Here is a 58,010-nt window from a genome sequence, read left to right as displayed (position 1 = left end):
AACTTCATACCATCAACACAATATTATAAATTAATTAACATATATATATATATATATATCTACTAGCTACTTATAATTAACAACAACTTCATATATATTATCAAATCATCAACCAAATCGATCAACACACACATATATATACATCAAACGTACTCAAAATCTATCAATTCAATCACACTCAAAATCGATCAACTCAAATAAAACTCAAAATCAACATATATACACATGTACGTACCTATATATAGCTCCACTTCTTAATTATGGACAGATTTCAACAACACCCAAACTTTTTCTCCCGTTTTTTCTTCTCCCGTTTTTTTTTCTCAGATGAGCTGCTGTCCAGATCTGCGAATATAAAGAACTTTAGCCGACGAAATTATATTTTCGTCGGCTATAGTCAACTTTAGCAGACGAAATTAAAATTTCGTCGGCTAAAGAATGTTTTAAGTCATCGGCTAAAGTCACAGACTTTAGCCGACGAAAATAAATTCTTTAGTCGACAAAAATATAATTTAGCCGACGAAGGAAAATTTCGTCACTTTAGCCGACGAAAAATTGATTCGTCGGCCTGGTTTTTTTTTTTCGTCGGCTAAAGTCTTTCTTCTGGTAGTGTTTTAAGTTATGTGACGACATTTTTACATCGTTTATCGACAATTGAGGTGAAAGTAGTAATTAGTGTTGATTTCATGGTAGTTCTTTGTATGAGAACCATTTGATTCATAAGTCGATGAATTGTTGAAAAAGTAGTAATCAAGCTTGTATTTGTAGTAATTTTTTCAATTACAAGTTTGAGAACTATTTTACCAATCTAATAACAAATTATCGTAATAGTGGTAAAACTGATGTACATATGGTATATAAGTTGTTTGTGTAATAAATTCTTTATCTAGTAATTAATATCTTACTTTATGTAAATTTTGTTGTGATTGAGATAATTACTTATAATACAACGTGTTTTACTATAAATTACAATAACTAAGGTATAACTGGTAAATATAGTCGTATTCTTGATATTACTTGGAATACGATCCTTTTAAAAAAAATAACGATAATTTTATCTCTAGTGACAACAAATATTGTAAATATTAATAATCAGACCTAAATTATCTAAAGTCGTTAATCTTGTAAAATAGTTCTTTTTTATGTAATTATGGTTATTTTTTAAGTAAATTACACTATTCATGATATTTTTACTACAAATACCACATTTAACGTATTTTGTGGTAATTATAGTGGTAAATTAAGTAATTACAACATTTACGACCCTCATTACAAGTTTTTGAACAATTCACATATAACATAATTAAAAGGTCTTTAAAATTGTAATTTTTTTACACATGTCACAATATTACTGGATAACTTGTTTACCTGTACAACAAGTTGTTCATTTTTATATATTATTTTAAAATATTTGATGCATAGTATGCATCAACTCACCTTAGCCTTACCCTTTAACTCTTTAGCTATTTTAAAGAGTGTGTTTAGTTTTTTTAGATGTTTTAGGAGCTCTAACAGACTAGCCGAACTTGAGTTATTATGACTTTTAGCTATCTCGCTAGCTATATTTATTAGCTAGTGAGATGACTCAGATGAGGCTAGCTATAATTTAATACATTCCTTGTCAGATATTTTATGTGATATATAAATATATTTAAACTATTTAATTTCTATTTGAAGAATAATGTTGATGTAATGCTAGCTAAATTAGATAGCATTGATGTAGCCACATTTCTAAACCGGTTAGATAATTTGACTAAAATTTAACTTAAAAATAGCTAGCATTGTTAAAGATGCTCTTATGAGCTTAGAGCCCATACATGAATAGTACCAACCTTTCCTTTCTTACGACGGCCCGTCTACGCTTCAATTCTTGTCCTCATGTGTTCTACATCTGACAGAAAAATGAGCTGAACTATGCAATAGAACTGGCCAGAGACTCGATTCATTACGGGTCAATTTCATTGTAACTACTGACCTATTGTTGAGTAAAAGTGTGCACACACGAAATAGAAAGTAGAACCCTTTTGTACATCTGTAATATCTGTTTCATGAACTAATCTATTGATAAATCAGATTTTTTTTGTTCAATGATTATTTTGAAAGCTCACATCAATTTCAACTTAATTATTGGATGGATTGGCCTGTGCCCTGTGGAGACAATATGAGATCAGAGTCATGAGAGACTGGGGTTAGACAAAGAAGTTGTCTACATTGAATTGGTTCAAATTGGAGACAGTCAATGGACATTATAAATTAGCAGGAGACTATTATTGTTTGAACTTTGAACTGCAGTCTACCTGACGATTATTCAAGCTTAAATGGATTTATTCTTTTTCAATTGGATTGATTAACCTCTTGGTTCTTTTTTTTTTTTTTTTTATATCAAATAAACAACTAATATTCTACAACAAGTTATTGTAAATCGAGCTCACGACCTTTTATTACATGACTTTTTATACCATTTATAAAAAAAGACTTATGTTACTAAATCAAATGTTACTGGACGTCTCTCGTTGTCCTTGATCAAAAATAAAATATAAAAAATTCTCTCACCGTGTGCTAATTATCTTGTTTCTTTTACTTTACTCAGTACTCAATTTGGCTATCGATCAGTTTAATTCTTTTTCATTGATCAATGGCAAAAGGTCCTTAGATACGTTGCAAAGATTGGTGAAACAAGTCAACATGACATAATATAATGAACTCTAGCTAGCTGTCCAATTTAAGCAAAGACCCAACGTAAACCCTTTCGGTTGTTTGCCTACTGGTTTTGAAATAAGAACAAATTAGCATATGACTAAGAACACAACTTTAACTCGTAAGTATGCTAAAAACGAATTATGTTTGGTATGTTATGGTGGCACTTTCACTTTATCACGAATAAAAGATCGATTGTCTTAAGCTTAAAAAGAAAGTAAAGTATTGACTGATGATTGAGTTTGGTTGATCGAAGTGATAACAAACATTACATTTGGTACAATATGTTTGGCAAGAAAATATGATTACATGGGAAAAACCTACTTGTGTACCTACTGCCCTAACCCCAAACCGCACAAAGGAAGGTTGATCGATCTCTCCAAAGCTAGAAGAGAATGGGGTTGATAGAGAAGTTGAAGAAAGCACGTAGGAAGTGCATGTCGTGGTTGTTGAGTGTTTTGGTTGGACTTGGAACATTTAGATTGGAAAAATGAGGGAAGACTTGACTTGAAATCGTATATTCTTTACTTATCTTTGGTATGGATATTCTATTAAGCAATGCAATGATAATGTATAATAGGAAGCCGTAGTTCTTGTGCAATGGTATTAGAAATTTCAACATTGAGTGATTGAATTCTATTCAGGACATCGATAGCTATTGAGTGAGGAGTGCTACTGATCGAGGGCATCAAGAATGTGGTAATAAAGAGCTAGCCTTTATGTCGTTTTTTTTTTCACTTAAATCACGTATTTATTGAATCTCATGCGATCAACATTTTTCTAATTACGTAGAAGATTAGACAATATTAGCTATTTTAAAACAATCAATTTAAGGATCGAGTAAATTTATTGGCAAACCCATGTAGAGGTGAATACAACTAAAGAAGCACGTCTAAATTTGGTGCGGATGAATTGATCAAAAGGTCACTCTCATAGTCTCATATGAACCAAGTCAAAATTTGGACCAAAATGCTTTGAAGTATAAATGCATTGATAAATACAAGTCATTTTCAGTAATTGTATTTTGCTGACTATTGCAATTTGTAGCTGTCCTCCTCTTGAGGTCGAAATCCGATCTACCTAGTCAAAGGTAGGACGAAAATGCTTCAGATGTACGTACACACCAAAAACAAATATTCAACCTAACCAAATGTATAAATATCTTCTTCATTTGATATAAAATATGAAATGAGGAATCTAGAAGTAAAAATCATGTTTGAATAGAAGGGAAATATTATTTTTTTGCAAATAATATGGATTTTGTTTCATAGTTTGCATTTCATTGTGTTTTCGATTTCGGTGTGGGAAAATTTCGGCAGCATACTATATCTAATATACACTCGAGAAACAATAGTAGGAGACCCAGAAAATATATACCCACGACCGAAAATGAAAACACAATGAACTGCAAAACAAAATACTATTCTCCCAAACTATCCAAGAATGGACAATTCAAGAATCATTTTGTCAAACACAATCTTGACAAGATGATTCTCGAACGAGATTTCTAAGTCTATCTAAACATTGGTGAATGAAAGAATCTAATCATTCTTACATTCATCGCGGTAATAATCATTTAAATACACAAACCATTTGAACAAAAATCAACAATTAATTAAGTATATAACAAACACAAATAGAAAGCTTCTATTTAATTAATAATCATTTAATTAAGTTTTTGTTCTAGGATATTCTGTATCTTTCTAGATATTCTTTATGTGTGTCTTGGCCTTATGCCAATAGGATATGTAGTTAGACTAGATCTATATATTCATATCCTTACCATATTTGTATTGTGTAATTCCCTATATAAAGGGCTTCTATCAATGAATAAGATGATGATTCTCTTGCTATCTCTCTTTCTCTACACTTTATACTTCATCACGTTATCATGCATTTTGTTTTAACCCTAGAGCCAATAGCCCACCATTTGTTTTCCAAACCCTAAAATCGGACAGCCTTGTTTTTCCCGATTTTCGACCAAAATTCCGACTGCCCTCTGCCGGAGTTTTATATCCCCAGAAAGCTCTCTCTGTCCCGGACCCAACGCCGCCGGCCTCACCCTGAGAACTGGCCGGAAAGTCTCCGAACCGGCCGCCGGAAGATTCCAGACCGCCGCCGCTACCGACCACCGGTTCGCCACATTCCCTTGCTCCGATCAACCTGAAATTTTGACAGCAGCTTCCCCATCCAGAGCTGCTCCTCCTGTCAAATTTTCAGCCCCAAATTCGAAGTATAAGTAGGCAAAACGTTGTTTCTCTTCTCGGTAGCCTCTAGAAACCAAAGATTTCAAGATTGCTCGTCTTCCAAAGAAACCAGAAAGGTATGTTTTGAAACTTTAAACTTTTTCAAGTTCAATAACTTGGGGAGGATAAAGTCCTTTCCTCCCTTCTCGATCTCCATTCTATGCTTGGGATTTTGTGTGTGCAGGTACCAAAAATCCCGGAATTTTATTTACGGGTCAAGAGTGTGTTTGATCACTCTTGCTTCCTTGTGTATGATCAACCCCGACCTTTCTCCGGATTGTGTTTGATCAATCCGAGGCCTTTTCCGAATTGTGTTTGATCAATTCGAGGCTTTTTCCGGATTGTGTATGATCAATCCGAAGGACAAACCATTAAAAGCATTATTTGTGACCTCTATCGAGTCTCATAACAGCTTGGTTTTGTATGCAAGAGCAACGTAACATTCTGCTCATTGAGTTTTGACGTACTCGATACCTAAGGCGAATCTTCGCTTGGTATCTATGGAACCTTTCACTGGAAAGGATTAAACCACATATTTTGACCCCCAGGCTAACAAGCCTAGATGCCGAGATTTCACATCTTCTGCGCTCAAAGTTTTTGACGCGCCACATCGACAAGCATTCAATGGCAATCTGTGCAAAAAGTAATGACCACAAAGTACTGTGAAATGCACTCATGGAGCGTTTCTTGAAACGTCCATATAACTCTACTTGTTGAGTTATTAGTCAAGTGGATTGCTTACCACTTTAATTGACTACATATTGTCGATGATCTTTTGTGGCATCATGATCCATAACCTTTAGCGGATTCGATCATCATCAAGTTCTCTAGGTCCTCCAAGTTGGTTTGGAATTACCAACGAGACTTGATTTTGATCATACGTACGGGAATTGTATATATACGCTAATGTGATAAATTTATTTAGAATCATCCCCTAATATGGGGACAACAATATGGGTCATGGCAACGGCAAAAAAACGCCGTGCCGATGGCTAGAAAAGAGGGGGAGGTGTCGCCCGCTCTAATAGCGACACTCCCGGTCTAGACACCATTTTGTCAAAACTACTCACGTCAGCTCATGACAATGCAACCGTTGTGGATCTTCGGATCACTGGTTCAAGATTGTCAAGCTCCTTCAAATTATGAATGCATACAAAAAGTACGAAAAATCAACAGCTCTAGCTACCCCTGACTTTGATGTCATTGGCTAGACATTGATTTTCTTTCCAAGCTATATGTAATAAGACATCGTATCGATGTTCTTTGTTTATTCGAGACCTCGATATATACTCACATTAGCAATAATGAATGCCTTGGGAATTTTTTCGAAGTGAAACTATTCTCCTCTTATGGTTCATATTGATTTATAAAAAGATGTATATTCTTACATCGTCCTTAGAGACATGGCATATTGTGCGGATTTTGGTCCCTTCTTTTGAAGGTGACTCATGGCACTGCATCCTCAAAGAGGATCGCCCACGTGTTTCCGGTTAAGTCTTCTACCCTGTAGCGGATTTTCCATCATTAATTGTTCAACTAGGCTCATCCAAGCTCAGTGTGATGTCTTAGAATTGTCCGAAATTAAGGAGATAGTGGTTTCAAGTGTGCCTCACACTACCGACCCTCCATGGACATGCCTGGTCATACTGACTTGGAGTTACCGAAAGCTTTTGATTTTGGATCCCCCTACGCTATTAAACCAATTGCCGTCTTGCAAAAGACGTTAAAGACTTATCAAAAACCGGAAAATTATCATCATGATCTAATCCTCTAGGCCCTCTGAGTTAGTTTATGTTCATGTCAGGGAGCTTTTGCTAACTTGTCATGGAGTTTACGACCTTAGAATGACCGAAAGGACTTGGTTTTGATCATACACACGTCACTTGTGGCTAAGGCAAAAGCCTACACGCCACTTGCAAGCTTCACAGCTTCGCACATGCCAATTCTGCGAAAAACAACAATCTATCCCTTCAGGACAGTCAACTTTGTTTGAGCTTTGTGAACAGTTCCGGATGAACCAGACAGTGAGCTTTATATCATTGGAAAGCTCTACGAGTTTAGTTTTCAGAACTTTTCGCAGTTCATCCATATCTATTTTAACGAAGAAGTTATGGCTGTTTTAGTGCGCAAAGGTTATTCTGCGCGGAAATTTTTATGCATTCTCGGGATTGCAGCTCTTTGTAGCTTCGTTCAATCCTTCTAAATGGTTCAAGTGGAACTATTTACTCTCTTATCTACTCCATTTTGCAGATCTGTCTCATCGAGACATTGAGTGCTTCGCAGATAGTGAAACTATCCACAACATTCTAAAGAATCGGCAACTATCTTTGGATTTTGTGCCTTTGTAAATCTTCTGTGACTATAATGATTAAATCATACCGGTCATTCAGAGACGTGGTTTAGCTTGAATCTTGTTGCCTCATGACACCATGATCAATGTCGCAGATACCCTCTATGCATTGAGAGGCAATCGAACCATATTGAGCTTTTAAGACATTCCTGCTAATAGTTTTTATTTGAAAACACATTGTGAGAATGAACAAGAATTCTTTTGTGTATATCTTCTCATGAATGCGGACTAAAGCGCATCTTGGAGAAATTCATGAGTCAATCTAGTGGATTGTATGTCAATACGATTCGAATATCGAATCCAATGTTGTCGCCAAACATGATATTTGGGACACCGACTCATATAGGCTTTGGTTTGACCAAATTGGTCAACCTAGAAGAGATATAATGGTCCAAATTTTCAGAAATTCTCATGGACATCCATTCTTCAGCTCAAAACGAAGACATTCGAGATCTAGCATCACCATGAAGCATGGTGGTGACCCTGGGGACATAGACGTCACCCGAACATGACTTCAACTTCCTGGAGGTCGTCTGATCAATTCCTCAAGCAATTGAGGTGCACCGGTCTTCCCTCGATGTCGCATTAGCCCCCTGCAATGCTCATTGCTCGTTTTGAAAGCCTATTTTTTAGCTAAATTAGGAGTGAGACCCTCCTACGCTAAATGACACAAAAGTGAACATTCTATTCTTACATCAAACTATGTAGATAGATACAACCAACTTGCGGACACCTTTTTATGCTTTATGGTGTTGGTTGAAGTGTTAACACACTGGTCACGTGTTACACTATTATCTACTGCTTATGCTGCTTATATTTCTACGGGCTCACTACCCATTCTTTAAAGAAGTTTATCGGGATGTAAGTTGAAGTGTCCTGTACCCCATGTTCACACGCAATACGGTCTCACCGAGGCTACGACCAAGCAACTTTAGCTTGTCGCTCGAACATTATTGATGCGCATCAATCTTTTTATTGCGTCTTGGGGCTATGCAATATTTGCATGCAGCTTTACTATTCATCTACGACCTACCATCATTGAATATTTTTGTACTACAGCTCGTGACTGTGTACCAGGATTGCAATCCTTGAGCTCAAACAAGATTGAAACGGATCTCCAATCCTTGAGCTCAGCTAGATGTTTATTCTAGGTGCCAAATCGCACTGCCACTGCGCACAATGATGGGTCATTTGAGATAAATAAGTATTTAGGTTGGATGTGAACCTCCACCTATAATCCGCATATGTAGAAACCTTGTCAAACGATCTCTTTCACCGCTATATTGCGGATTGTCACTTTGATGAAATAATATTCCCGCCGTTAGGGGGAGATAAGAACACAAGTGTTCAAGTGGAACGACGTGAATTGTCGTGGTTTGTCCCCACTAAGTCTCATCTTGATCCCAAACGCTTAAAGTGTTCAAGTGACGAGATCACATGCTGTAAATATGTCTGTAAGGATTGATGTCCTATTCAAAGGACATGGCGCGACCAAAAGGTGTTGGTCTTGACGTCATCACCATGGATGGTGATATAGTGACGTCATATAGTGGCAAAATTGGTGTCACAAGGCCGTGTGGCTCCCCAAAAGGAGGGAGACCCTTAGGTTCGATACTTTCTCGCACTAGGAAGAAAGCGAGCTTGGCACAACCTAATCCATTGATTAGTGATACTCAAATCCGTCTCATGAAGTCTGAATTGTGATTATCGTTGGGGGACGCCTCAATGTCAAATCCAATCCATATAGAGATCTCTACAAGTATTACACTAGTGTACATGAGGACGTGAGATAATGAGTCTACTATCGAACCACCCTTCGTTGATGGATATCAACTTAGTTGATTGGCCTAACGGAAAGATGCGATCCAGCATTAACAAAGAGATAGGTCATTGGGCAGGTGATGCCGACACCGCAAGCTAAACTCTATCAACTATACCTTTGTTAGATAGCGTAGTGAGAACAAGAGCTTAGACTCACCTTATGGCGCGGGTCTCTCACTAACACGTACTGAGATCGACTACGATGAGATATGCTCTCGTAATGGATGTCATTGAACTCCACTATTTTGTCAGTTTGGTAGTTTCCGAATAACTAAACATGCAGCCTATGAATGTGGTTATAATAACATCTCTATGGGATCAGAGATATACATGAAGCTCTTAAAGGACTTCATTCATCCGAATCAAGTGGCTCTAAACCACAGGAGCTTGCGTTTGCTAAATGTATTGAAATGCACATGGACTCTACTTGATTTGGAAGGGATATGGTGAATTATGCCTTTGCGTATTCATTCCGGATTTACATGGACTCTTGATGGATCAAGAGATGCCAATATGTATCAACATCCAAAGAAAAAGATCGTGGGAAGACACGGTCTCGATAAGACACTCGATGACTGTATTGACGATGATTTTCCATCAATCGGCTTAGGCGCTCTATAACGAAAGTGAGGCCTACATATACTCCCATGATTAGTCAAAGTCTTTACTCTAAAGAGAGATCCGTTGTATTGTCTAAAGCAAGATGACAAATATGTGTTAAGAGATGGAGTTCCCATCTAAGTACAATAAAACGCATCAATGTACTCAACACAATACGAAAGACTTGACATCTTATTCGCTACGAAAAGTTGTAAAACTAAGTGTAGCTATGCGCCCACGCAACGCTAATGTAATGGCAGTAACTCCTTTTTCAATACTTAATGGTATGAAAGGTTGAGGCTTATTCTATCCCTACATAAGAAAGACACATCAATAGCGAAATCAGAATTTGCTAAGTTTCGTAGGTCAAGCTCCACGGGACCTACATGAAACCTCACTCACTGGAAAATGGTGAAACTTGTACCATTGGAAAGATCTATGTGTCTAATTTCCAGGGACACCAACCATTTGATCATACCTATCATATTGAGTGAGTTATGACCGTTTTCGTAAAGTAGGACGAATCTGTCCGAGAATATGATTTTAGCAAAACGGTCAACTTCGACGGGACTTTTTGAATAGCTCCTAACGAACCAGAACGTGTGTAATATACGATTGGAAAGCTAAATGAGTCTAGTTTCCAAAACCGTTTACAGTTCGTTCATATGTATTATCTAGAGGAAGTTACGACTGTTCTAGTAACTGAAGGTCATGCTGCGCGGAAATTTGATTTCCTGCACGAACTTATGTCTTGAGTTCACAAGCGGTCTTCTCCTCAAGATCTAAGTGTAAAAGATCATTTGAGGACAATACGGCATGATTTAGTTAATCATTGCCTAATGCCCAGTTTTTTTTTTTTAGAAAGAGTTTCTTTTTTTCTTTCCTTCAGTTATTTTCTTCTGTTTTCAATTTGGAAACAGTTTCAGATCTTATAAATGTAACTTCAATTTGGCCTAAGTAGAAAGCATTCGAGCCTTAATGTCTATTTATTTGGTAAAAGGTAAGACTACAAAAAGAACTTTCGTTGCCTATGGATAAACTAAAACGGCAAAAGAACTCTGAAGTGTCGAGTTGACTTTATGTGGTTGAATTAGTTTTAATTTAGGCTACGAAAGTTTTCTTAGAGGCTACAAAATAGGTTTCATAGCCTTACTTGGACTTTGGCCACGAAACCAAAACCGTTTCATGGCCTAAGTTGTTATTTATAGTAGTGAACATCTTTTGGTTCGCTTTAGTTTAGCTCTTACGTGACGCTGATTTTGGCCTTTGTATGTTCCTTGTACATATATTCTCTTAAATGATTTCAATAGAAAAACTCAATAGATTTTTCATCTAATAAATAGCAAATTAAGAACAGTCTGAAAATTATAATTTTACCCTACCCATTTAAGTATAAAACTGACTAATATGTTTCATAAGGAAACCCTTCTAGTGAGGACCCTTAAATTGAGGATTTGGTGAGGACTTTTCGGCTTATCCCACCTCTTGATCTTATATCTACATCTTGACCGTTCAGTTTATAGGTATTTATGAGTAGATTTTTTCTTCAAATTTTCAGCTATATTGAAAATTGTTAAGACATTCATAAATGAGATTTATCAATTATGAACTTGAACGGTTCATATTTGACAGATTTGGTTCGTCCATTAATTTGATTTAGTTTGTTATCTTAACGAACACCAATTTGGGTGAAAATTGGTGTTCGTTTAGGGTTTAGGGTTTAGGGTTTAGGGTTTGGGTGAAAATTTGTTGAAATGATCTACTCATATAAACCTAAAAACTGAACGGATAAGATGTCAAAATGTGATTGAAAATTGGGTCTTTTAAACCATAAACCGAAAAGTCCTCACCAAGTCCTCACTAGAAGGGCTCCCTGTTTCATAGTATAACTTGTTCAACAAATTATCGTAATGAAATTAAGACAGAGATAATTATATAAAATGAAATAAACTAGCTAGTGTATGAACTTCTATATTTTGCCTTTAGAAAGAAAAAAGAGTATTTAGCACGGTCATTGGCTGAAAAAACCACTTAAGTAGTAATCGGGATAACATCGATCAAAACCTAATTTCCGATCAACCGATTATCAAGAGTTAAAGTTCTAATCTCTTCTCATTTTTCTTGAAGACATCAAGTTCTATCTAATGTCTTCTCATTGTTTGTCAAAGGAAAGGCATACATAACCACTCGGCAATTCCTACTAACTTTGATCATCAAAACTGAAACGTGATAACGTGGTGATGGTGAGTAGTCATCAACACCTACAATGAGGCTGTGGTGAGAAAATGGTGGGCAGTAGTGATAGTGATCAGAGTGATTACAACAAAACCCCATTGATTGATTATTGTAATAATTCATAATGTCGGATTAGGTCCCATGAGATTAGGGGCACTTGACCTTGGGGGGGGGGGGGGGGGGGGGAATGGAACATGCAAGGTTGGAGGAAGGGGACCAGTCCTGTCCTCTTCCTGTGTGTCACAGGTTCATGAGTAGTGCTCCATTTTCAGTCAGTCCACCACATATTATTGTAGCTGTCTTCCCCCTTCTCAGACTTTTATGGTCAAATTCTTCAATTATGTTGTTTTCTGTTTAGAAAAATAACAAAACCCAGCTACTGCTCCGTTGGATTCATCCCCCACATTCAAACCATTTCTTTAACAGCAATTCCATCAAGTTCGAAGTTGAATTTTGAGCTAGCTTAGATACACTTAACCAAACGAACAAATCGTAGTGCGTTCGAAAACTAGACTCTGAAGTATAATTTCGCTAGTGTTTCAGTAAATTTCGCTGCAAACTATCAATCCGAGTTACTACGGGGTGCTAATCAAAAACCCATGTAAAGAGAAGGTATCTAATATGTATTATGAAGAACTTCAGCTTCATATTGGTATTAATTAAGAAGAATCTCATAATAATTCTTCTATGAAAGTTATAAACTGCTAACTTTGAGCTTTTTCAAAAAAAAAAAAAAAACCTACTAACTTTCAGCTACATGATGGTTTTCTCAGTCTGATTCAGTGAATAACAGCTTATTTCTTTCAAAAAGAACATAACTAGTTCTTTCATCATCGGAAAAGGATTGTATCCCAACCATTCATTCAAGAACATAACTAATTCTTGTGTGACACATTTAACACTCAAGAAAATGATTTGGCTATGTACACACGAATCAATAGTATCAGTATTTCCAGCTACAACCTAAGTGAACAACATGGCCATACATCAACCACAACAACATGGCCGTACAGAGAACTCAATCATCGTGCAGTAGCAAGGAATCAACAGCAAATTCTACCAGGCACCTGAGTGAAAACTTCAATGATCACTAGATGTGAATGAAAAACTAGGGATACCTTTCAAAACTTTGTGTTCACCATCAAAGAGCTCGAGCAAGAGTTTTGAACTCAGTCAAGCAAGACTGGAGTGTCTTTTGACGCTTCTGGAGTGACTGCCGCTCATTTTGTAGTAGATCAATTGCACCAGGGACAACAAACATGTCCATGAATTTCTCATCATTCACAGCAAACAAATCCAAACCAAGTGCCAGAACAAGCCGATCTCGACTGCACGAATAAGAAGTAACAACTCATTATAACCCTTAAATACCAATACTAGTAAGAAATATCCCAATGAAAAAGCAGGTATTGATTTAATTTGGCACAAGGAATCTGGGAGCTAGGCTACTTGGTGCACTCTCTAAGACACCAATTTTAAGCTTAAGACCTGAATATAAGTAGAAAAATTATCAAAATATAAGTGAAAGAGGATTATAATAAAGGTCTGGGGTCATTCTCTACTCTAGTATATACAAAAGGCCTCTGCAGAAAATTTAAAGATTCTAGCCTTATGAAAGCAGACAAACTATAATCTTTAACAAACGAATGCTAGTAGTTTGGTACAAAAAGTAAAAAATTAAAACTAAAACAAGAAAAACAATTTGAAAACAGCTCTGCAAATGCTGAAGTATCTAACTAGTGGAATATTTTTCTTCACTATTTTGGGAAACCACATATAAGCATGCTGACAATTTCTGACTTGCAAATGTAGAGACTATAACAAAATGAAATGGGAATTTCAAGATCAGCAAGCGGAGTCAAGAACATTTGACATTCTAAGAAAGTGAAAGAAAGGACATCAAACTTTAAGGGTTCCCCAGTAAGACAAAAGTCATAACAGTTGACTCTACTGGTGATCTTAATTTTAACAGGGTCTCATACTTAGGAAAAATTAGAAAAAGCAAACAACAAATCACCCTATAACCTCAATATGTTGGTTACTATGACACATGGAAAGTAAAGACTGAGGGGAAGACGATAAGATGGGCTTAAAAGTATGCATCAAAAAGCAACTCACCAAGGGGTTAGGAACCCAGAATTCAGAGCTGATGCCACATTTTTCTCAACAAGAACTTCACGTATGCGTGCAAAGTGCTGTGCAGCGGATGAACAAACTTCTGTGTAAGGTGAACCTGATCTTAAAGCATCATCCCCATTTCCAAAGAGAAGGGAGCCCCCATTTTGTGCTCTTACATTGTCAAAGTATTTGTTATTGCCTGTCATTCTTGATACCCGCTTTCTGGGTCCAATATCAATGCCATTTCCAAGATCCTTCTTTGCACCATCATCACGGGGCTGATCAGGTGATGGAGTCTCAGGCACAGTCATTTGGCATTCTCGAAGAGGATCTCTAGCCTCTGCCCCTTTTCCTGGAGTTGTTTGCTGTACATTCTTTTCTGGAGGGTTATTCTCCTGATCTATCATTGAGACGTCAGACAACTCAAGTAAAAATGAATTGACTGAGGACTGGTTAGATCTGACAAAAGAGGTTGCACTGGAGCCATAACTTCCCTGGAAATCAGTCTCATAACCAACCAATGAGTATGGACTTGTAACCGAGTCCAGGTGGTGGCGGACTAGTTGCTTGCACTGTTTAGATAGATCTTTTACAAAGCGATTGTAAGCCTGCCTTAGAGCAGCATGAAAACCAACACACCCATCCATATTTCCTGATTTCCCCCCATCTAGCAAAATGAACAAAAAGCCATAGTTTTGGTATCAAAATACATAAATTGAACACTGCTGACAAGGGAAATTTTGCTTGTATATAATCAATCATATGTAGTAACTTAAGAAAAAAGGATAAGGAGGGGAAAATCAAGACAGCAATATAATTAGTGCTAATGCAGGAAACCAAAATTACGGTGCAAACTGAAATTCTTAACTAGTTTGACAACATACCATACCCTAATGTGTATTTCAGATTCCAAATAACCTATTAACTTCCCTAAGCTGAGAAGGTAGAGAGCTCAAAAAAAAAAAAACTCTAATCTCTTTTTCACAACTCTTTGGGATCACTGATAAAAGGAAGAAGACAAACAAGTAAAAGGAAAAAAGAGTAGCACATATAGCGACTTACTTTCAGAATCACGGTAGCGAGTCCGTTCTAGAGCAAGCTCAAAGAGATTTCCCAAAACAAAAGAAAGCCGGTCGCATGCAGTGTCAAGAAGAGGAGCAAGCCATGATCGGGCAGCAGCTCGGGCAATCTCTGCAGCTGCCTCTGTCACTCCTCTACCCCCGCCTCTGCTAGCATGAGCAAGTAGTATATTTGCTACCTGTTTGAAAAAGGCTTTAGAACTAATCTGTCCACAAATAATCAAAACCGAAATCTCCAAGCTAAATTGCTTTAGCAGCAAGAGCATACCTTCTCCCTCGACACTGGAGGGCATTCAATCGAATATGCAGCACAATGAAATTCATGCATGACCCTTTCAAATGCAGCTCCTCCATACAGTCGAAGAGTAGCATTGGGAGGCCTTATCTCTGCTGTAACACCAGGCCAACCCCCAATACCACTTTCTGAACGCTCATCAAAAGTTGTTTTCCCCCATTGCTCAGGGGCAGGATCTGCTGCTCCATCAATCAAAGCCCCCTTCAACATTTATCAATAACAAAAACCAAAATAAACATTTATCAATATTAGGGAACTTTCCTATATTTTACTTAAGAATTCTTTACTTAAATATAAGTTTAAACTTGTGCTCAAGTCATTCAAGTTAAAGAAGAAGCATCCATTACAAGATGTTCGGGAAGAGATATAAGATCTTACATAAGCATAATGGATTATCCAAAACAATACGAAAAAGTCTCATACGTCAAAAAGATAAATAAAGTAACAACCAAGTAAAAATTTCGATTTAAAATTGTGTGTTAAATTTTAGAAGTTTTGACAAAGATTACTCACCACATGATTGCTTATAGAAGATGTGTACAATATTGCAGATCTTCTAAGCTGAGAAACATCGGAAGTAGCCTGTATTTTTGAATCCATTGTGGCTAGTTCGGTGGTGACTTGACTGCAGCGCTCCTCAAGCAAAGCAAGAGTAGCTGGGGCAGCTTCTTTATACCTTTTTTGTAGTTCAGACTCCAAATATTCTCTCAAAGAGCCAAAGCCAATGTAAGGCCTAAACTTTTCTTCATCAAATCCTCCCTTCACACCTTCACGCAGATGTCGTAGAACTTCTGAGTCTACGTGAGATATTTGCTTGCGGAACTCATCATTTGAAATGGTATTCCTATCCTTTGGCAAAGCAACAAAATATGGGTGAGTGTTATCTCCAAGGTAACCACTTGCACTCAGATAGCGGTCCACTTCCCACCGGTCAGAAAATTCCTGCATATGTTACTTTAGAATCAAAATCAATGTTTCAAACAATATAAAATCTACTTCTGTACTTGATACGAGGCAATTAAAATAAGTTTCATCAGTGAAATACTCGATCTTTCCAATTTTCACCAACATCATGTGCAATACTGTAGATATGCTGAACTGTCATACCTTTAGACGATTATCAAACTTCGAGACAACAATTATAGTCCTTTTGAATGTTGGATCAATTTCACGAATGGAATCCAACCACAAGGATGAGCACCACTCCACACTACTTTGTTGAAGGAACAGGAGAATGCGGTGGGGAGGACTAGCTAATGCCTTCACCATTGAAAGAATTTCTTCAGGTGTCCTTTCAGGTTCTCCTTTCTTTGCCTGCCAACAATATTTCAAACCCTCAACCCAAATATAAATATCTCACGTTTAAGTTGCAGTGTTTCAAACTGAAAACTCACCTTAAGAACAAACCCTGGAGTATCAATAATTGTTAAATTTGGACAATGAGCATATTCTGCTCTCAGCACAATTGGCTTGGAAGACACTGCAGTTTTTGTCTTCTTCAAAAGCGCATCTGTTCGAGACTTTATAAGATCCGCAATCGCAGATGGCAACACTACTGGACTTCCATATTCTTCAGAATCCTCCTCCTGTTTTCAAGAAAGACGCAACTTGTAAGATTAAACGATCATCTACAACAGAAGCAAGAAACACTTTAGTGGAGGACAACCGCAACACTACACAAACATAACACAATTCACCAAAACAGCCAGACACCCCTAAAATGTCAAATCTGAAGTTATGTGCAGTGCAAGAACAAGTTTCGCTTTTCTCTTTTAGGTCTTACTTCGCCGCGGAGACGAATGAAAAGATCAAATCAAACACAATTTGAAACAATCCTGCCTAACATTCTATTCTTCACACATTAACATCCTAAAATTCAAGTCTTCAGCCATTCCGTACTTGCGAATATATCAAGGACCACACTAAAATCCTAAATTAGTTCTCAAAGTGCAATAATTATTAACTTTTCCAAATTTCTCGAAACTTTAAGACCTTAAATTTCAACTTCTCCTCACGAATTCTCTGCAATTTCAACACAATTTCAAAACCCTAGACCAAAAAATGTCGGGGCAAAACCATGAAATTGCAGAGGGAAAAAGGAGAAATGACCTGGAATCGGCACCGGGGCTCGAGAGCGGTGGGGTCATGGATCATCTGAAGAATGAGAGGCCTGCGAGTGCCCATCTCAACCTCGCGGACATTGAACCGAAACCCTAGGAGAGCTTCGAGGAGGGAGCTCTTGCCGTCGGATTGGCCGCCGAGGGCGACGATCTCGGGGATGGGGAGCTTCTCGCCGAAGGCCACGGTGGCGGCTTGGAGGCGGTTGTAGGCCTCGAAGCGGGACTTGGAGTTGGAGTTGAAGACGGAGGAAAAGGAGGGCGACATGTCGTTTGCGGCGGAGGAATTGGGGTGGGGGTGTTTGCGGGAGTGGGATGGGGTTTTGGTTGGTGTGGTGAGGTAGGCGTTGGTGGCCATCGGAGAGGAGAGAGAGCGGGAGGGGTTTTGAATTTGAATTTTGAGAAATGAGGCTGTTGAGCGTTAGGGATGATCTTGCTGGGTTTGAGTGGGTCGGGTTGGGTATGGGTCTGGGTTAATGGTACGAGGGCTAGTTTGGTATTGCTGCGATTTTTAGAAAAAAACTGATATTGTTGTGCTGCGAAAATAATCAGCTGTCAATTAAAATAGTTTTATGTTTAGTAAATATTAGTTTGAAAGGTGCTGACAAGAAAAATTATATTAAATTCTAATGTTTTTGTGACAGCTGCTTTTAAAAGTAACATTTAGGTTGTTTTTAAAAGCTGTTGTCAATGACCTGTAATTTTTTTTAAAATTTACCAAACACTATAAAATCTAAAAGTTCATACATAAGCTGATTTTTTTTTAAATCGAAGCTATACCAACGGGGCCTAAAATGAATCTTTGATGTTAACGGGTCACATATTTGGTTGGTTTCAACTCTTCTGTGTCATATTGGTATTTGACTTGAGTTGACAAACGCAACTATTCACCTCAAAAAGAAAGAGGTTTAGATGCCGATTTCGGAGGTACGAATATTCGAAGCTCCCACATGTAAATATTGTATATGAAAATGAAAAAATATAGATCAATCATATCAACCTGAACCATGACATAATAGAGTTCTAACAGTCTGGATGATACCTATAGATATGGTGATTTTCTGTATAAGTTACCAAAACAGATAACTAGTCGTCATTCGTTAATACTTAATACTTTGATCATCGCCAAAAAGCACACGATACATCCTTCTGTGGAAACTCGAATTGGGATGATAATACGTAAAACATGTGACATTTATTTAGATGATTGATATTTGATCAGCCATTTCTAGAGGTGGGCTGCAAATTTGCTTCCGCTCATCTTCTCCTTTCATATATGGAGCTCGATCCTCTTTCTTCTTCTCATATGACTCTTCTTCGATTCCTCTTCCAAATATTGAATTTTATTGCTGACAACACACAAATAATCTGAAAATCTGAAGCTATAAGTCACAAGTAACGAACGAAAGGTGTACAATCTTTGAAAAAAAATATATACATAATCAAAAGAAATGCTGATGATCATATGTATATAAAGAAAAATACAAAATAATCACCCTATTAGTACATAACAATTTCAAGTTGAATTAATATACAACAGGAGAATATATATATACAGTTTGGTGGTATGCACATTCATATTACTACTTCAACAATCTTTCTATCAAAAAAAATACTTCAACAATCTTTGCTCTTTTGCGGTCTCCAAAGAATTATGCATTGCTATCAACCGCTCAAGTGTGCAACAGTGCAACTATTCTCTTGCTCTGCCTCTTGAACTTCACCAACAATCACAAGTACTAGGGCTCAAGTACGTTCACTTAAGCCTTGTAGAAAATCCAATTCACCTATCCAAAGCATTGGTCATCAAGACTCAAGAATTTCGACAATATATATGAAAAATGATCTCAAAGACCTCGAGTTCGTCATTGTCAGCTCGATTGATACTAGTAGAGAAATGAAAACTTTGGGTATATTTTATAAACAACTTGGTGTTCTCTCAACTCTTCAAAACTAAAATTAAATTGCAGACTTTAGTTCTTTCCCCTCATCAACTTAATTTGTATATTTTATGGTTCTCGTGCTAGGTGATCCATTGAGCTGGCATAAGACTTTAGTTCTTTCCTTTTGATGAGTTTCTTTTCAGCAATTGTTTGATTGCAGACGAATGACTGCAAGCCTTGGATTCGTATGAGAAGAAGAAAGAGGAGCTGCATATTCCGATACTTCTGAGAATTGAGATAGACCTATTCTTGGTTGATGATTACACAGAATTTTAACAAGGGGCGGCTATAAAATTGTTGCTCCGGTCCATTGATATGTAATTGTTGAACTATTTTAAAACCAAGGTAATTGCTCCATTGATATGTAATTGTTGAACTACTTTAGAGTCTAAAATAGGTCATTTATCATATCTCTCTTATAATTAACCCCATTTATTTGTACTGTTTTTACTACTAATCACCATCCATTAATTAACCCAATAACCACGTACACCAACTGAAAGCATGAGTAAAATACTTTGATGTACTATGTCTCTTGAGTTTCTTCATCTCTTTGAGCAAAATGTAGAAAACAGGATATCCTGCACTGCTCCAGAATTAACCTCAAGGAACTTTGTAATGCTATAACATGAATCCCATATATTATTTGACAATCGACATATATACTCTCTTCTAGAGTTCTAGTTTAGCAAAAAATCAAAAATCAACTGCTCATATATATGATGATACAGCTACTCCATGCATGTTCCTCCATTGTTTCTCTTGCTGAAATACTTTCTTTCTCTCTGTCCAACTGATTTTACTGCAAATAATATAGAAAACGAGAACTTCCAGATCGAGTAACAGGAATGTTGTAATTTTGGCATGTAGCTTCCAACATCAAAAGAAGATACATGAGTCCTATCAAAGTGATCGATCACCTTAGAAAATTGATAAATACCAGAAAAAAGAATCATCTCAAAATCTGGAACCATATTTGTCTGACCGATGTCGATCTCTTTCGAGACTCTTTTATACCTTTTACAACTTACAGACGCCATGCCACTATTCTCCAAGTCTTCCAGAATTCGAAGACTACCCAGAAGCGATGACATAATTTCTTTCTTTCATGACAAGTAACAGTCTGTGGTTTCCTGTAGATGATGACTATATAATAATTTACCCTAGCTTGAAAACGATACGCAAATTAATGCAGTAATCACGAAGCAACAGTAGTCTCGTCATAAGTGATGGCATGATGTGCAATAATTGTTCTTAACTGATGATAATGATAGTCGAATTTGTTAGAGTTGAGGAGAAAATCAATTACGACAACTGTTCAAGGGTTTCAATGTATGTTTGATTCTCTTGCAGCTATATATGGAGACTAGCTTCTTACATCCTATCGATCCAAGAATGCCAATTTCATTTTGTATAGGCTATACTAGTTCAGGGTTCTTATTGCATCAGTTAACAATATTCCCAGTACTTTAGTCTTCCATTTACACATGTATAATTGCTGTAAACCTAGCTAACGACATTTTGCAATCTAACTACCTCGTTGGAGACTATGCTATGTCATGTAAAAGTCTCATTTTGGTATTACAAATTAAGTATATGCAACTCGGCCATATTCTTGGTATAACATAAACATAGAAACAAAAGGTCATTACCTCTTCAAAGTATTCTATATATGACATAATATGGTAGGTGAGTGCTATGCACATATGAGTGATATATATGACATTTTGTAGCACACTAGCTAGCAGCTCGATCAATTAGTCGGTGAAGACAAGTAATCTGGGTTTGATTTGGTCAGAAAACAAGGGCATGGAAAGGTTGTGCCCTCTAGAACAGCGGTCCTGATTTGTTTATTCGTCTTCACGAAACCTCCATCAACCTAGCAGAACTGGAGACGTCATTGACAACGGGATCTGCAACGTGATCCACTTGTGACTTGAACGCAGTTTCCGCCGAAGTAGAAGATCCCCCTACACGAGTGGATCTGTCACTTTGCGTCCATCAACAAGCACAGATCGATTTATAAGCTCCTCTAATATTAATCCACCATTGATATGGAATTCTTTTATTTTCTGCTAATTTTGACTCCATATTGATTTAGTTTAATGGTATTTCGAAAGTCTACTACTAACCTCTTCACGGGGTTTGGAAGTGAATGTTTCCGAAGTGCTTTTTTATAGACTTCTCGAAGTCAATGTATTTGTGCGCACAATACTTGTGTGATCAAAAACTGTATTGGTTATGAAAAACAAATTGGATAATTCGATTAGAACAATTCATACGATAAACTTACCTTTCATACATTTAGATATGTGTAATCTTCAGGTTAAACACATCTTACTCAAATACATGGTTTTTCTATATATCTTAGTAAGATCATGCTCTTGGATCTAAGAGTTTAAACAAAGAATAGCTTAATTACATAAGGTGCCAAACTATATATTACACTCTTGTAGCAGAAGCACATGCAGATCGATTTTGCTATTAAACAAGTATACAATTAAATTCTTAGCAGAATATCTAGCTATGGGGTAACAATATTACATTAATCAAACCCTAATTTGAGGGGTGGGCATTGAGACAACAAATCCAAGGCTCTTCCCATGGCGGAGAATTTGGAAGCCACCCCTCTTTAGTCAAGTATGGCTCATGTGCTTCATCGAATCCCTTGCACTAAATTATTAATGCTCAACTCGGCCTAAAATGGGATTATTCTTACAGCTTAATAAACTAACATTTCCCCACCCTAGCTAAACAGAAGTTGATAAAATGCACTTATTAATTAACATGATATTTTATGAGAAGCTTGCCCCTTAAAATACCCACCTCTTCCCTCCTTTACACTCTTGTAGCGAATACTCAAATTGCAGAGAATGGCCAACTTCTTCAAGCTCACCACCATTCTCTCCCTCATGGTTTCGGCTTTGCTCCTAGCCTCCCAATACCCTATGGCCTTCTCATCCGAGTTCGAGGGCGACGACGACGAGGAGTTGGAGGAGTACGTGATCGATGCCCCGAATCCGAACTTCAGATTAAGAGGCAGGTTCTTGGCCAGCATTATCAAGAAAGGTGCACACTGTGACGCCGTCAAGCACAACATCTGCAATGGGATTTCAGCAAACAACGGGACGAGCATTCTCAACTGCTGCAAGACTCATTGCCGTAACATTCTCGGAGACCGGAATAACTGCGGCAAGTGCGGGCACAAGTGCGAGTTTTCACAGCGTTGCTGTAATGGAAAGTGTACCTATGTTGCTTACAATCCCAACCACTGTGGCAAGTGTACTAGAAAGTGCTCGGCTGGGGTTAAATGTGAGTATGGATACTGTGGGTATGCTTAAACTATATATTCGTTAATAAATATTGATCAATTACGTACCGTGGTGTTTGTGGTTATACGTACTCACACGAGGAGCAGATTAGAGTGGACAGAACCAAACTCTTACCATGCTTGTATAGAGGAAGATGAATAAGTGGATTAGCTAGAGGATAGCTCCCAAGTTTTGCATTTCTTTTACTGCGAGTGTATACGTAATTAGCTATCTGTGTTACAATATATTGATAAGAATTCACGTAAGGTGTTTTTGAGTGTTTAGTTAATTATTCTTATTTTGGTCATCTATAATAACATCTCACGCATGGTTTGGTCTGGCATGCATATATTTGTACTTTTTAAGATGGGTTTTCTTTATCATTCAGTTTAGATTTTTCTTTATCATTTAGTGAATTTACCTTTCAAATCTCACTGCTCCTTTATCGGTTAGATATACAATTTGCTCAGACCAAAATGAGAAGAGCATGATACAGTAATTATATTTTAAGAAGTTTAGTATAACAATTAATTAAAACAAAGCCAGTGTTAGCTGTTCCATTTAATCCTTCAATCAACCACAAGTGTCTTTGAGTTCATCACTTGACACATTTTAAATTGCATATATAATAACAAAATGACATTGTCTATGAGTTCGAAGATCAAAAAGAGTGTCTCTGAAATTCCGTTTTTGATTTCAAATCAAGAAGCTGATTCTTTGTTAGTCTATTTAAGAAAGGTATGAACTGTCTGCATCTGCGCTCGAATTAAAGAAAACAATTAAATTTCTAAATTGGAAACAAAAATTACCTTCCTTCTCTCACTTTTTGGTTAACGGTAGTTTTTCTTGTTTTATCCTATCTTCTTGGAATAACAAACTCAATTTACCAAGACAAAACAAGAAAAACTAGATGAATACAACATGCACATTCTAATTCGAAACTACTCTTTTCTTATTTAGAGAATCTGTTTTTTCTTTTTGTTATAATTCATTGTTAATTTACTATTACACATCTGGATGACTAAAAATAAAATGTCAAACAGCACGCAGAAGTGCATGTTAAGAAGCTATTAATGGAAATTATGAATTTTCTTCCATCTATATAAACCCGAGCTCGATCCGAAGTGGGATTCAAGCTACATCTCTATCACAGATTCACAGTCAATCAAAAAAATTTAGAAAAATGAATTCTCATTGCTTCCTCATGGTCCTTGTTCTCTTTGTTCCTCTCGTACTCGTCGCCACTGGTCAGTCCACATCCTTCAATTGGAAGCCTATCAACCCCAGCAGCGAAGTAGCAAGAAAAATGGCAGTAGCAGCTGTAAACCAGTACAATAACAACAATGCTGGCGGTTATGTTGCAAGTACGTTACTTTTTAAGGGCGTGGTTTCGGGAAGGAGTAGAGAAGATTCTTTACCTCCCAAGAGCACCATATATGAGCTCACTCTTGCAGCCAAGAATGTTTCATCAAGCAGCAGTGACTTGCCGCCTTCAAATTATTGGGCAACTGTAGCAGCGATTTCTGAAACTAGTGTTAGACTCGTGAAGTTCACCAAAGCTTGAGATGTGATATTCTGTGGCTTCTTTGTTGGCATGATACGGTTGTAAACTTGTAATATTATAGATATGAAGTTAATTTGATTGCGACTTCAGGCTTCATTCTGGTTATTATTTCTTAAGAACTTGCTTTCAGAATAACAGCATGTTAGCGTGGGGCTGCTGGCTACCAAAACGTTATATTTACCTAGTCTTTTGTGTTCATTTGGAATAATAGTTGTCTTTGCTTTCTTGCCAAACATTGATATATTCTGCAAACCTATTACTTCCAATTAATATTTAAGAATAATAGGTAGCCAACAACCAACGATCCATTTCTCTGGAGTGTATATTTACACTATATGAGCATTTTAAGGTGTCAACTAGAGAATATTTAACAAACAATAACACATTTCCTTAATCGATGTTTTTTGTACGTTGTTGAATAAATAGTTTTACGCTCACCAATAGCTAGGAAACATTTAAATCATATGTCGCCTTTAAGTTATAGTAGAAACTTACAAGCACCATGACCTACCCTCATTGATAACACTTGAGCTCAAGAAGAGCCTTAGGCATAGGAAACTAAGTCATACTACCTAAATTCCAGATAAAAATAATCTGGTTGTCTAGAGACCACAATTGGTGTACACCTAGTAAACTAAAAAGATCAAGCTTGTACCGCTGCTAAGTTCATCACGTAACACGTACATTATGCAATTAGAGAATTCTCTGCGTTGATCATTAGACTGGAAATCAACTCTCCTCCCATCCCAAAAAGGTTCTAAGTAAAGATTGCAACACAAAATGCAATCAATAAGGTGCCCTAACTAGCTTGTATCTCAACCTTAGTCGCTCTGTAAGGAACGACAAAAAGGGACACCGGCAGTCACACAATCAATCTCCCCGCTTCACTATCACCATATCGACGCCTCCCATCGAACCAGCAGAAGAAAGCAGACCAATTTACGCCTTCACCACCGAGAGGTTGAACCGCAAGAGATCCTGAGAGCCACCACCTCCGAGTATCAATTGTACCATAAATACTCCTAGTAGAAACCGAAATCATATTCTCTCACACCTCCACCATCACCGCAACTAACAATCAAGAAGTTGGAAAACTAGGAAGAAACGAGCGCCAAAACTCCCCCGGTCGACGGATAAAGTACGCCGGAGAAGAACAATCTTACGATCCCATTTGTGGCAATAGCTCCATAGATATATATGTTTGATTTCAAAAACCTAGCAGGCGGCTAGGGAGAAAACAATAGATTGTGTTCAATAAAAGAGCGACACCATGCCACCAAGGAAGAAGAAAACTTGTGAGGACAAAGTCGGATGATCAGTCAAGTGGTGTACCAGAAAGTGTGGCGATGTGAGTAAAGACGACAAGAGCAGAAGACTATTGATCTGAGCAGCCTACGTTTTTGTAAGTGCATGGACTCCCCAGTGTGGGGATACCGGTGGGCACCGGGTACTTCCTTGTCCGACTGTTCTGGTCCGGTTTCATGTCCCTGTAATCCTGACCAAAAATTCATAATAGACACAGACTCGGCTCCCATATTAAGTTTGATTATCCTGTTATCAATATCAACATGTTCATAACATTGTGGAAGTGTTGAACATGAATACTACAACGAAGAATGTATTATATTACTTTTAGAGGAGTAAAACTATGTACATCTTTGAACTTCCAAATAAACCCAAATTTCAATACAAAGACATGTTTATTCTTTATCTTTAGAAGAGGCCTCTGGCTTTTAAGTTAGCTCCCATATTTGACCTAAAAATCCAAGAATGGAAATGTTCCGTCAATACCCGTTTTAAAACTTACAAATAACGAATGAGCTCTATTGCAAACTTCCCCTTCCGTGTAGTGTTAATTTCTCCTATCTGAAACAAATCAAAATAAAACATCAGAAATGCCAGGTTGAAGACATATTTAGAGTAGGGAAACATGAGTGCAGATGCTACATATGTCATTGTAACTTGAAATGTATAAGACTCTCACACTGTATGACCAATAAGAAAGCATGCAAACTGTTATGCTGTACCTCCAATAAAAAGATTAAAGATACTTCGATCAATATAGTGAATACAATGACAAAAACGTCTCCGAGTTATATGGAGACTATCATGTGTATCAAACTACCAAATATCAGTAGGAGCTAGCAAGTGTTAAATTTGTCTTTTTTAAAAAAAAAAAAATTATTCATGGAAGTGGTACCCTTGTGCAGTGTACCCTCACCAGTGTAGTGTCATACTGACTTGAGTATGACAATTGACAATATGGAGGGAAACCCATAAAGACAGGATTTTCCAATCCATACGTGTTACAGAATACTGGTATATCATGAACTAACCAAGAAGTATCCATATCCAATAACAAGGTGAAGTGTTATAGCTGAAGAGTCCTTTAAGAAAATAATGTTTTTTTATAGTATCTAAAACTCACCTTCAGTCTTCCTTTTCCTCTTACAGATACAATATCACCAGCCTTCAGTGTAGCTCCATTTTTAGTAACAGGGGTCCAATTGAGGCGCACATCCCCATCACTGTACAAAGGAGAAAGAGTTGTAATGTCATCTTTCTCACTTTTCAAAACTCATTAGGCCATATGTTTGAATCAGATTATAAAAATGAAGTATGCACATGAGAAGTGATCAGATTTGGAGTAAGGTAGTTGTAATGTCATCTTTCTCACTTTTCAAAACTCATTAGGCCATATGTTTGAATCAGATTATAAAAATGAAGTATGCACATGAGAAGTGATCAGATTTGGAGTAAGGTATTTAAAGCAATAACATAAATAAAAGAAAAACCCAAGATGTTAAGCTTTTACTGATGTAAGTAATAAAACACTTGCAAAGCATATTTATTTGAATGAGGGACTGTTATAATCCTGGATTTAATGGTTTTTTATCTTTGTTCTGACTTACCATATACAGGCACGGACTGGTTTTATTACCAGAACTATGGCCTACAACTTTCTCTAAAAAAATTTAAAGGTGAGAAATACCTCTGTGCGTCAAAATGTTCGACGGTTTAGTGAATTTTAATAGAGCATTCCCACAAGACATTCTAGGAGGCTATATTCATGTTATGTGAAACAAATAACAGACTGTAATGCAGCTATGTAACCAAAAGAGTTCTAGTGAAAAGTGCTAGACTTGGAGAAGAATAACAAGGTATTAGCCAATCACATAGGCAATATAAACTTTCTAAGCATGCATGTTTATTGAATCACCATCAAACTATGCAGTCATCAACATCACATGATTAACGAACTGAAACAAACATAATCAAAACAAGGGATAGATTAGTATGACAATAAAAGGCTGTACCGGATCAGGTCAACTAGCTTCGACCGTGAAATTTTAAATCCTGCACTAGCTATAGCATCAATCCTCGCTGATGCTTCTATAGTTTTGAACGACTTAGTACTGCACAGAGAAACATACGTATGTTACTAACAGATGCTAGAGCATCAGTAGTTCAGTACTACACAGAATGAAGAAAGGATAACAACAAAATGATAATTTCAAACCTTGGTGGTTCGTAATCAATGGAGATCAATGGTATCTTAGTAACAGATACTGGAACATTACCAACCTGCAAGAGAAAAAATTTCTTTACAAACATGAAATGCATTTGCTAAATTATGTCAATCACAATGCTCTTGACCTAAGAAACAAAAGTGCATCTCTTTTAATGCTAACTGTTGTTGTACCATTCTCTTGTTAAGTTTGTCCAATGGTTATAGCTTTTCTTTATCTCCCAACGAACATTTGCAATGACCACTGGAAGTATAAGAAATGCCATAAAATAGTTCTCTCGTGTTGCTGCTATTCAGCAACAAGCAAAATGTAACTTATTCAAATAAACATATTTGCACCAGAGATAGTTTTATATCACCATAGGATTATATAGAGTGCAAACAGAAAAACTGGCAGCTAACCCTTTCATTGATGCCGAAAAGGAACATAAAATGTATCACGGGAGAAATCGACTCAATATACCTTGTCAAGTGATGTCATAAGAAAGTCAATGAGTTCTGGAACAATAATGACTTGAGCACCCTTCTCCCCCTGGCAGCAAAAGAAACTAAGAAATTGAAAAATTAATTATAAACACTGACCCAACTGGGCCATAGCCCACTGTATGCCCTTCCACTGAAAATCTATGTCTACACTTGTGATAAGAAATCAAGCATGGGTAGAAAATAAGTTGGAAGCAGAAAAGGCTCAATCAGCATAATGGTACTCCAATTAATAACTCTAAAAGACTGGTATCACTGGATGATATTTCAATAAACACCTCTCTCTATGCACACTCCGAACACACCAAACCCTGTTATGAAAGGTTAATAGGAGCATCATACACTATGTGTTGGTGTTTTCAGACCTGTATACAGGAAAGTCCTATCTTGCCAATTCTACATAAGACTCCAGGCCAACTTGACATGTGTTTATTTATATAAACTCTGTTGTTCTTGGAAGAATTAACCAAGTGGTAAGTGTCGGAGAGACGAAGACAGAAAAGTACAGTTTATTTTTCAACTGATTTATAAGGTCTGAACATCGCATTGAAAATGAGATACAAAAGTTATAACTTCTTCGCATTGAAGTTATATTTGAGATTGGCAGTCTTCAATTAGTAACCTCGTCTAAAAGAATTCAAACAGCACCATAGCACTAGCAGCTACTAGAATAAGAATATGCATGATACCTGTAAGATGACATCTCCAACCTTCTCCCTAGCAATCCCTGTACCAAGAATCGTTCCTAGGAAGTCTCCATGAGAACAAGGTTGGAACCCAAAGTTTCCTGTGATACTGAGAGAATTAACCATCAAAGAAGACATAAGAAAAGGTTCCACATTGTTAAACATGGTTGCTTCTTCGATATGAAAATGGTAGAGATACACTTACCTCAATGCTGCAATAATATCAGGATCACTTGTCAATACTTCTGGATGTCCAACAGAAATCCGGCAACGCTCAGCCTAGACAATTTAAGAAGCAAAAAACTACATCCATTAATGGAAATGTCTATGATATGGAACCACATGAAATACAGCAGAATCTATTCATCTCAACCTGCGGGTATCCACCCTGAGAAACTGCTTTCAAATCAGCTAGCTTCATCAATGCTAGCATTGACTCCTTTATCACCGGAGGGGTGAGAAAGTTCGTATGGAGAACTTCTCTTCTTGATGATGCACGTCTAGCCTACAGTAAAAACAAATTTAACAAACATGGATATACCAGAAACAAGCATACTTCCATCTTCATTTCCCAAATACAGCATAACTACATTGCGCAATCACCCATCTTTCAATTTAAAAATAACCAAACATGCTGTACTCCTATTTGGAAATGTCCGAAAATCTAAACTTCATTACTTCTCCCCTAAACGAGGTAAGATTAAGAAACAAATTATGGTCTTGATAAGAAACTATAGCTAGCAGCTAGATTTCAAAGAAGGTAATATAAGTACCATCTCAAGAATACGCTTCACTTCTTCAATAACAGTTTTGTCTCCAACACTTTTAAGTAACTCGGCAACATCACCCTTTACAGCTTGTGCCAAATGGCATAATCCTGAAGCTGTATCATTGAGAAACGTAATATTAGATTACACAACCAAATCCCGTAATCAAAATTTATGAAAGCATCAAACTTGAAGCTAAAGTATTGTTCTTTGTCTTCTTTATCTTCTAATTCCATAACCAAATCATTATTCAGCAAAATGGGTAATCAAAATTACAAAGGCAATGAGTGGAATGCGCATTGTTTTAGAATCAAGTATGAAAAGGCAAGTTCGCACCTGAAGAAGTCAAACGAGGAGTGAGAGGAGGTGTGAGGAGGGTGGTGTGGTGAGAGAGGTTGTTGGTTTTGAGAGGATGCGAGAGAGCAGAACCCAGAGGCAGAGTTGCCCTTCTGAGAAGTGACGCTGCTATGAAACTGGTGGCAGCCATGGCCCCTATGCAACTCTGTCTTGCTTAATATTCCTGCAAATAAAGTGAGCTTTTGAGGCCGTTTGGGTTGGTGAGCTGTCCATAAAAACATTGTACTACAAGTATTGAAGCAGCCAAATTTGGAAACACAAGCCCATAGAATTATTTTTTTTTTTTTTTTTTTTTTTAGGGGGTTAATTGGAAAATTTCCATTGATTTCAGTCTTACAACCGTATTAGGTCAAGTTAGGAGAATGTCTGAGGACAACTCTATATACAAGACGATGTCCAAATTAATGTCTACAAGTCAAAAAAGAAAAACTACAAAACTACTACTCAAAAGACTAATGTTCAAGTGACTTATTGAAGCCTAGAAAACATATAACCTACATCACTAAACCAAAGTACCCCAGCTTTAAGCATCAAGGACTAGAGACCATTTCGGTGTACCTTTCCAACAAAAAAGGGGGGTATGCTCTTCGATTCAAAGATGTAGGGGTTTGTCCCAGTTTGACATGGCCACATGGGGACTACTTGCCACCAGTCTCATCAGCAGAAGGGGCTTCCGGTATGTCAGGAGCTACCATGGGTGTCAAAGTCTCTCCCTTAAATAGTTGCTTTTTGTTTCTACTGCCCCGAGGTCTGCCTCTTTTCTTCAGAGATTTCCATGTCTTTGTGATTCCTAAATCACCTCCAACAGCCATCGAATAGCCTAACTCTTCAGGATTCAGTGCTAAGGGCACTATAGCCAAAGAGTGTTTCGCCCTTTTTCCATTCTCAGCTTCATCTTCTTCTCTACCACGCCGAACACCAGCAACCCTAGCAAGAGAAGGGAAGGGAGGAACCTCCCTAATCTGCACTGGTCATTTCTCCTTAAACAAGGCAAAGCGATCTAGGACCACTAGAGTAGGTTGTGAACAAACCCTAAACATGATCGGAGGGTGCCGCAATAGCCATCACAACTCTAATCTGCCCACTTGGATCTGTTGCAGTCTCTAGGGTTCTAGGGCAAGCTTGCCCGCTATGATTCAACATCATACAGTCCCTGCAACGGCCAACAACGCGCTCATACTTGTATTGCACATTGATCACATCCTTCGGAGAAACACTAAGTCGTATGTCTAGACGCACAGGGTTATGCAGTAGAAGTGTGATGCGCACTCAAGCCGTACCACTCTACAATCTCTCCCGATCCACTTGAAGCACTGTTCCAATCATCTCTCCCACCAACCACATAGTAGCGTTAGTGATGAGAGCCGCCGACAGGTCTCTGATCTTGACCTAAATCCAGAAAAAGTCAAGCAACACCGTCATGATGTCCGAAAAATCATTGTAATCGTTCAACAAAATCAACTCCCTATGATAACTCTAAGGGTCACCTTTCTTCACGCAAAGAAGATCATGTTCATTGTTGAAAGTAAAGAGGAATCAATCACCCCGTTGTTGCACCTCAACTGGGACGAACAACCTCCACATAGCACATACTGCGCTTCGAAAAGAATCGAATTGCACAATACGGATAGAATTCAGTTTGCCAACTAAGTAGAATCTTGGCGCGATGAAACCCTTTCCCAGAAACCCAAGATCAATAAGTTCATCCTCCTGACGAAGAGAAAGTTTGGAAATCAAGCTAGCAATCATGAAAGCCATTGTCGCTGCCATTGAAAAGGAGAGACTCGCCGCACAACTATTTCAGAAACCCTAACCCTAGACGAAGGCTAGAGAGAGTTAAAAAAGGAGTTGTGGTATTTTTTTTGTTTTAGCCCAGAGATCTTGGGTTGGTGGGCTGTTCAGAAACTATGGTTGTCCAATGACTTTTTTACTTCAAAACAAAAATGATTGAGAAACACAATTTTGGGTTTTCTCGTCACCGTTGAAGGCAAGCATTCAATTTTTTAGAATGTAAAACTAGAAACGATATCATAACACGACAGACGTTAATAAAATTATAAGATTTCATTTATAGATTTATTAGTTTGATTCCATGTAGGGTCAACAATAAGAACATGGATTTTGATGGTTTAGTTTAGTATTAGGGAAGATGATCATTGAGTATCAATTTATCGATAAGTCATGGCCTGGTTGGTTAAGTAGCTTAACTAACAATTTTGAGTTATAAGTTCAAACCTCACTGACATATGTAATGATGTGTGGGTTAATTAGAAAACCTTTTTTATAAAAATAAAAAATAAAAACCATTGAGTATTAGATCATTTTTGTTGCCTAGTTGGACGAACATCTTCTAATAGTGTCCATCTACACATAATTACTGTTAGGGACTGTGACCAAATGCACAAATAAGGCTTTCATCTCTTAGTTACTCCTTACTCATTATCAAATGCAAATTTGATATTTACGTATAGAGGGTTGATTCGAGTAATAAGTAATAACAACAACAAATGTTACATTTTCTGACACCTGCTAGATAGACCATTTCTTCACGTACTAAACTACAATATTTTATATTTTAGTATTAGGAAATAGCCGAAATACAAGTTAAAATAGGAGAGTGAAATTTGCACTCTTCATTTGATAATCTACACTCCTTATTGCCTTTTTAGGTTCAATCAAGAAGCGAAATGGGAGCGTTTTCAGAATTTTACATAACTTACACATGGACAATAGGAATTTTTTAGTGCTATGTAGAAAGGATAGAACTTGCGTGACCATACCTGGTCAGCTAGAAATGACCAACACCAATCAAAAGAAGCCACGTGTCTTTTTTTCATCAAAGATGTTTTATGCATGTTGAAAGAGCTAACGGGGAACTAACGGAAGTTTTCCAGAGAGAGAGCCATCGAAGAAGAAAGATGCAGTAAGCTACTCGCCACTCTCCACTTTCCAGAATTTCACCATAATCAAGCCAAATGCACATCCCACATTCTCAGTCTTTTTATTTTTTATTTTTTTATGATCAAATCTAAGAAGAACAAAGAATCGCTCTCAAAAACCTTAAGAGAGAAAGAGCCATCGAAATAAAACTAAGAGCTAAAATTGGCATCACAATAACAACGACGATTTAGAAAAGAAGAAAGAGTGAAGGAAGTTGGGAGCAAATAGAGATCGAACTTGTCTCGAATCGGAATCGAGTTTGGAAGAGACTAGAATTTAGGAAAGGATCGATAGAGGCCGCCCTGTTAGCTCTTTTACTTGACACGTGGCTTCTTTTGACTGATGCTGGTCATTTCCAGCTGACGAGGTATGGTCATGCAAGTTCTATCTATGTAGAAATAGGTGTAGATATTGATATTTTAGACGTAGATTAATATTGAGTTGTCCAAAAATAAACCAAAAATTTGTGTTCTTAATTAATAGTAGAGAAGGTTTGTCATGTCCACAACAATATCATGCATATATATTCACCTCTTTTGTTATGAGTCTCATCATGGCTAGCTATAACATGAAGTGCAGTCTACCTAACATAGTAACATTCATATAATCACATCTATTCTACCAGCTTTAATTTGGTAATGCGTTTTGTATCTAAATTGTATTCTAAAAGTGTATATCAAATATGAAGATGTACGTTATAGAAACCTGCATCTAACTGTTTAATTTCGTATCTTTTACTTCTTTTGTCTCATTCAACCATTCAAAGAGCTTAAAACAAATGAGAAAAGACCTTTAATTTATTCCTTAGGTTCTTCATGTTCACCACTTGTTGACCTGCTTTTATTTATAACATCACCATATATGTTGATTACTAGCAACAGTTGTTTTTGGTATTCTATTGAGGTCATTCTATCACTGCAACAATTTTCCATAGCATTAGCAAGGTACAGGTTAAATATTGGAGGCAATTAAAATGATTTGGAAAATGTAATCACCAAATATTGATCATCGTGGAGGATAAGAAGAAAATAAAAAATCATATGTCAAAGATAGAGGACTGTGTGTATTTTTCATAAATCGACTAGGATCATTGGCAGATTCATGTAGAGCCTAGATTAGGCAATTGAGTAGACTAGTTTTTGGATTTTAACATAAATTATGTTGGTTCTATATGAAAATGATAGAAATAGGTAAACTGTGTGAATTGGGGAAGTAGTTGAGTTGCTACTCGTGCTCTTTTTTTTACTTTATGAAACAGAAATGTCATTAATTAAAGAAAGGCAAAAACCATAAAGTGCAACACAAAAATTAGAAAGAATAAAAACAAACTGATAGAGCAAACTAGAGAGAAAGGAAAAATAAAGGTTTAACATTTCAATACATGAGCTTAGGGGTCATCATGGGCCGGGCTAGGGCCGGCCCTACCCTAAAATTTAGGGCTTAGGGTAAAGTCGGGTAGGGCTCGGTCAAAGTCAACAAAATTTAGGACCGGGTAAGGTAGGACCGAGGCTTGAATACGCCTTAATGGTATTTTAAATAGGGCTAAATAAGGCCGAGATGGGCTAGTTCATTTTTTTCTTTTATTTTTCTTACAACTTTGTTTAATCCTCAATGATTATATTACTTATATGTAATACACCATATTTTGTAGTCATATTTAACATACATGCATATACATTATACTTAACTTAGGACATCTATATATAAATATTAATCAAAGAGGTTATACACATATATCTCATGAACTATCTCTCTAAAATCTAAATCATCAAAATACAACCGTTATTCAATGAAGCAAAAGAAAATCAAATAAATAAAGTTAGAAAATCAATTACAAATAAAGAAGATTAGTTGTATTATATCTAAAAAATATGAGACACATATTAAAACAATAGAAAAAATAAGAAATCTTTAGGGCCTATAGGGCGGACTTTTAGGGCCGGGCTGGGTTTCATTTGCTTGACCCTTACCCTACCCTATTTGAGAAGGGCTAGGGCCGGCCCGCCCTAATGGAGGGCCTGGTAAGGCTTCAGCCCTAGAGGGTAGGGCGGGTTTTAGGGCGGGCTAGAGCCGAAGAGCCAAATGATGAGGCCTAAATGAGCTCTACTGATGAGCAACCATACACAAAATATGAAGCTAATTGGTGCTCTAATGAGGCTTCATTCTAGGTCACTTATATTGGCGCATGCAAAAAGAGTTAGATCTAAAAGCTGAAGTCTGAAGTCTGAATTGGTCTGAAGTAACCATCCACACCATGACATTGGTCTGAAGTCTCCACAATTGTTGAGAGAACTGGATCTATGGTGTTTAAAGCAACTTTATCAGACTCTCTATTTTTAACTTTTTGGCTATTTTAGGAGCTCCAGCATAGTAGCCAAAGTTTAGCTATTATAACTTTTAGCTATCTCGTTAGCTAAATATAGCTAGCGAGATGAGACTGTCTATAATTTATATTAATTCAAAATATTCCTTTTAAGTCATTTTATGTATTATTAAAACACATTTAAATTAATTTTTCTTTATTTGATCTGTAATATAAATCAAACTTTAGTTGAAATACAGAGTACTGGTGTAGAGAGATTTCTAAGTGACTAGCCAAAATGACTTTTTAGCTATTTTAGCTAAAATTTGATTAGAAAATGACTAGCATTGCTAAAGATGCTCTCTTAAACAAGTTTGGATTGAAACTTTAATCTGTTGATTCATTATGTTGTGTTTGGATGAGACAATTCCAATTTCCACAGAAATTTCAAAGTCATGAAAATTACAATTCCATGAATTAGGGTTTAGGGAATTGACAAATGACGTCAATTTTGTGAGGAATTCAAGCTCTTAAATTCCACGATTATTTTCTCGTGGAATTTGCAAATTTCACGAGATAATAATCCAAACGGTGGAAAGAGTCAAAGAAATTGGGAATTCCTCATTTTTTATTAAATTCCCAGGAATTCACCCGCATCCAAACACACAGTTAAAAATCTGGATCTGTTAAACGGATCGGGTATAGATTTAGGTAGATCCGATTCGTTAATGATCTGGTTCGTTAACAGGGCAACACTGAGATTCAAAATGTATATATTATTTTATTTTATTTATTTATAAAAAAAACAGAAAAAGAAAAAAGAAAACAACAAAAAATAAATAGGGGAAAAGGAATAAATAAATAAACTGTTCCAACAAAAAAAAAGCATGCAGGGGAAAAGAAATTGGGCTTTGAACGTGCTATCAGTCCCAGTCAAGCTCATGAAAGCCCATTTCAAACCCAGATAACCCAAGGCCCATATAACCCTTACTCAACTCATCGTCGCCACATATAAAACCCACACACCCATTAGGTTTTCAGAGAGTGCCGCCCCCCTGTTACTCTTTCACTACAGAGAGAGCAAAACCCTAGCTCTTCCGCCACCAATGGGACGCGTCATCAGAGCTCAACGTAAGGGTGCGGGTTCCGTCTTCAAGTCCCACACCCACCACCGCAAAGGCCCCGCCCGCTTCCGCTCCCTCGACTTCGGCGAGCGCAACGGCTACCTCAAGGGCGTCGTCACCGACATCATCCACGACCCCGGACGCGGTGCGCCGCTCGCTCGCGTCAGCTTCCGTCATCCTTTCCGCTACAAGAAGCAGAACGAGCTGTTCGTCGCCGCCGAGGGCATTTACACCGGCCAGTTTATTTACTGCGGTAAGAAGGCCAATTTGGTCGTCGGAAATGTGCTGCCGATCAGATCTATTCCCGAGGGAGCTGTGGTGTGTAACGTGGAGCATCATGTTGGGGACCGCGGAACCCTAGCTAGGGCGTCTGGGGATTATGCTGTGGTTATCAGTCACAACCCTGATAATGATACCTCGAGGTTTGTTTCTGATTCTATTGAAATTTTCTTGGATTGATTCGGTCTGTTTGAATGTTATTTGATAATTTCCGATTATATGATCATGGTGATGCATCAGATTCGTGTGTAGTAGCTAGTGGATGTGTTGGATTTGGTGCGGTTCTATTTCGTTCACACTTTTAGTGTTAAATATTAGATTTTGCGATTTTCAAAGTCTGTCGCAGAGTTCACAATCTCACTATTTGGTTGATTTTAGAAATTACTAGCAAAGAATAGATTTTTCGAAGGTGAGATTCTGAATTATTTTATAGGCTTTGTCAAAAGAATGTAGAGTTCACAATCTCACTGTATGTATAAGCTTTTGCATTGTTATTGGTGTTTAGTTAGTAATCTGCTTTCTAGATGAGTTGTTTGTTGTATAGCATTTTAATTGCATCTAATTCAAGTTGACACTTGCCAGTAAAGATCAAATTTTTATGTTCTTGGTTGTTAATCACTGCTTGGATGATCTTGGTTGGTTACTGTATATAAATTTAGGGTCCTTATAAGGACTTACTTTTCAACTGGCTGATGATCGAAAAAGCTTTTGTGTTGTGATGGATCTGTATGATGATAGTGTCACATGTTGTATTGGGTGATATGCTTGCTGCTTATCTGAGCTCATCTACCGTGCTTTGAGTTTAAACATCCTAGCTTTGTTTGTATATTAATATGATGTTTCCAAACATAGTAGTTAATTGTTTTTTTGTTTGTATTGATTCTTGTAGAATCAAGCTTCCTTCTGGTGCCAAGAAGATTGTTCCAAGTGGGTGCCGTGCTATGATTGGTCAAGTTGCAGGTGGAGGCAGAACTGAGAAGCCTATGCTCAAGGCCGGTAATGCTTACCACAAGTTCAGAGTGAAGAGGAACTGCTGGCCTAAGGTGCGTGGTGTGGCTATGAATCCTGTTGAGCATCCTCATGGAGGAGGTAACCACCAGCATATTGGTCATGCTAGCACAGTCAGGCGTGATGCTCCTCCTGGGCAGAAGGTTGGTCTGATTGCTGCCAGGAGAACTGGTCGTCTCAGAGGACAAGCTGCCGCAACAGCCTCCAAGGAGAAGTAGGGTTGATTTTTACATTTTAGATGTTCTGTTTATTTGGTTCTGTTTTGGTACCGGATATTTTGCGCAATATATTTTTATCATGTTCTATCTTGTGCTTTCTGTTGGAGAAATTTTGTTTATCAAGAATCAGGATTCCTATAATTTCACTACTATTGTTTATTTTCTCTTTAAGTATTACTGTATTAGATTTTATCGCATTCTGTGTGAGGTTCTTTCCGGGATGCTCCTAGATTTTGAAAGACAGGAAAAGCTTGGATGGAACAAAATTTAACCTTTTCTCTTAGTACAAAGTTATTTCTAACACCGCACTTGTTGGTCTGGATCTATGATATTTGGAAGTAAATTGGAAGTGCGATAATTCCTGGCATTTTTCAAGGCCTACATGAATTATAAAAACCGTCCATATTGGAGTCAAGTACATGACATATTAATTAACTAATGGAAAATTTTGCAAATGGTACCTCAAATAAGACTATGAGAAGACTATGAGGGTACGTTAGGAACCCGGTATTACTTAAGGAGGTTAAATAAGGAGTGAAACAAGATTAATCTCATGTTTTCTCGGTACTAATATTAACGGGTTTAATTTGGACCTGTTTTCTGATTTGGCCTCCTTAGCCGGTGTTAGCGTGGGTACTCCGATGAGAGGCCCTTGGCTAAGACTTCACTAACCTCTCTCAGTTCGCATCGCTTCCTCCACAACTCTTCTCTCTTCTTCTTCACCTCCTCTCTGTTACACCCCGAAGCACCCAGCAACAAGAAGAAGAAGAAGAAGAATCATCCCAGCAAGAAGAAGAAGACGAAGAAGAAGAAGAAGAAGGAGAAGGAGAATCTGAACCAGAAGCAGAAGCAGACACAGATCAAGAAGAAGAAGAAGCTCTTCCTTCTGATGAGCCACCACCCTCCACTCAAACCGATGATCCTCCCGTTCCTGATCCTCCATTCGATCCCAGCCGAAGTAACTCTCTCTCTCTCTCTCTCTCTCTCTCATTTACGGCTTTGACTGTGTTTTCGTTTCTGGATTTGTTGAAAGATGTGAAATTTTTCACAATTGAGATAGGATTTGGGGTCTGATGTCTTGTGGGTGTATCAAGGACTTGACTTTCTATAGGAGATTTTTCACATTGTGAAAATCCAATGGTTAAAAAGATAAATGAGACTTGGGATAGGTGAATAATTGTATCGTCTCCTTTCGAATTTTGTCTTAGGCTCTAGATTGCATTCATCATAATCTAAATAGCATTGTGGCTAAAGGTAATGTCTATGTGAGATAGGAAGCAGAAGATGGACATCTTTTTGTTTACATTAACTAATTTTAAATTTTATGGCTACATCTATATCACTGTAATTTGATTCTCAAATATAATAGGGTTTGATATAAAGGATGGAACACGCGGTATGCAAACTGATTTGAAACTTTAGTCTTCAAACCCAATTAATGATATTTCCCAGTAACTACTTCAGAGAAGATTTTGTGCGACATACAATGAACATTTTCATGACTCTAACCTTTGTCTGTTTTTCTTTGAAGTGATTGGCATTATTAGAAGAAAGTCCTTGATCAAAGAGTTAGCTGCTATGTACCATGCCGAGTGCCTTTCATACTGTCAAGAGCTTTTGCAGCTTCAACGAAAAGGGGATGAGGTCAGATGCCATGCTCTCATACTTGTTTCTATGTTTCCTTTGCTTAATATTACTCATTTGATAAAGATGTATGCTTGATCACTACTTTTTTTTTTTTTTTTTTGGATTTCATGTCAAAATTTCAATAACAAGATTGTTAGATGTTAGATTGTTATGTTAGAGTAGTCCAGTCCAATGCATCACCAAACATGAGACATCTCTAATTTAGAACTTTTTTTTCCTAATCCCATGCAACACCAAACGTGACCCAGTATTAGTACAATTTAAGGCAGTCCACACTAGTCCAGGATAGTCTTAAGAATTAAGGAGGTCTAACCCAGTACTGGGTACCAAACATGCACTGAATCTCTGTATAGCAAGCTCTAAAACAATTCACTTTGGTACGCTAAGTGCACGTTTGGTACATGGGTTTGGATTGAACTGAACTAACATAAGAAAATAAGACAAGTCCTATGTTTGGGAGAATCATGGAATCAATTTAATGAGCTTCCGGAAGCTCAGTATCCTCTCCACACCGTGTTACATAGCGGCCCCAAAATTGGGGCGACTCCTTAAGCTCTCGCTATTCAACGCAGACGGGGGACGACTCAATTGCTCAAGTGCAAAATTTCTCGCCTCTCTTACTCCTTAATTGGGAGCAAAGTTATAATGTTGTGTGTTAATTGACAGAGGATATAATAGTCTAGACCATGCTAAAAGATGTAACCTATAAAATTCTTTTCTTTGGTCAAAGCCTATCTAATTCTACTCCTTATAGGAATAGAACAAAATCTTATGGTATTTCCTTGTAGCACCCGGTTACCTTGAATCCCACATAGTACCTTAAGATACCATAAGAAGTACAGACCTACCATAATCACCACTTGAATTTCCATAAAGCATTAGGATTCCTTTTCCATATATAACTCGGTCTCCACGTTTCTCAAACTCTATATAAACCACCCCGCCCTTACAATAATCCCCAACTTAATTTGCCCTAATCCCCCTGTTGAAGAAGCCCCATTGCTAATTAGAAGATATGAAGGTGATTGCTGCTTATATGCTGGCTATTCTGGGAGGGAACACCAGTCCCACTGCTGGTGATGTGAAGAAGATTCTCGGGTCTGTCGGAGCCGAAGCCGATAATGATAGGATCGAGTTGCTGTTGTCCCAAATGAAATATAAAGATATCAACGAAGTAGTTGCCTCCGGGAGAGAAAAGTTGGCATCTGTTGTTTCTTCTGGCGGCGCAGTTGCTGGTGTCGCACCCGCAGCCGGTAATGCAGGTGCTGCTGATATTGCTTCAGCCGAGCAGAAGAAGGAAGAGAAGGTTGAAGATGAAGAGGAAGAGGATGGAGATCTTGGTGATATCTTTGGCGAAGGTGGTCTCTTTGGCTCCGACGACTGAAGGATTTGCATGAGGACTAAAAGATAGAACTTCTCGACGATCTCGTTGAGGTTTCGCATGTGCAATTACTACGTTAATTTGATTGATCTATTTCTTAGATTGTTTGTTTTTCTTTTCTTCTACATCAAATCTAAAATTGTTTGTATTTTTTTCTTTCAAGAGGATTGTTTGCTTAGATTTACGGAACTGTGGAAGTGGTTGTGAGACATTATTATTGTTGTAACTTTTTGGATTTTGGTTATTTGAGTTTTATATTTCAATTTAATCGATCTCAGTCTTCTCTCCATATGAATAGGTTGCAATTCAATATTTATCAAACATAATGCATAAGATAATCATCAACTCTATTCAGGGGCGGAACCAAGATTCTAAGATAAGGATCCAATGAGTTTTTGTGTTTAACAATTAACTTGTTTTTGCTCTATAGTAGTTGTAGTATATGAAATATCATTTGATGATATAAACCTTGAGACAAGCTATGGTATGGGACATATATCTTACTTTTATTTTACATGTACGTACTTGAACAAAAGTTATAATGTTATGAATCAAATTATAACATTGAGAACAAATTTACCAAATTTATTTACACTATTTACATGAAGTTAAACAAAATTACAACTATGAGAACAATTTGTTCAAAAAGTTGTAAAATGGTTGTACATTTTGTAATTATAATTATTAGAACAAGATTACAAACAATACGACTCAGCATTACCACTTTGACTATAAATATGTTGTCACATTTGTAAATGTAGGTATCACATACGAGTAGATACCATAAAATTTCCCATAAACGTCAACCAAAGTTGGTAAAAGCTGGCGTTAAGAATTTTTTTCTAAAATAAGAACCTCTTAAATAACATGAGTTTAAATTTCACGGACATATATGTTAGGTAAACTAAGAAAAACAATATATAAAAAACTATAGGTAAACATCAAAATTAATCATTTGTAACCTTAACTCTGCTGAAATCATTACAGACCCTTCTCTTATTGTGATGGAAGCAACTTAGTAAAGCTCACTTAAACAAATATGGTGATCTCCAAAAAGTAATTAAATTTGACTACTTGTTCCCTAGCGTGGATATGGTTCGGTAATATTTGCAACCTCATTTTTTGACACATATATAGAGCTTTCCGATGTACCAAACGTCTCTGTGTCTGATTTAGAGTTGTATTGCCAATAATATGCAGGTTTTGAAGGTACTGAGAGTGTGAGGGACTCACTGTTCAGCATGGAAACAATTGAAGCCATGGTTGGTCTGTCATTCACATTTTCTTGGACACATAGTAAACCAATGTGGATGCATTTGATCATTTCATTTCTTGAGCCTGTTGTCAACTTGGGATCTATGATATTTGGAATTGTGTCGTCCCTCCAATTTCTCCAGACCTACAAAGATTACAAAAATATATAAGACATTACGCAACCAATAAAACATTACCTATTACGCTTTTCATTTGGAGAAATAACAGAGAAATATATGGACATTTAATTGTAGATTTTTACTCACATAGCTTAGAAGGTCCTCTTCATTTTCACCATTTCAAAAGGTACCAATTTTCTTACCACTAACTATCTCAACAACTATCACGCCAAAACTAAAGATATCCGATTTGACAGAAAAACGCCCTTGCATTGCATATTCTGGCGCCATATATCCACTACATGATTACATCATATTAAATACACAATTATTTTGGTTCTAAGACGAACAAAACAAAAGTAAGAGTGCCATGTTTACTTACTAGGTCCCCACAATAGTCTTTGTATCTCCTTGAGTTTGATCCATAACAAACAATCTTGCCATACCAAAATCTGCAATTTTAGGATTCATATCCTCACCTAGCAGAATGTTGCTAGGTTTGAGATCGCGATGAATAATTCGAAGTCGAGAATCTTCATGGAGGTAAAGAAGACCACGAACAATTCCTCCTATGATCTTGTAACGTGTTTCCCAATCCAAATATCCATAATTGATGGGATCTAAAAGCAATTTAATTTGTTAGACAAATTAATGTAGTATGCTCTGGTGTTGTAATGTAAAATCTATAAGAAAGAACTATGAAATATACTGAGAAGAGGTTACCATACCAAAAAGGAAGTGATTCAGACTTGTGTTAGGTATATATTCGTAAATGAGGAGCCTTTCTTCTCCTTTTAAGCAAAAGCCTAATAGCCTTCTAAGTTCCGGTGTTGCAGTTGAGCAAGCAACATGGCTTCATTTTTAAATTCACGATCACCCTGTTCAGAACTCTTGGAGAGCCTTTTCACGGCAATATATTGTCCGTTCAACAGCATACCCTGGAAGTAAGTTTAATGAAACAAAAAACTGTGTTATAAGAAAAAGGAAAGAATCTTACTATGGTAAACAGCTCCAAAGCAATTTTTTTTACCTTGTAAACAGCTCCAAATCCACCTTGTCCAAGCTTATTTTCATCAGAAAAATCATCTGTTGCAGCTCTTATAATTTCAAAATCATATTGTAATGAATCCGCGAAACTAACTTCTTGAGAAGAATCATGATCTGAAAAAGGTACAACTTAAATATAACTTTGTATGAATATATTAAAGTTATATACACATACATTTTCGAAATTCTAGACGACTTAACTTAATTAATTACCTTCAAGTGGTACCCTTTTTCCAAGTTTTACCCTTTGTTGCTTGACTCGTAAGAAAATGCATATGCCACCGAGAAGCATAGTTACAAAAGCAACAACAGCCACAACAACGATGATGATAGTTTTTTTCGTGTTACTCTTCTGTCCTGAATAAAACAAGAACATAGACTTTTAGAGACGACTCGCGGTCCACACAAATCTAGGCAATTTCTAGCTTAGTTTAATTGAATTCATGTAGCATAGATGATATAACAGATACTGTGAGTGTACGAGAGCATGCTTGGGGTAACATACCTTGATCTGGAACTGGAGCTGGAGTTTCCGGAGTTGCTGGAGTAACCTGAGCTGAAACATCTACTATTGTATCAGCTGTAGACTCATAGAATTGATTGGCCTCATACCTCAAATTACAGCTTGGTCTAAGAATTCTAGCTCCTTGCCTTCTACCGCAACATGTTGGAATAGCAGAGATGCATTTCTTAAGGCATGTACTGCAATTTCCTTTGTCTATATCCGGAGTACATTGCACAAGTGCATATATCGTTTCATTACCTCCCGTAACAGTTGCATGTCCCGCTGCATATTTTTTACCAGAATTATCTAAATTAGCAGCTCTCTCAGTTAAATTATCCAAAACGGAGTTCAGCACCAGGTTGAATGCTTCCGCGTTTGATACGTAGTTTGGGCTAGGCACAGGCTTGACAGGGTCCTCTTCCTCAATACCAAATATTAACCTTTGCGAGTAACGCAACATGCAATCCTCGGACCATAAGATTGCCTCCTTTTCCTGCGAGCAATTTCGCATGATAATCTCAGCAGAGTTGCTGACACAGGTACCACATCTGTCAGGTCCTAGATCTCCTCTGCATAATGCAATTGCGTACACTTTGTTGGCGTCTTCTCCAAGAGAAGCGTTGTAAAAGCCAGAGTTGGACTGATTGGAGGAGAATGAGGAGAGGAGGCTGTTGAGGTTTTGTTGGTAGATGCTGCCATTAGCATAGTTTCCGATATCGGAACATTTCCAGCAGAATTCAGCTCTATAAGTGCATAGACCGTCATCTTGGGCTATGGTAGGAGCAACAAGCTGGTCTAAGACTAAAGGAACGATAAAGAAAAGAAGAAGCAGCCATATTGAGGAAGCCATGATAATTTGCTCAAGTAAAAATTAAACTCAAACTGATTCTACGGATTTTCATGAACTGTTCTGAGCTTTAAAGTTTAGGTTAGCTAGCAATGCATTCATCATCAACTGACAAGTCTACATTGAAACTTCTCTCTATCTCAATCCTTCCTGTGGCCCTAGTAATATGTCTTTTTCTGACTTGGGTTGAAGGATTGTATGTGGTTTGTGGTACAATATTGACCAATTCTATCACTAAAATCAAATAAAATGACTATGCACAGTGTGAAGGGTCTTATTTTCCTTCGTGAAAATGATTGAAATGGTAGAATAATGTTATGAAAGCTTCGAAGAAACGCAGGACCAGGCCAGTTGTATGCTACATTTTGTACGTTTACCAACAGTCTACACAAGACCAGGTGATCAGGGAGTCATGGGTACGGTGGAATTTGTTCTTGACGTCCGTGGACGTGGATATTACTAGGAAATAAGTATATATTTCATCGGATTTAGTCATAGGATTCACTTTGAAGCGATATTTCTGCTCTGATTGGTTTTTGATGTTTCAATGGATTTTAATTATACTGGTTCTAGTCAATGGATTCAGAAGAGCTAGAGTATACAAAGGGCAGCAAAAAAGAAAAAATAGAAAAAACAGAGACAAGCTATACAAAGATGGAACTAGAAGGTAGTACTGTACAATATATAAAATGACCTAGTTACCAAATAACCAGTAACTAGAAAGAAAGAAAAAATCAAATTGGTCGTTTGTTCAATAGTAGAGAAAACCACATAAGATATAAACGGACATCGTCCTTATCTATCTGACCTCCACCTCAGTTGATACATATACACAGAATACTTGGGCACACTAGCGTGGATATATTTCAGTAATATCTGAAACCACGCTTCTTGACACAAACACAGAACTTTCAGATCTCTCAGACGTCTCAGTGAGTTTGAACTCCGACCCGGATGTGTCTGAATTAGTGTTATAATGCCAATAATGTCCAGGTCGTGGAGGTACTGGGAGTGAGAGGGAATGACTACTCAGCATGGAAGCAACTGAAGTCATGGTTGGTCTGTCATTCACATTTTCTTGGATACATAACAAACCAATGTGGATGCATCTGATTATTTCAGATCTTGAGCCTGTTGTTAACATGGGATCTATGATATTTGAAATTGTATCATCCCTCCAATTTCTCCATACCTACGAAAATTCACAAAATATTTAGGAAAAAGCTAGAAACTTATGAACAAGTAATGTAACAAGTTGATTATATATTCTTACTCACATAGCTTACAAGGTCATCTTCATCCTCACCATTCTGGAAATTAGAACTCTTCTTGCCAATAATCATTTCGAGAAGTAACACACCAAAACTGAACACATCTGACTTGACAGAAAACCGCCCTTGACTTGCATATTCCGGTGCCATGTACCCACTGTATGATTACATCCAAATCAGAAATGAAAGTATTTTGGTTGTTACAAGCGGAAACTACAATTTAGAGTTGCAAGGTTACTTACAAGGTCCCAACGATGGTCTTTGTATCTCCTTGGGTTTGATCCATGACAAACAACCTTGCCATCCCAAAATCTGCAATTTTGGGGTTCATATTTTCATCCAACAAAATGTTGCTAGCTTTGAGATCGCGGTGAATAATTCGAAGTCGAGAATCTTCATGAAGGTAAAGAAGACCACGAACAATTCCCCCTATGATCTTGTAACGTGTTTCCCAATCCAAATATCCATAATTGATTGGATCTAAAAGAAATTTTGACCATATGGATGAATTAATGTGCGCAATTGTTTTGTGCTATGCATATCAAATAAAGAAGAAATTATAAGTACTATGAAATATATTGAGGAGGCAGAGGTTACCATACCAAAAATGAAGTGATCGAGACTTGTATTAGGTATATATTCGTAAATGAGGAGCCTTTCTTCTCCTTTTAAGCAAAAGCCTAATATCCTTACTAAGTTCCGGTGTTGCAGTTGAGCAACCAACATTACCTCATTTTTAAATTCACGATCACCCTGTTCAGAACTCTTAGACAATCTTTTTACAGCTATATATTGTCCATTATATAGCCTACCCTGAAAAGGAAGTTATGAAATAAAAATAAAATGATTAAAGAAGACAATTATCTGTTGAAAATTGAAATAGTTTTCAAATCATATAGTGTACAACAGCAAACATAGTTTCTACCCCTTCAAAAGTTAACAAATTTGCTCTAGAACAATTGCAATTGAAAAATTAAATAGCTGAGTTTTGTTACCTTGTAAACAGCTCCAAATCCACCTTGTCCAAGCTTATTTTCATCAGAGAAGTCATTCGTTGCAGATCTTATGTCTTCAAAGTCATATTGTAACGATTCCACCAAGCTAATATCTTCCAAACTATCATCTGAAGGTATAACTTGAAAAAAAGAAAGAAAAAGAAGTCGTTTGAAAGCACCGGACTATATATGCACAGATGAATCATCCAACACTAGAGACAGTTCAACTTACTTACCGTCAAGTTTTACCCTTGGCTTCTTGTCTCTTTTGAAAATGCACAAGCCACCAAGAAGCAAAGACACAAAAGCAATCACAACCACAACTATAATGATGATATGATTTTTTGTGTTATTCTTCTTTCCTGCAGAAAATCAGAAGGGGGGGATAGGGATCATTCCACTATTCACGTCAAAAAAAATTGAGGCACTTGTGTACTTATGATTACTGGATCGATCGAGTGAGGATGAATGTACTTTTTCTAAGATAAGATGGCCTCCTCACATAAACACAGCATAATAAGAACATAATATTATGTGTTTTCGTGTGTGTACCTTGCCTAGGTGGAAGTGGAGCAGGAGTTTCTGAAGTTGTTGTTGTAGCTGGAGCTGGAGCCGCAGCTGAAATATCTACTTCTTTATCGACCGTAGACTTGTAGAAAAGATTGTACTCAAACCTAATATTGCAACTTGGTTTAAGAACTCTTGTTCCTGACTTTCCACTGCAGCATGATGGAAGAGCAGAGGTGCAATTCTTAAGGCAATCGCTGCAAATGACTTTGTCTAAGTCTGGAGTGCACTGCGCATGTGCATATATCGTTTCGTATCCCGGAACAGTTTTATGTCCTGCTGCATATTTTTGATTAGAATCCCCTGAAGCAGCTTTTTCAATTAAGATTTCCAACAAGGGGTTAAGCACCAGCCCGTACGCTTCCGGGTTTAATGCGTTGTTCGGGCTGGGCAGATATATATGAGGCTCCTCATCCTCTATACCAAATATCAAGTCTTGCGAGTACCGTACCATGCAAGGCTCTGCCCAAAAGATTGCTTCCCTTTTATATGAACAGTTTCGCAGGAGAGACTGTGTGGACTCTCTGAGGCAGGTGCTACACTCTTCGAGTCCGCGGTCTCCTCTGCACAACGCAATGGCATTCACTTTGTTGGAGCCTTGTCCGAGAGAAGAGTTGTGAAAGCCATAGTTGGCTTGGTTTTGGGAAATGTTGGAAAAGGAGGAGAGAAGACTGATGAGGTTTTGTTGGTAGATGCTGCCATTAGTGTAGTTACTCGTACCGGCACAGCTCCAACAAAATTCAGCTGCGGAAGTGCATGAGACGTCACCTTTGAATATGTCATCAGCAACAAGGTGGTGTAAGGTCATGGAAATGAAGAAGTAGAACAGAAGCAGCCATACTGAGGATCCCATTTATTTTCTAAACTCGAAAATAGTTTGCAAATATTCTATAAATGAATGTTCTTAAGCTTTAAAGACTAGTTAGCTAGCATGATCAACCCGCTCTCCGTTCTATAGAAACGAAAATTCTATCTTATCTCTTATCTCAAGTGAGTCAAGTCTCAACACTATCTTTAGTCCCACGTCGATACTTCCTGAACCGTATGATAGTCTTTGGTTTGACTATCTAATCGTTCTAGACCTAACAAATTGACTATGAGCAGTACTTTCCAATGGTAAGGGTGTTATCAAAGCTCAAAGAAATATGGAACCAGGCACTAGCTTTGTCTACCATTATAACAACATAGTCATTGTGGAGCTGTCAAAAAGAATCACAGCAAAATTTACCATATTGCCTGTATAATAGTTACAGTCTTAACAAACATTTCTATGTATACCAAACACAATTTCATTCTAAACTAACTTCATTCACTGATAGACAGGTGCAGAAATCTTCAAGGGTCGAGGCTGGCCGCGCAGTTGCTTTGTTAAGTGAACTCTTATGTTTTTTTTTTTTTTGGTACGAGAACTCTTATGTTAGCACACCGGTTTTGACAAACTGAGCTGCACAATGTCAGCATGTCTCCACCGATCTTGTCATAGTTTTCCATACTACTTCAATATCTTGACTTTTTTTTTTTTTGAAATTTTCAATATCTTGACTTTGCTGTCCTTATGTTGACTGATGTATCTCTTTGCTTGTAGGGTTTTGCAGGATTCTTTTCTGGGAGGAGAGGGCGCCAGGTTAGAGACGACACCCTCCGCGTTCTTGATTTCTGATCCAAAAGATACAAATGACATGTTCCCACAGCTTATTGAATCTATAAATTTGTATTTCCATTTAATAAAAAGGGCCAAATTTGGTGCTTCAATTCTTCTTCAAAGATTGGGTTGTTTACTAAATGGTAATATAAAGATGAAATATAGAAAAACAATGTGAAGTTGTATAAGATCACAGTAGGGTTTTGAGATCAACTTTAACGGAAACGGACAGTCAAAATTTGAAATTACATAAACCATACAAAAAGCATGTCTCCTCCACTGAAAGATACTTTGGACTGAGCTACCAGCCTACCATCAACGTTATGACTTCCGGGTCAATCCTAGCACACAGGATACAAGGAACAGGAAAACTTAACTAAAAGATTGGGACTTTTTTCGCTTGCAAACTCACCAAGTAGAAAGCTTTAGTTCTCAACACTTCCTCTACCTCAGTTCCTGTTTTACCTTCCTCACAGAAGATAGAAGTAACCGAGTGCTAGAAACACCAGAACTAACAAAGCTGCAGGAGCAGCCCAAACCCAATAATTATTACTCTTCTTCCGCTTCAGGATAACTTTCGGAAGTGAGTCAGGACCTCTGGGACGACCCCTATTCCTGATAGTTTTATCTTTTTGCACCTTCTCCTTGGCAGGGACTGGAACTACAGCATTTTCAGTTGCCTTTTCTGGCTCCGCAACTTCAGCAATTGGCTCCGTTGCCTCATCAGGATTGCTTTCAGTTGCTGATGTAGCCTTCTTCTTTGCCTTCTTTTCACGGTCCTGAGTTCAAAATGCAAGTGTCACTAACTTGGTAACAAATAAGCAAAACCAACACAAGAAAAAACAAAACCAAAAGACAAAACAAATAAATAGCTACCTTGAGCTTCTTTTCAGCTTCTTTTTGAGCTTTAATTTCTGCTTTAGCTGCAGCTTTCTCAGCCTTCTTCTTCTTCCTTTCCATGGCCTGCTTAGCTTTAGCAATTTCCTCTTCTCGTTTCATCTCCTTCAACTTTGCTTCATCAACTTTACTTTCTTTCGGCTTCTCAAGCCCATATATCTCCTCGTCTTCATCTACAGTAGATTTTGGAAGCACTGCTTTACTTTTGGCTTCTTTCTGAACCTTCTGCACAGGCAAACTATCTAATGGAGCAGACGTGCCATCTTCCTTGACTTGTTTTGCATTAGCTTTTGTTGCCGACTCTACTACTAGGGGTGCGGACACTTCATGAACCACCAATGGCTTCTCATCTGGGTTTCTTATGCGTCCATCCCTACTCAGTTGCCGACTATCAAGAGACGACAAAATTCTTTTCTCATAATCATCCCTAAAATCTTTTTTACTATTCCACTGGGACATAAATTTCTCAACCTGTCAAATATATCAAACCTTTAGAATAGCCTACTACATTTAACAATGAGTGCTGATATGTACAGAGTGCTTGTTAAAAACCTCTGCATGAGAAAGCTCTTCAAGCGCTTTAACATCACTATTGATAGCCAAACCTCTCGCTTTGTTCAAGATATTACGGCTGAGGTAAAAAGACGCATTCTGCAAATCAGTAAAAATTAGTTGTGAGAGCGAATATTACTTTTTGAATAAAATATAGCCATTTAATTCCACCCTTCATATCAGATGTTTAAATTTGAGAGCATTCGATAAAAGAATAGGTTAAGGTACAGACTACCATGTGTCCAAACAAATTAACTCACTACGATAAACTTTACTAATTGTTATAATAAATTTAGACATGGTATACAAAAACCGGCAACTTCAGACGTGAAGGGAGAGAGAAAAAAACATTAAGAAAGCAAAGTTAGAGGATCCCAATTCGTCCATTTTCGGGTTGTAAAATTTCACATTGCAAGATGGTCTACATCAGAAGTTATATACCACCAGACCTATATTTTCATTAATTTCAAGTACTACAGGAGACCGGAGTGAATAAAAATTCAATTGGACCAAAAGGTACTTCCAAGTTCATAAAATGTATATATATTCAAGGAGAAGCAATAAGAAGACAAGTTGCAAAATGAGAAACTAGGAAGCAGTACTTCCAAGTTCATAAAATGTATATATATTCAAGGAGAAGCAATAAGAAGATGAGTTGCAAAATGAGAAACTAGGAAGCAGTGCTTAAAGTAAGCAACTAAGAAGTCTAGAGATTATACAAACTACATGCAACCCAAGCTACAATATTAATTTGGTGGTGGACATCTCTTGTGAAGATTTATGCATTTAAAATACTGAGGAATTGGATTAAGAAGGACACAGCCAGTGAACAGAGAGGAGCTTGTTTTTAGGAGACAGGTAATGTAAAATTATAAAGAATTTTGTTTTAATTTCTCTTAACAGAGTCAAAACATACTTTTAGCAGTACAATGTCCAACTGTCCAACTGATTAACTATATATAAGTAACTAGTCCTGTTGGAATAATACTATGTTAACAGTGGAATCTTTGTTTCTCAATGGAATATGCATCATGCAGGGAAACCTTTTTGAGATTTGGATTAAACTATGGTGAAGCAATTACGATTTTCTGAGACAAGAATAATATACAGTTCTCCATAGGACAACAACAGAAGTCCTTAAAAGAAAAAGAAAAATGAAAGAACCGACTCTAGAGTACAGTCGAGAAAGGATGAAAATGAGATGTGAGAGAGAAAGAGATGTTGCAACACAATCATGTTCACTTACTTGCTGATCCAGCTGCTGCCTAAATGTATAAATGCTCTGTTGTGCTTGATCCCTCTTATCAGTTACCATCTTCAGCTCATCCCGTATTGATGAAATTTGCTTATCTACGGCCTTAATTGCATCATCAAGTTGCTGAATTTTGGACCTAACTGCTTGTTGCTCTTTCTTTACTCCATTCAAATCATCACCTACAAGCTACAATCAGATAATTGTGGAAGTTATTAGCATACTATACATAATAAAGAAAGTATGCAAAGGAATCAAGAGATGGTTCAAAAATAGACAAATGTTAAAAGTCTGCTTACCTTGTACTGCACTTCAAGGGCATCTTCGTTTATATGAACCACTGAATCCTGAATCTTGGCTCGTACAACAGCATTAGCAATGACTTCTCCACGTGTGTTTTCAAGTTGTTTGATCTCTTTCAGAATTTTCTTCTCCTCTGACAACGGAATGCTCTCATGTTGTATGATATACTGCAAGCCTTTGATCTGTTCCAACAATATAAACATTAGAGTGTAATATATAAGGCAAGTGATTCACAGGAGAACAATTAGGAGATGAATTTGCAGATAACAAAGCTCAGTAATAAAACTTACCCGAGCATCAAGCTCTACCTCAGATGAACACAAACCACCATTGTGGTTAGCATGTGCAGAACGGACCTTTTTGAGATCCTGACGTAGGGGCGCAATCTCCTTAAACTTCTCACCCACAATTTTACTAATTTCATAGTTGTCAGATCTCAGAGCCTTAATCTGCTCTATTAACTCAGATCTCTCAGACTGAAGAAAGAAGATAGAGAGAAAAGAGAGGAGTGAATTAGAGGCTTGCGCTTCTACATTCTAAAATAATAGTGCTCGATTTATAACCAAAATGATATAAAACGACAAACTTCGTCGTACCAATAAACATCAAAAGTAGCCTTCTTTTATCTCATTGCATTACTTGTTATTATCAGGGATAATAATCATTATCATGGAGGCAATCGTTTTCCAGAACAATAATAAACATTATAATCAGCAAGAACATTACTGTAAAGGTGTAACACTGTAACCTATCCCTGCCTTGAAAAGAAAAAAATTAATAACAAAAATGTGTAAGCTATTTTACTATTAAAAAAATTCAAACTCATTGGCAAAAAAAATTATTTATGTATAAGTGGAAGAATTCAAAGACACAAGTAATCAGAGGAATGGCTTCACTATATAGGTATCATAGATATGTATGTGATGCTACTTCATATACAATGTTTATACATATATGCATGTGTGCACAGGCATTCATAATCAAGTGATATTTTTACAACAGCTGATAATCAAGTTCCAGTTCCTGAAGCTCATACTTAGCTAACCATGTATCTATTACCTTTGTCAACCCGTTTACAACATGGGCCGAAAGAAAAACTTACGACTGCACTGTCAATAACTTACAGAAAATCTTGTTATGACTTATGAAGACCAATTGGAAAAACCATAAAAACTATCCTATATGTTTCTGATTTTCTAGGTAGTTAGATCTGCTAGCTTCTACAGCTTTGATAATTACTAGCAACTTGTTTACATAATGATTGGTTTCGTCTCTCTTGGGGCACTTAAATGGTCTTCCATTAAAAAAAAAACTGGTTCAACTAGTGATTACGCGTGCAATCATACTGTTTCAATCCTTCTTTTCCTTAAAATTTTCAGATTAATTAGTAGAATATTAGCATAAAGTAGAATGTGTGTGTGTGTATATGTTTAGTATAGCAATGAATTCCAGCAAAATTATCATATTTCAGTAGCAACGATGAGGACCTCTGTTTCAGGTTATTATTAGCATAAAGTAGTAAACATAGGATAAGCATAGCAAAAAATCAATTCTAGTTCTTGCAAAATAATCATATTTCAGTAACAGCAAATGAGAGCCTATGTTTCAATGTTATAATGCCATATATCCACATGTAATACTGTAAGGAATCAATGATGTCAAAACAAATAGACATGAGTATGTTATGTTCAAAACAGCACTCTCAATAATAAGGGAAATGGACTTGAACTCACCCTCTTTGCATTCAGTGTTTCAAGGACTCGAGATCGAGCCTGATTCTTCTTCTGAACTTCTACATTAGCCTGCTCAATTTTGGCTTTTAACTTAGGATCATCATATGTCCGGTGCCTGACAAAATAAAAGGAATGGATCTGCCTAGGGGCAGGCCACTCATCAACTGCATCTTTAGGGAAGTTTGGTGCCACAACCCCATTCCCTTCCTTTTTAACCATTTCATCACCATGTGAGCCAAATTTTATGGGCTCTTTATGACCCGGCCCTTCCCCCAGTTTCCCATTTTCCTTGGCGGAATTCTCTCCTTCACTAGCAGTACCCAATGGTCCTTGGACCTTCTCAAATCCCAAATCTTCAATCCCCATATCTTCCACCAAAGAACAGCCCTACAAACCGAAGTCCTGAAAACAGAAAAAGGTAAAATCATGTCATGTGAAGGAAAAACAATGAAAATGATACTAAAGATAAATGCCAGAGCAATCCAACATGGACTCTAACCAAGGATCCCAGGGTTAATCTGGGAAGGCCTTATTAATTGATCATAAATGTACATCAAAGAATAGAAGAAAACACATAAATCTAGAACTCATGAATTTGCAAAAGACTAAAACTTTGAATCAAAACCCAAAAGCTATCTGCAGTTTAGAACTCTAAATGCTTCATACATCGTTCAAACACCAAAACAAGATAAACCCAGAGTGCAAAAATCCAAACAGATACACATAGCTGCAGCCATTCACGCCATTCTACCAACTCAATATGAACACACACAATCTAAATCTGACAATCAAAAACCAACGATCACATTACCATTCAACAAATCCAATCAAACAAACCAAACCAAACGCCAAAGATTTGATCTTTGACACAATTAAATTACCAAAAAACGATCTTGATCAATCAGATCAACCCACCAACCAAAACAACATCCAAAACTGAAAAATGAAACAACAATGGTGAAGCAGATAGCGGATTATTACCAGGAACAGAAACAAACGACAGCAGTAAAAGAGAGAGAAACCGCGAGAGACAGAGAATATCCCTTTTTATCAGAAAGAAAAAAAGGGCCCCAAATCCGAGTTTAGCAAAAACCCAGAATTATGGTCGAGATCTCGTTTCCTTTTATTTATATATATATATCAACAAAACTAATAAAAAATAATAATTCCTTTCTCTCAAAAACAGAGAGACCTCTTCCTACCCTGTTTCAAAGTCTCTCTCTTTCTTCTTCTTCTTGTTCCTGTTCCTATTTCCAAGAGAGAGGAAATGAGTGACCGGCTAAATTTACTATGTGGGTTTTATTTAGAGGGAGTGAGATGGAGACATTTCAGGTGAAGCAGAGAAGTTTAGTTTGGTTTCTACATTCAGTAAATATTCTTGGACTGTTTGGAGGACGTTTCTATTGTCCCCCACTGTTACAGAAGTTCTATCAATAAATGGAAATTTGCAATTTTAAAAATGTGCTTCTCTTTTTTTTCTTTTCTTTTCTCTTTTCAATAGTGAAATATTTATGGGTATTTTCCTTTTCTATAATGTCATTAAGAGTCTTGGATTTTATTCTGTTTCAAGGATTGGGGATAGAGATGCTTCCTTTTTATAGATTCAACATTCAAGTCAGACCTATGATTTAGGATATTATCAATTTTGAAGGTAAAAGACACAATGTTTCACGATTTAAATCTTAATTAAGGAGTATATATTTCAAGTATGTTTCACCAAATTTGAGCAGCATAAAGTTTTGACATTTTTGTAATATATTAGTTGTCAAGCCTAGAGTTAAGATGATCTTATATAATGTTCAAGGAAATTTTAAGATTTGCTAAAGATTGAACTCGAGATTTGTACTATAGTTTGAAAAAGAATTAAGATGTTCTATTGCTTTAAGAAGAGATTTGTCTTTACGTGGCTTGATTTTTAGTTTTTTTTTTTTTTTTTTTGTGTTTCTGCATCTTAATCATAATCACCATGTAGCTAAGTGCTAACTCAATGGCTAAACCTTGCATATTTTAATTTATGAGATTAAGACATAAAATAAAATGTGAAGTGATAAATGAGTGTGATGGCTTATTTTCTAGGAAACTAATGGACCATTATCCTATTGTTTCAAACAAGAATGGAGTGATCTCTCAATGTGTAGTGTATACATATTCATATTTCATATATTGTTTGGAAGGAAATATGGAAACACATTTTGATAGATGAACAATATCAAGCTCATTTTGGAATCTCTCTATCCAGGTCAAATAAATCAAAACCATTTTCTAATGTGTTTATCCTCTTAGTTCAATTAAAAGGGTATTTTATTTATTCAAAAAATTGACAATTTGATTAAATATAGGCATAACAGGTGTCTCAATTGTAAAAGGAATATCGTGAGACATGAGTCAATTTACATGTTTCTTCTTTTTACGAGGAAATGATTTATTTTGAAAATGAGGAATTGATTTCTTTAGATAACAGAACCATGAAAATTGAAATACACTTGAAGAAAATTAGCGAGGTTAACCAAGTTTGGCAGAGCTAGGTTATTAAGATGCCAAAGTTTGGCAGCCAAACACGGCTTGAATTTTACCCTCGGCGGTGAATTTCGATACGTACAACAAGGCCCCAAAACGACGTAGCATAGGAGGCTCGTGAGTTAGCTGTGGCGTGAGCGAAAAGTCCACGCAGTTAAGGCTACGTTTGGCGAAGCCAGTTCGACGACTTATAAACACGTGTTTTGGGACGCGCTTTAGTCCCGCCACGTTTGGTCGATGTTCACGAGAAAACAAGAAGCTAATCTAGATCGGAATATGAGGGGAAGGAAGGAGTTGAAAGTACGGAACTGCCCCTTCTTCTTCAGACATCTGCCAGATTTACACGTGTGGGGTGTGGAAGTCTGACTTTTCAGTTGGAGATGATGATGATGATGATGATGATGATGAGGTCTGGTATGTTGTTTGGGTACAGGGGGTTAGACATCAATGGATTCAGTTTTGGATTTTGTTGGAGCAAATTCAGAGAAGTTTCCCAACATTGATGGTTTTGGCCTGTTGGGGTGCCTCGTAGGACATACAACGGCAATGGCTTCACAACTACCCTAATTTGGTGTGACCTTAAAAAAAAGAAGGGACTCAACTTCAAATTTCTAATTGATGCAGTGTTATGGAAGACCTAAAATGCATATGGGAAAAACCCGAGTAGTACTAAATTGTCCTTTTTTATACATGAGCTATCAAATTGTCTAATTAGCTACTAACCTTCCTGCACGCGTGATCGCTCGTGCGAAATGACCGTTCTCACGTGTACGTTTAATGTTGTTGTTCATTGATCATCTCTGATGGCTGATATTTACCTTGACAAAATTATAGAAGGTATCTAGATAATAACGTATCATAATTTTCATTTTTTTTTCTTTCTCCTTATCAATTGCATTGTACGTGCAATTAGCCTATGGTAAAACAACTAAAAGCCATAATATGTGCAAAAATTGTCAATATGAACAATGTATCAACTAAAGGCTTAAACCTTGATCACCACCTTCCGTTCCTTGCGCGTTGACAAAGGCCTTCTAGTTTGATGGCAAGGCTGCTCGATCGTCTGTAACATAAACAAATCGAAATCAAATTTTTCGTCCAACTGGAATCCCAAGCCTTCAAATCTTTCCTAAAAAAAAGAAGACATCAGATTATGTTGAAAGCAATAAGCAGAGAGCAGAAGATGAACAATTCAGTTTTTCCTCTTTTTTCTTTTTCTTTTTTGAGGATGTGAGCAGTTAGCATACGTAAAGAATAAGAAGATAAGCTTGCAAATGGTTAAGGTAGTGATAATGAACTGAACAACCTCATTGGTTTGAAATTTGAAACCTGATCTCCTATCCTTTAGTGTTTTATCTTTATTTTATTTTGATTTGGTAGATTAGATTTCAAAACCTTTATTTTTTTTTTTT

The 58,010-nt window shown here is 37.1% G+C and overlaps 8 protein-coding genes and 1 pseudogene across 9 annotated transcripts; 4 read left to right on the top strand and 5 right to left on the bottom strand.

The window, feature by feature from the left end:
* Nucleotides 1-13,090: 13,090 nt before the first annotated feature.
* LOC101309049 (dynamin-related protein 5A-like) lies at nt 13,091-17,916 on the bottom strand. The gene is made up of 8 exons (XM_004297876.1): nt 17,551-17,916; nt 16,836-17,027; nt 16,549-16,755; nt 15,955-16,383; nt 15,415-15,642; nt 15,130-15,325; nt 14,068-14,734; nt 13,091-13,277 (listed from the first exon to the last, which is right to left on the bottom strand). Exons 1-8 carry the CDS (start codon nt 17,914-17,916, stop codon nt 13,091-13,093), a joined length of 2,472 nt encoding a protein of 823 aa, XP_004297924.1.
* Nucleotides 17,917-22,374: 4,458 nt separating this feature from the next.
* LOC101308760 lies at nt 22,375-22,842 on the top strand. The gene has a single exon (XM_004297875.1). It carries the CDS (start codon nt 22,375-22,377, stop codon nt 22,840-22,842), a length of 468 nt encoding a protein of 155 aa, XP_004297923.1.
* Nucleotides 22,843-25,981: 3,139 nt separating this feature from the next.
* Nucleotides 25,982-30,472, bottom strand: LOC101301096 (putative RNA-binding protein YlmH-like). The gene is made up of 10 exons (XM_004296464.1): nt 30,178-30,472; nt 29,848-29,957; nt 29,448-29,579; nt 29,280-29,353; nt 29,078-29,183; nt 28,369-28,437; nt 27,897-27,961; nt 27,694-27,792; nt 26,805-26,904; nt 25,982-26,242 (listed from the first exon to the last, which is right to left on the bottom strand). The coding sequence occupies exons 1-10, from the start codon at nt 30,326-30,328 to the stop codon at nt 26,180-26,182; spliced, it is 969 nt and encodes a 322-aa protein (XP_004296512.1). The 5' UTR covers nt 30,329-30,472; the 3' UTR covers nt 25,982-26,179.
* Nucleotides 30,473-36,486: 6,014 nt separating this feature from the next.
* On the top strand, nt 36,487-38,265 carry LOC101300811 (60S ribosomal protein L8-3-like). Its single transcript, XM_004296463.1, has 2 exons — nt 36,487-36,986; nt 37,733-38,265. The coding sequence occupies exons 1-2, from the start codon at nt 36,547-36,549 to the stop codon at nt 38,067-38,069; spliced, it is 777 nt and encodes a 258-aa protein (XP_004296511.1). The 5' UTR covers nt 36,487-36,546; the 3' UTR covers nt 38,070-38,265.
* A 242-nt stretch (nt 38,266-38,507) lies between these two features.
* Nucleotides 38,508-39,791, top strand: LOC101308459. Its single transcript, XM_004297874.1, has 3 exons — nt 38,508-38,526; nt 38,863-39,027; nt 39,601-39,791. The coding sequence occupies exons 1-3, from the start codon at nt 38,508-38,510 to the stop codon at nt 39,789-39,791; spliced, it is 375 nt and encodes a 124-aa protein (XP_004297922.1).
* A 940-nt stretch (nt 39,792-40,731) lies between these two features.
* On the top strand, nt 40,732-41,100 carry LOC101308172 (60S acidic ribosomal protein P2B-like). The gene has a single exon (XM_004297873.1). The coding sequence runs from the start codon at nt 40,732-40,734 to the stop codon at nt 41,098-41,100; it is 369 nt and encodes a 122-aa protein (XP_004297921.1).
* Nucleotides 41,101-42,178: 1,078 nt separating this feature from the next.
* LOC101307882 lies at nt 42,179-44,872 on the bottom strand (annotated as a pseudogene). The gene is made up of 7 exons (XR_184566.1): nt 44,023-44,872; nt 43,731-43,874; nt 43,501-43,631; nt 43,199-43,408; nt 42,853-43,090; nt 42,618-42,768; nt 42,179-42,496 (listed from the first exon to the last, which is right to left on the bottom strand). The product of XR_184566.1 is annotated as a cysteine-rich receptor-like protein kinase 29-like (transcript).
* Nucleotides 44,873-45,654: 782 nt separating this feature from the next.
* Nucleotides 45,655-48,531, bottom strand: LOC101307583 (cysteine-rich receptor-like protein kinase 29-like). The gene is made up of 7 exons (XM_004297872.1): nt 47,688-48,531; nt 47,372-47,497; nt 47,136-47,275; nt 46,743-46,953; nt 46,383-46,620; nt 46,147-46,297; nt 45,655-46,061 (listed from the first exon to the last, which is right to left on the bottom strand). Exons 1-7 carry the CDS (start codon nt 48,508-48,510, stop codon nt 45,720-45,722), a joined length of 2,031 nt encoding a protein of 676 aa, XP_004297920.1. The 5' UTR covers nt 48,511-48,531; the 3' UTR covers nt 45,655-45,719.
* A 931-nt stretch (nt 48,532-49,462) lies between these two features.
* LOC101300525 (proton pump-interactor 1-like) lies at nt 49,463-55,153 on the bottom strand. Its single transcript, XM_004296462.1, has 8 exons — nt 55,063-55,153; nt 54,082-54,483; nt 52,639-52,824; nt 52,345-52,530; nt 52,040-52,234; nt 50,794-50,892; nt 50,221-50,712; nt 49,463-50,123 (listed from the first exon to the last, which is right to left on the bottom strand). The coding sequence occupies exons 2-8, from the start codon at nt 54,445-54,447 to the stop codon at nt 49,815-49,817; spliced, it is 1,833 nt and encodes a 610-aa protein (XP_004296510.1). The 5' UTR covers nt 54,448-54,483; nt 55,063-55,153; the 3' UTR covers nt 49,463-49,814.
* Between the last annotated feature and the right edge of the window lie 2,857 nt (nt 55,154-58,010).

The sequence above is a fragment of the Fragaria vesca genome, linkage group LG4 (assembly GCF_000184155.1).
Source record: "Fragaria vesca subsp. vesca linkage group LG4, FraVesHawaii_1.0, whole genome shotgun sequence".
In the NCBI taxonomy this organism is placed as follows: domain Eukaryota; kingdom Viridiplantae; phylum Streptophyta; class Magnoliopsida; order Rosales; family Rosaceae; genus Fragaria; species Fragaria vesca.
Note: the sequence above shows the minus strand (reverse complement) of the source record. Positions and strands in the feature narration are given on the sequence as shown.

Coding starts and splice junctions, on each gene's coding strand:
- LOC101308172 (XM_004297873.1), top strand. CDS start 40,732: ATGAAGGTGATTGCTGCTTATATGCTGGCTATTCTGGGAGGGAACACC.
- LOC101300811 (XM_004296463.1), top strand. CDS start 36,547: ATGGGACGCGTCATCAGAGCTCAACGTAAGGGTGCGGGTTCCGTCTTC. Junction 36,987..37,732: donor CCTGATAATGATACCTCGAG/GTTTGTTTCTGA, acceptor TGATTCTTGTAG/AATCAAGCTTCCTTCTGGTG.
- LOC101308760 (XM_004297875.1), top strand. CDS start 22,375: ATGGCCAACTTCTTCAAGCTCACCACCATTCTCTCCCTCATGGTTTCG.
- LOC101301096 (XM_004296464.1), bottom strand. CDS start 30,328: ATGGCTGCCACCAGTTTCATAGCAGCGTCACTTCTCAGAAGGGCAACT. Junction 29,184..29,279: donor GATATTATTGCAGCATTGAG/GTAAGTGTATCT, acceptor TAATTCTCTCAG/TATCACAGGAAACTTTGGGT. Junction 27,962..28,368: donor TTATGACATCACTTGACAAG/GTATATTGAGTC, acceptor TTTCTCTTGCAG/GTTGGTAATGTTCCAGTATC.
- LOC101300525 (XM_004296462.1), bottom strand. CDS start 54,447: ATGGGGATTGAAGATTTGGGATTTGAGAAGGTCCAAGGACCATTGGGT. Junction 52,825..54,081: donor AAACACTGAATGCAAAGAGG/GTGAGTTCAAGT, acceptor TTCTTTCTTCAG/TCTGAGAGATCTGAGTTAAT. Junction 50,713..50,793: donor AAGAGCTTTCTCATGCAGAG/GTTTTTAACAAG, acceptor TATATTTGACAG/GTTGAGAAATTTATGTCCCA.
- LOC101307583 (XM_004297872.1), bottom strand. CDS start 48,510: ATGACCTTACACCACCTTGTTGCTGATGACATATTCAAAGGTGACGTC. Junction 47,498..47,687: donor TCCACTTCCACCTAGGCAAG/GTACACACACGA, acceptor GATTTTCTGCAG/GAAAGAAGAATAACACAAAA. Junction 46,062..46,146: donor AAGATGACCTTGTAAGCTAT/GTGAGTAAGAAT, acceptor GAATTTTCGTAG/GTATGGAGAAATTGGAGGGA.
- LOC101308459 (XM_004297874.1), top strand. Junction 39,028..39,600: donor TCCATTCGATCCCAGCCGAA/GTAACTCTCTCT, acceptor TTTTCTTTGAAG/TGATTGGCATTATTAGAAGA.
- LOC101309049 (XM_004297876.1), bottom strand. CDS start 17,916: ATGGCCACCAACGCCTACCTCACCACACCAACCAAAACCCCATCCCAC. Junction 15,643..15,954: donor CTTCTATAAGCAATCATGTG/GTGAGTAATCTT, acceptor TAAATGTTGAAG/GGGGCTTTGATTGATGGAGC. Junction 13,278..14,067: donor TCTGGGTTCCTAACCCCTTG/GTGAGTTGCTTT, acceptor TTATTCGTGCAG/TCGAGATCGGCTTGTTCTGG.